We start from the raw sequence: 72,089 nt of genomic DNA on the forward strand, positions 1-72,089 counted from the left end.
ACATGTATGTGTGCATGTGTATGCTTGCGTTTGTGTGTATACATCTGTACATGTATTTGTGTATGTATACACATGTGTATGCTTGTGTTTATGTGTGTATACATCTGTACATGTATGTGTGTATGTATACACATGTGTATGCTTGCGTTTATGTGTGTATACATCTGTACATGTATGTGTGTATGTATACACATGTGTATGCTTGCGTTTATGTGTGTATACATCTGTACATGTATGTGTGTATGTATACACATGTGTATGCTTGCGTTTATGTGTGTATACATCTGTACATGTATGTGTGTATGTATACACATGTGTATGCTTGTGTTTATGTGTGCATACATCTGTACATGTATGTGTGCATGTGTATGCTTGCGTTTGTGTGTATACAGCTGTACATGTATGTGCGCATGTGTATGCTTGTGTTTATGTGTGTATACATCTGTACATGTATGTGGGCATGTGTATGTGGGTATGTATACACATGTGTATGCTTGTGTTTATGTGTGTATACATCTGTACATGTATGTGGGCATGTGTATGCTTGTGTTTATGTGTGTATACATCTGTACATGTATGTGTGTATGTATACACATGTGTATGCTTGTGTTTATGTGTGTATACATCTGTACATGTATGTGTGTATGTATACACATGTGTATGCTTGTGTTTATGTGTGTATACATCTGTACATGTATGTGTGTATGTATACACATGTGTATGCTTGTGTTTATGTGTGTATACATCTGTACATGTATGTGTACATGTGTATGCTTGCGTTTATGTGTGTATACATCTGTACATGTATGTGTGCATGTGTATGCTTGCGTTTATGTGTGTATACATCTGTACATGTATGTGTGTATGTGTATGCTTGCGTTTATGTGTGTATACATCTGCACATGTATGTGTGCATGTGTATGCTTGCGTTTATGTGTGTATACATCTGTACATGTATGTGGGCATGTGTATGCTTGTGTTTATGTGCGTATACATCTGTACATGTATGTGTATATGTATACATATGTGTATGCTTGCGTTTATGTGTGAGTACATCTGTACATGTATGTGGGCATGTGTATGCTTGCGGTTATATGTATAAATCTGTACATGTATGTGTACACATGTGTATGCTTGTGTTTATGTGTGTATACATCTGTACATGTATGTGTGTATGTATACACATGTGTATGCTTGTGTTTATGTGTGTATACATCTGTACATGTATGTGTGTATGTATACACATGAGTATGCTTGTGTTTATGTGTGTATACATCTGTACATGTATGTGTGTATGTATACACATGTGTATGCTTGTGTTTATGTGTGTATACATCTGTACATGTATGTGTGTATGTATACACATGTGTATGCTTGTGTTTATGTGTGTATACATCTGTACATGTATGTGTGTATGTATACACATGTGTATGCTTGTGTTTATGTGTGTATACATCTGTACATGTATGTGTGTATGTATACACATATGTATGCTTGTGTTTATGTGTGTATACATCTGTACATGTATGTGTGCATGTATACACATGTGTATGCTTGTGTGTATGTGTGTATACATCTGTACATGTATGTGTGTATGTATACACATGTGTATGCTTGTGTTTATGTGTGTATACATCTGTACATGTATGTGTGTATGTATACACATGTGCATGCTTGTGTTTATGTGTGTATACATCTGTACATGTATGTGTGTATGTATACACATGTGTATGCTTGCGTTTATGTGTGTATACATCTGTACATGTATGTGGGTATGTATACACATGTGTATGCTTGTGTTTATGTGTGTATACATCTGTACATGTATGTGTGTATGTATACACATTTGTATGCTTGCGTTTATGTGTGTATACATCTGTACATGTATGTGTGTATGTATACACATGTGTATGCTTGCGTTTATGTGTGTATACATCTGTACATGTATGTGGGTATGTATACACATGTGTATGCTTGCGTTTATGTGTGTATACATCTGTACATGTATGTGTGTATGTATACACATGTGTATGCTTGCGTTTATGTGTGTATACATCTGTACATGTATGTTGGTATGTATACACATGTGTATGCTTGTGTTTATGTGTGTATACATCTGTACATGTATGTGGGTATGTATACACATGTGCATGCTTGTGTTTATGTGTGTATACATCTGTACATGTATGTGTGTATGTATACACATGTGTATGCTTGTGTTTATGTGTGTATACATCTGTACATGTATGTGGGTATGTATACACATGTGTATGCTTGCGTTTATGTGTGTATACATCTGTAATTCCTGATTGTGGCAGCTACAGTGTGCCTTTGCAATACATATTTACACTAATTCCTTCTTGTGCCAGCTAAGTGTGCCTTCTCAATATGATAGTACAATAATATTTGAGTTTGCCAGCTTACCATGTGCCTTCTCAATAACAATGTACAGTAATCCTTGACTGTGCCAGCTACAGTGGGCCTTCTCCGTACTACAGTACAGAAGTCAATGAGTGTGCCAGCTACATTGTGCTTTTTTAATGCCATTTTACAGTAATCCCTGAGTCTGCCAGCTACACTGTTTACTCTTGATATATATATTTACAGTAATCCCTGAGTGTGCCACTACAGTGTTCCATCCCAATACCAGCCGTCAGTAGTCCCAGTGAGTGCCAGCTACAATGTGACTTCTCAATACTAGTTTACAGCAGTCCCTGAGTGTGCCAGCAACAGTGTGCCTTCTCTGTATCATTGTACAGTAATCCCTGAGTGTGCCAGCTACAGTGCGCCTTCTCTGTATCATTGTACAGTAATCCCTGAGTGTGCCAGCAACAGTGTGCCTTCTCTGTATCATTGTACAGTAATCCCTGAGTGTGCCAGCAACAGTGTGCCTTCTCTGTATCATTGTACAGTAATCCCTGAGTGTGCCAGCTACAGTGCACCTCCTCTGTATCATTGTACAGTAATCCCTGAGTTTGCTAGCTACAGTGCGCCTTCTCTGTATCATTGTACAGTAATCCCTGAGTGTGCCAGCTACAGTGCACCTTCTCTGTATCATTGTACAGTAATCCCTGAGTGTGCACGCAACAGTGCGCCTTCTCTGTATCATTGTACAGTAATCCCTGAGTGTGCCAGCTACAGTGCGCCTTCTCTGTATCATTGTACAGTAATCACTGAGTGTGCCAGCTACAGTGCGCCTTCTCTGTATCATTGTACAGTAATCCCTGAGTGTGCCAGCTACAGTGCGCCTTCTCTGTATCATTGTACAGTAATCCCTGAGTGTGCCAGCTACAGTGCGCCTTCTCTGTATCATTGTACAGTAATCCCTGAGTGTGCCAGCAACAGTGCGCCTTCTCTGTATCATTGTACAGTAATCCCTGAGTGTGCCAGCAACAGTGCGCCTTCTCTGTATCATTGTACAGTAATCCCTGAGTGTGCCAGCAACAGTGCGCCTTCTCTGTATCATTGTACAGTAATCCCTGAGTGTGCCAGCTACAGTGCACCTTCTCTGTATCATTGTACAGTAATCCCTGTGTGTTCCAGCTACAGTGTGCCTTCTCTGTATCATTGTACAGTAATCCCTGAGTGTGCCAGCTACAGTGTGCCTCCTCTGTATCATTGAACAGTAATCCCTGTGTGTTCCAGCTACAGTGCACCTTCTCTGTATCATTGTACAGTAATCCCTGAGTGTGCCAGCTACAGTGCACCTTCTCTGTATCATTGTACAGTAATCCCTGAGTGTGCCAGCTACAGTGCACCTTCTCTGTATCATTGTACAGTAATCCCTGAGTGTGCCAGCAACAGTGTGCCTTCTCTGTATCATTGTACAGTAATCCCTGAGTGTGCCAGCTACAGTGTGCCTTCTCTGTATCATTGTACAGTAATCCCTGAGTGTGCCAGCTACAGTGCACCTTCTCTGTATCATTGTACAGTAATCCCTGAGTGTGCCAGCTACAGTGTGCCTTCTCTGTATCATTGTACAGTAATCCCTGAGTGTGCCAGCTACAGTGCACCTTCTCTGTATCATTGTACAGTAATCCCTGAGTGTGCCAGCTACAGTGCACCTTCTCTGTATCATTGTACAGTAATCCCTGAGTGTGCCAGCAACAGTGCACCTTCTCTGTATCATTGTACAGTAATCCCTGAGTGTGCACGCAACAGTGCGCCTTCTCTGTATCATTGTACAGTAATCCCTGAGTGTGCACGCAACAGTGCGCCTTCTCTGTATCATTGTACAGTAATCCCTGAGTGTGCCAGCTACAGTGCGCCTTCTCTGTATCATTGTACAGTAATCCCTGAGTGTGCCAGCTACAGTGCACCTTCTCTGTATCATTGTACAGTAATCCCTGAGTGTGCCAGCTACAGTGTGCCTTTTCTGTATCATTGTACAGTAATCCCTGAGTGTGCCAGCTACAGTGCGCCTTCTCTGTATCATTGTACAGTAATCCCTGAGTGTGCCAGCAACAGTGTGCCTCCTCTGTATCATTGTACAGTAATCCCTGAGTGTGCCAGCTACAGTGCGCCTTCTCTGTATCATTGTACAGTAATCCCTGAGTGTGCCAGCTACAGTGCGCCTTCTCTGTATCATTGTACAGTAATCCCTGAGTGTGCCAGCTACAGTGCGCCTTCTCTGTATCATTGTACAGTAATCCCTGAGTGTGCCAGCTACAGTGTGCCTTCTCTGTATCATTGTACAGTAATCCCTGAGTGTGCCAGCAACAGTGTGCCTTCTCTGTATCATTGTACAGTAATCCCTGAGTGTGCCAGCTACAGTGCACCTTCTCTGTATCATTGTACAGTAATCCCTGAGTGTGCCAGCTACAGTGTGCCTTCTCTGTATCATTGTACAGTAATCCCTGAGTGTGCCAGCTACAGTGTGCCTTCTCTGTATCATTGTACAGTAATCCCTGAGTGTGCCAGCAACAGTGCGCCTTCTCTGTATCATTGTACAGTAATCCCTGAGTGTGCCAGCAACAGTGCGCCTTCTCTGTATCATTGTACAGTAATCCCTGAGTGTGCCAGCAACAGTGCGCCTTCTCTGTATCATTGTACAGTAATCCCTGAGTGTGCCAGCTACAGTGTGCCTTCTCTGTATCATTGTACAGTAATCCCTGAGTGTGCCAGCAACAGTGCGCCTTCTCTGTATCATTGTACAGTAATCCCTGAGTGTGCCAGCTACAGTGCGCCTTCTCTGTATCATTGTACAGTAATCCCTGAGTGTGCCAGCTACAGTGCGCCTTCTCTGTATCATTGTACAGTAATCCCTGAGTGTGCCAGCTACAGTGCACCTTCTCTGTATCATTGTACAGTAATCCCTGAGTGTGCCAGCTACAGTGCGCCTTCTCTCTATCATTGAACAGTAATCCCTGTGTGTGCCAGCTACAGTGTGCCTTCTCTGTATCATTGTACAGTAATCCCTGAGTGTGCCAGCTACAGTGCACCTTCTCTGTATCATTGTACAGTAATCCCTGAGTGTGCCAGCTACAGTGCACCTTCTCTGTATCATTGTACAGTAATCCCTGAGTGTGCCAGCTACAGTGTGCCTTCTCTGTATCATTGAACAGTAATCCCTGAGTGTGCCAGCTACAGTGCGCCTTCTCTGTATCATTGTACAGTAATCCCTGAGTGTGCCAGCTACAGTGCACCTTCTCTGTATCATTGTACAGTAATCCCTGAGTTTGCCAGCTACAGTGTACCTTCTCTGTATCATTGTACAGTAATCCCTGAGTGTGCCAGCTACAGTGCGCCTCCTCTGTATCATTGTACAGTAATCCCTAAGTGTGCCAGCTACAGTGTGCCTTCTCTGTATCATTGTACAGTAATCCCTGAGTGTGCCAGCAACAGTGCGCCTTCTCTGTATCATTGAACAGTAATCCCTGTGTGTTCCAGCTACAGTGTGCCTTCTCTGTATCATTGTACAGTAATCCCTGAGTGTGCCAGCTACAGTGTGCCTTCTCTGTATCATTGTACAGTAATCCCTGAGTGTGCCAGCTACAGTGCACCTTCTCTGTATCATTGAACAGTAATCCCTGTGTGTTCCAGCTACAGTGCGCCTTCTCTGTATCATTGTGCAGTAATCCCTGAGTGTGCCAGCTACAGTGCACCTTCTCTGTATCATTGTACAGTAATCCCTGAGTGTGCCAGCTACAGTGCGCCTTCTCTGTATCATTGAACAGTAATCCCTGTGTGTGCCAGCTACAGTGCGCCTTCTCTGTATCATTGTACAGTAATCCCTGAGTGTGCCAGCTACAGTGCTCCTTCTCTGTATCATTGTACAGTAATCCCTGAGTGTGCCAGCTACAGTGCGCCTCCTCTGTATCATTGTACAGTAATCCCTGAGTGTGCCAGCAACAGTGCACCTTCTCTGTATCATTGTACAGTAATCCCTGAGTGTGCACGCAACAGTGCGCCTTCTCTGTATCATTGTACAGTAATCCCTGAGTGTGCCAGCTACAGTGCGCCTTCTCTGTATCATTGTACAGTAATCCCTGAGTGTGCCAGCTACAGTGCACCTTCTCTGTATCATTGTACAGTAATCCCTGAGTGTGCCAGCTACAGTGCACCTTCTCTGTATCATTGTACAGTAATCCCTGAGTGTGCCAGCTACAGTGCACCTCCTCTGTATCATTGTACAGTAATCCCTGAGTGTGCCAGCTACAGTGCACCTTCTCTGTATCATTGTACAGTAATCCCTGAGTGTGCCAGCTACAGTACGCCTTCTCTGTATCATTGTACAGTAATCCCTGAGTGTGCCAGCTACAGTGTGCCTTCTCTGTATCATTGTACAGTAATCCCTGAGTGTGCCAGCTACAGTGTGCCTTCTCTGTATCATTGTACAGTAATCCCTGAGTGTGCCAGCTACAGTGTGCCTTCTCTGTATCATTGTACAGTAATCCCTGAGTGTGCCAGCAACAGTGTGCCTTCTCTGTATCATTGTACAGTAATCCCTGAGTGTGCCAGCTACAGTGCACCTCCTCTGTATCATTGTACAGTAATCCCTGAGTGTGCCAGCTACAGTGCGCCTTCTCTGTATCATTGTACAGTAATCCCTGAGTGTGCACGCAACAGTGTGCCTTCTCTGTATCATTGTACAGTAATCCCTGAGTGTGCCAGCTACAGTGCACCTCCTCTGTATCATTGTACAGTAATCCCTGAGTGTGCCAGCAACAGTGTGCCTTCTCTGTATCATTGTACAGTAATCCCTGAGTGTGCCAGCTACAGTGCACCTCCTCTGTATCATTGTACAGTAATCCCTGAGTGTGCCAGCTACAGTGCGCCTTCTCTGTATCATTGTACAGTAATCCCTGAGTGTGCACGCAACAGTGCGCCTCCTCTGTATCATTGTACAGTAATCCCTAAGTGTGCCAGCTACAGTGTGCCTTCTCTGTATCATTGTACAGTAATCCCTGAGTGTGCCAGCAACAGTGCACCTTCTCTGTATCATTGTACAGTAATCCCTGAGTGTGCCAGCTACAGTGCACCTTCTCTGTATCATTGTACAGTAATCCCTGAGTGTGCCAGCTACAGTGCACCTCCTCTGTATCATTGAACAGTAATCCCTGTGTGTTCCAGCTACAGTGTTCCTTTTCAATGCCATTGTGTAGTAACCTCTGAGTGTGCCAACTATAGTAGGCCTTCTCAAAACCATTGTACAGTAATCCATGAGTGTGCCAATTACAATGAACCCTCTCAATACATTTTTACAGTAATCACTCTACAGTTTGCCCCTTGAAACATTTTTACAATTATCACAGTAATCCCTGAGTGTGCCAACTACAGTGTACCTTCTCTATATCATTGTGCAGTGACCCATGAGTAGTGATGTCGCAAACCTAAAAATTTGGGGTCGCTAACGGAGAACTCAAACTTCCACAAAAGTTTGCGAACGGGCGAACCGGGCGAACCGCCATAGACTTCAATAGGCAGGCGAATTTTAAAACCCACAGGGACTCTTTCTGGCCACAATAGTGATGGAAAAGTTGTTTCAAGGGCACTAACACCCGGACTGTGGCATGCCGGAGGGGGATCCATTGCAAAACTCCCATGGAAAATTACATAGTTGATGCAGAGTCTGGTTTTAATCCATAAAGGGCATAAATCAGCTAACATTCCTAAATTGTTTGGAATAACGTGCTTTAAAACATCAGGTATGATGTTGTATCGATCAGGTAGTGTAAGGGTTACGTGTAAGGGTTACGCCCGCTTCACAGTGCGCAGTGTAGGTGATATACCTGCCCTGACCATGCTTTGCAGACCAGGTATCAGTGGTCAGATGGACCCTTGCCCCAACACTGTGTGCCAGACATGCCATTATAGCAGACTTATATGGCTTTGGCGTTGCTTTTTGGGAATTAGAAGGCTGCTAAATGCCACTGCGCACCACACATGTTTTATGCCCAGCAGTAAAGGGGTTAATTAGTGAGCATGTAGGCAGCTTGTAGAGTTAATTTTAGCTTAAGTGTATTGTAGTAGACAACCCAAAGTATTGATCTAGGCCCATTTTGGTATATTTCATGCCACCATTTCACCGCCAAATGCGATCAAATAAAAAAAATTGTTCACTTTTTTACAAACTTTAGGTTTCTCACAGAAATTATTTACAAACAACTTATGCAATTATGGCATAATTGGTTGTAAATGCTTCTCTGGGATCCCCTTTGTTCATAAATAGCAGACTTATATGGCTTTGGCGTTGCTTTTTGGTAATTAGAAGGCTGCTAAATGCCACTGTGCACCACACGTGTTTTATGCCCAGCAGTGAAGGGGTTAATTAGGGAGCATGTAGGCAGCTTGTAGAGTTAATTTTAGCTTAAGTGTAGTGTATTAGACAACCCAAAGTATTGATCTAGGCCCATTTTGGTATATTTCATGCCACCATTTCACCGCCAAATGCGATCAAATAAAAAAAATTGTTCACTTTTTCACAAACTTTAGGTTTCTCACATAAATTATTTACAAACAACTTATGCAATTATGGCATAAATGGTTGTAAATGCTTCTCTGGGATCCCCTTTGTTCAGAAATAGCACACTTATATGGCGTTGGCATTGCTTTTTGGTAATTAGAAGGCTGCTAAATGCCACTGCGCACCACACGTGTTTTATGCCCAGCAGTGAAGGGGTTAATTAGGGAGCATGTAGGGAGCTTGCAAAGTTAATTTTAGCTTAAGTGTAGTGTAGTAGACAACCCAAAGTATTGATCAAGGCCCATTTTGGTTTATTTCATGCCACCATTTCACTGCCAAATGCAATCAAATTTTAAAAAAACTTAATTTTTTTTCGCAATTTTAGGTTTCTCCCTGAAATTATTTACAAACAGCTTGTGCAATTATGGCACAAATGGTTGTAAATGCTTCTCTGGGATCCCCTTTGTTCAGAAATAGCAGACATATATGACTTTGGCATTGCTTTCTGGTAATTAGAAGGCCGCTAAATGCTGCTGCCCATCACATGTGTATTATGGCTAGCAGTGAAGGGGTTAATTAGGTAGTTTGTAGGGAGCTTGCAGGGTTAATTTTAGCTTTAGTGTAGAGATCAGCCTCCCACCTGACAAATCAGACCCCCTGATCCCTCCCAAACAGCTCCCTTCCCTCCCCCACCCCACAATTGTCCCCGCCATCTTAAGTACTGGCAGAAAGTCTGCCAGTACTAAAATAAAAGGTTTTTAATTATTTTAATTTTTTTAGCATATTTACATATGCTGTGGTGTAGCATCCCCCCTTAGCCCCCAACCTCCCTGATCCCCCCCCCCCCCCCCCCCCCAAAACAGCTCTCTAACCCTCCCCGTCTGCCTTATTGGCGGCCATCTTGGGTACTGGCAGCTGTCTGCTATTATTTCACAGTCAAAAAAGTTTTTTGTTTTTTTTAAATGTACACTACTGTTACACCAGATATGAGTGGTGGCACTGGGAAAGTGGGCACAGTATACGCTGTGAGCCTGACACACACGCTGGCAGGCAGGCAACTGCAATTAGATTACACAGGAAAAAAAAAAAAAGCAGACTGATGTTCTAACCCTAAAAAGGGCTTTTTGGGGTGCTGTCCTTACAGCAGAGATCAGATGAGTCCTTCAGGACTGTAGTGGACACTGAATACAATAGCCTAGCTATTGATTTCCCTATTAAATCAGCAGCAGCTACACTGTCCCTCCTCTCACTAAGAATGCAGCTTCCAAATGAATCTAAAATGGATGCTGTCCAGGAGGTGGGAGGGTCTGGGAGGGAGGGTCTGCTGCTGATTGGCTGTAATGTGTATTCTGACTGTGAGGTACAGGGTCAAAGTTTACTCAATGATGACGAATAGGGGGCAGATCGAACATCGCATATGTTCGCCCGCCGAGGCGAACGCGGACATGCTATGTTTGCCGGGAACTATTCGCCGGCGAACAATTTGCGACATCACTACCCATGAGTGTACCCACTACAGTGTGCCTTCACAATACCATTGTACAGTAATCCCTGAGTTTGTCAGATATAGTGTGCCTTCTCAATGTCATTTTAAAGTAATCCCTGAGTATGTCAGCCTACTGTCTGCCTTGGGCATATCCCCAGGTATGTTTCTATGTCAGCATATGTGTGGAGGCCTCTATGTCATGAGCATATTCTATAGTTTAAATTGTAGTGGCCCGAGAGTCAGGGGAGTATCATTTAATTCTCAGACCCAGGCAACACAATGTCTTGAGCTGGCTCTCTATTAGATCAATTGTGTGATGTTGAAAAGAAATTAACAACAGTGTTCCTATATTTTTGCATCTTTAACTGTTTATTGTTGGATGCCATTGAAAAAAAAAAAGCTTAATCTTTCATTCTCCCTCTGCCTCTCTTTTAAACAAGTCAGTAGATAAACTTAACCTCAGGCTAAACAAATGGCAATACCCATGTCCACAGGTAAGCTTTCTTTAGAGCATCAGGGAAAATTTTACTCTGAGCAGGCCTGAGGCAGCTGTACTGGCATGTTACTCATACACATATTGCTATACGTTATGACAATAAGCCTGGTTTCCCAGTGCTGAGTCTATTGCTTCAAATAAGACAAGGTAATTGCAAACAATACGTCCAAAGACAGGAGCCATATATTTAGAAGGGTGCTAATTATGAGAGAAATAATGCTTTTAAAGTATGAATGGAAATCATAGTCCTGTCAGCTCTAGCTGTTTCTCTGCAAGTTTCAATAATTTGAAGTCAGTCTTGCTGACTTTTAGCATCAGCAGTTTCAGGACTTTGATGGAAGTTCATTCATAAAAATCAATACTTAAAAAGTGACACTTTTTGTTCCAAAACCAATAATTCTCACAAATTTTCATCCAGGAGGTTGACAGCTCTGAATAAAGTATAAGATGCAACTCCTTCTCACTACACATGAACAAATAGCAGTGTCATTCTTAGGAAGGAAATGTGAGGTAATTATTTATTCCTTGTCTAAAATAATTAGATAACAAAGTAAGTGAACTTTTTTTGAAGGTTAGTTAAAATATTACTGAAGTATGAATTACCTCTAGTTTTCTGCATTGAGTAAAACATGTTTTATCAAGTTTCATGGTAAAAAGGTCATAGGATTCACATTTTGTTCTTCAATAATTTTTAAATAATCCTTTTTGTATTAAGATATGTAAAAAGATTTTATAGCTATTAAGGGCTAGATTACAAGTGGAGCTCTAATTTATTGCGTGCCGTTAATGGGCAAATTTGCGGGCGCACAATAAATAACCAGCCATTACAACTGGCTAGTAAATGCTACCGCAAGCTCAAGGTAGCAATTAGTGCTCCAAAAATTAACCAGAGGTCAGAGCTCTGGTTAATTTTAAAAATATCCCCTAATTGCCCCCAAACTTAAGACTAATGTTGTTTTTAAAAATAAAAAAAGAGTATAAGTTTTGTTTTTTAAAATAATAACTGCACGAAGCCATTTTTAGGGCTTAAGTGAGCGGGTATGGGGTGTTAGGAAAAAACCAGCACTGAAAAGTGCCTTTACATTGCGGTCTATGGGGACAGTGTGTTCACTGTAAATAAATATGTATATGCTTATATACGCAACTTCCCCACTTCGCTGTGTTAGGATCTCTGCCGTGTTTAACAGCATGAGAACGAGGATCCCATTGGAGCCTATGGAAGCGCGCTCTCATGAGTGCAAAGCTTCCCTGCAATGCAAATGTGAGGTTGTGTTCGCATTTTGCTGAACTTGTAATACCAGCACACATTTACGTGCGCTGGTATTAATGAGTGGAGCGCAAATATCGTGCTCGCATAAGCAATATTTTACGATCCATTCGTGATCTGGCCCTAAATAGGATAAACAATACAAAGAAAGAGGCCAAAAAGGGAGAAACCTTGTACAAAATGATATACAAAGAAGTGATCTCGGCTGACCTGTATGTGAAAACAGTACTTATAAAGCTGTAACATAAAGACGCTATGTCTTCCAGACATTCATGCCTCCACCATATTATTTATAGCGCTCACCCTCTACTTGTGCCTCGTCTGGCTGGTCCCGTGATCTCTTGGCGGTGGAGCCTTACCAGCTGTCACGCGTGATCTCGGGAATTCTCTTATCCACTCCATGGACTCATCACAGTCTACGTTAGACCGATCTCCAATCCCGATGACAACAGGTCACATGGTACAGAGGAAACCAATCACAGGTCAGCTGGCTGCCCAAACAAGACAAAGGATGGACACTGGCGATCCGTAACAGAGAAAATGAAAGCAAAAAGTTCTGTACTTGAAAACAAAGCATTTTATTGTAGAAAGTTTAAACAATGGGACATTCATATGGAGGACCATAAAAAGAAAGTGCTGTGTATCAGGATGGCATAGGTGTTTAGGCCTAAACTGCAAACATAGCCTAACACACCTGATACACAGTTACAATTTATACATACTCTGGATTTCTCATTGGCTAAAAACAATTTAGAAATACACACCTTCCTATATCTCATTAAAGGAGTAGACTCCTTATATTCATAGAAAAACAGTTTAATAAACAGAGATAATTTAAAGAAGTGCAAAACAATAAACCTACCCCCCCCCCCAGCATATTAGATATAAAGTAGTTAAAGCATGTCACTAAAAGGTAATACAGTTAATCATTACAACCACAGCCTAGAAATGACAGCAACATAGTATCTAAACACTAAAAAATTATAAAGTTATATCTTAAAGGTACACTGAACCCAAATGTTTACTTCATGATTCAGATAGAGCATGAAATTGTTAGCAACTTTCTTATTTACTCTTATCAATTTTTCTTTGTTCTCTTGCTATCTTTATTTTAAAAGCAGGAATGTAAATCTTAGCAGCCAGCCCATTTTAGATTCAGCACCATAGATAGCGCTTGCTTATTGGAGGCTTACATTTACCCACCAATAAGCAAGCATAACCCAGGTTCTCAACTAAAAATGGGCCGGCTCCTATGCTACATATTCCTGCTTTTTAAATAAAGATAGCAAGCGAACAAAGAAAAATTGATAATAGGAGTAAATAAGAAAGTTGCTTAAAGGAACATGAAACCCAAAAATGTTCTTTCATGATTCAGATAGAGAATACAATTTTAAACAACTTTCTAGTTTACTTCTATTATCTAATCTGTTTTATTCTCTTGGTATGCGTTGTTGAATGAGCATCAATGCACTACTAGTTTCTAACTAAACACATGGGTGAGCCAATGACAATCAGTTTATATATGCAGCCACCAATCAACAGCTAGAACCTAGGTTCTCTGCTGCACATGAACTTGCCTAGATAAACATTTCAGCAAAGGATAACAAGAGAAAGAAGCACATTAAATAATAGAAGTAAACAGGAAAGTTGTTTGAAATTGTATTCTCTATCTGAATCATGAAAGAAACATTTTGGGTTTCATGTCCCTTTAAAATTGCATGCTCTATCTGAATCATGAAAGAAAAAACTTGGGTTTAGTGTCCATTTAAATTGGACATGAAAACTACAGAGCAATTATGTTACTACTAGATAGACACAACTTATATATTATATCTCACGTGTAAAGTCTGAAACTAAAGAGTATATACACAATTTACATATAACGGTTTGAAACCTAATGACCTCCAGACTATCTAGGTATGTATATACAGTACATATATTCATTGGCACATAGTCATGTGTACCATTCCTATGACATTAATTGGTAATTGACAATAGTTTATGAGGTCATATTCGGAATTCAAACCTCGTGGGGCTCGAGTTCTTAACCTGAAGATCCAGTACATCACTTGCCTCCCTAGAAGCTTAACTCTATCATCCCCCTTTTAGGCATATTAACTCTCTCAATTGCACACTATGACAAGGTATCAACCTTTTTATTATGTACACTTACAAAATGTTGCACAAGTGGGGTTCTAGCTTCCCCTGTGGTAATTGCAGACAGATGCTTCCGTATGTGCGTATATTCACATCCCTAGTGGTAAGACCCATGTACTAAAGGGAACATGAATTACAGGTAATAAGATACACCACACAGTTAGAGGTACAATTCAAACAGCTCTTAATGGGTAAAGTACAAACTGAACAAATGAATGGTTAGTTTTCTGCACCTCTTACAGAACTTTATTTTCAAGAATCCTGTGATCTGTTTGCATTAGAGCATTTAGTAGCAGAAAGTCCTAATGATTGTGCAAATATGGAACATTTAAACACTAAGATCAGAAGTTTTAAAAATGCTTCAGAGTTCTACCCTATCCAAAGCAAGGGGCAATTCTGGAAACATTCTTTAAAAGAGTGGAGAATGATCTTGTAAAGTTAAAACGAAATTGCACGTCTGCACACTCTAACTTGTCTAGGGCAGAACGATTAGCATTGGCCAGACTCCAGTCTAATGACAACCTGGTCACCCGTAATGCCGATAGGGGCGGCTCTGTAGTCTTGATAGATAGACAGGACTATATAACTGAGGCTTTAAGAAAACTTGAGAACTAGAATAATTATACTAAGTTAAATCATGACCCTACCTTACGGCTGGATTTAGAGTTCTGCGGCCAAAGGGGTGCGTTAGCTACGCTGGCTTTTTTTCTCCCGCACCTTTTAAATACCGCTGGTATTTAGAGTTCACAGAAGGGCTGCGTTAGGCTCCAAAAAGGGAGCGTAGAGCATATTTACCGCCACTGCAACTCTAAATTCCAGCGGTGCTTACGGACGCGGCCAGCTTCAAAAACGTGCTCGTGCACGATTTCCCCATAGGAAACAATGGGGCTGTTTGAGCTGAAAAAAAACCTAACACCTGCAAAAAAGCAGCGTTCAGCTCCTAACGCAGCCCCATTGTTTTCTATGGGGAAACACTTCCTACGTCTGCACCTAACACTCTAACATGTACCCTGAGTCTAAACACCCCTAACCTTACACTTATTAACCCCTAATCTGCCGCCCCCGCTATCGCTGACCCCTGCATATTATTATTAACCCCTAATCCGCCGCCCCATACACCGCCGCAACCTACATTATACCTATGTACCCCTAATCTGCTGCCCCTAACACCACCGACCCCTATATTATATGTATTAACCCTTAATCTGCCACCCCTGCTATCGCTGACACCTGCATATTATTATTAACCCCTAATCTGCAGCTCCGTACACCGCCGCAACCTACATTATACCTATGTACCCCTAATCTGCTGCCCCTAACACCGCCGACCCCTATATTATATTTATTAACCCCTAATCTGCCGCCCACAACGTCACCTCCACCTACCTACAATAATTAACCCCTAATCTGCCGACCAGATCTCGCCGCTACTCTAATAAATGGATTAACCCCTAAAGCTAAGTCTAAACCTAACACCCCCCTAACTTAAATATAATTTAAATCTAACGAAATAAATTAACTCTTATTGTATAAATTATTCCTATTTAAAGCTAAATACTTACCTGTAAAATAAATCCTAATATAGCTACAATATAAATTATAATTATATTGTAGCTATTTTAGGATTAATATTTATTTTACAGGCAACTTTGTAATTATTTTAACCAGGTACAATAGCTATTAAATAGTTAAGAACTATTTAATAGCTAAAATAGTTAAAATAATTACAAAATTACCTGTAAAATAAATCCTAACCTAAGTTACAATTAAACCTAACACTACACTATCAATAAATAAATTAAATAAACTACCTACAAATAAATACAATGAAATAAACTAACTAAAGTACAAAAAATAAAAAAGAACTAAGTTATAAAAAATAAAAAAATATTTACAAACATTAGAAAAATATTACAACAATTTTAAACTAATTACACCTACTCTAAGCCCCCTAATAAAATAACAAAGACCCCCAAAATAAAAAAAATGCCCTACCCTATTCTAAATTAAAAAAGTTCAAAGCTCTTTTACCTTACCAGCCCCAGCCGTTCGTCATCGGATGAAGATAGAAGATGGCCGGTCCGGATCTCCTCTTCTTCCCGGATAGGATGAAGACTTTGGAGCCTCTTCTGGACCTCTTCAGCCGCCGCTTGATAGAAGACTTCAGACGGATTATGGATCGCCAGCCCCCGCTTGGGCTTGGATGAAGATTTCGGAGGCTTGGATCAAGACTTCGGAGGACGGATCGGTGAACCTGGCATGGTGAAGACAAGGTAGGGAGATCTTCAGGGGCTTAGTGTTAGGTTTATTTAAGGGGGGTTTGGGTTAGATTAGGGGTATGTGGGTGGTGGGTTGTAATGTTGGGGGGGGTATTGTATGTTTTTTTTTACAGGCAAAAGAGCTGAATTCTTTGGGGCATGCCCCGCAAAGGGCCCTTTTCAGGGCTGGTAAGGTAAAAGAGCTTTTCTATTTTAATTTTAGAATAGGGTAGGGCATTTTTTTATTTTGGGGGTCTTTGTTATTTTATTAGGGGGCTTAAGGTAGGTGTAATTAGTTTAAAATTGTTGTAATATTTTTCTAATGTTTGTAAATATTTTTTTATTTTTGTAACTTAGTTCTTTTTTATTTTTTGTACTTTAGTTAGTTTATTTAATTGTATTTATTTGTAGGTATTGTATTTAATTAATTTATTGATAGTGTAGTGTTAGGTTTAATTGTAGATAATTGTAGGTAGTTTATTTAATTTATTTATTGATAGTGTAGTGTTAGGTTTAATTGTAACTTAGGTTAGGATTTATTTTACAGGTAATTTTGTAATTATTTTAACTAGGTAACTATTAAATAGTTATTAACTATTTAATAGCTATTGTACCTGGTTAAAATAAATACAAAGTTGCCTGTAAAATAAATATTAATCCTAAAATAGCTACAATATAATTATTATTTATATTGTAGCTATATTAGGGTTTATTTTACAGGTAAGTATTTAGATTTAAATAGGAATAATTTATTTAATAAGAGTTAATTTATTTCGTTAGAATAAAATTATATTTAACTTAGGGGGGTGTTAGGGTTAGGGTTAGAATTAGCCTTAGGGGTTAAAAAATGTATTAGAGTAGCGGTGAGCTCCGGTCGGCAGATTAGGGGTTAATACTTGAAGTTAGATGTCGGCGATGTTAGAGAGAGCAGATTAGGGTTAATACTATTTATTATAGGGTTATTGAGGCGGGAGTGAGGCGGATTAGGGGTTAATACATTTATTATAGTAGCGGTGCGGTCCGGACGGCAGATTAGGGGTTAATAATTGTAGGTAGGTAGCGGCGACGTTGGGGGCGGCATATTAGGGGTTAATAAATATAATATAGGGGTCGGCGGTGTTAGTTGGCAGCAGATTAGGGGTACATAGGTATAATGTAGGTTGCGGCGGTGTACAGAGCAGCAGATTAGGGGTTAAAAAAAATATGCAGGTGTCAGCGATAGCGGGGGCGGCATATTAGGGGTTAATAAATATAATATAGGGGTCGGCGATGTTAGGGGCAGCAGATTAGGGGTACATAGGGATAACGTAGGTGGCGGCGATGTACGGAGTGGCAGATTAGGGGTTAAAAAATTTTAATAGAGTGGTGGCGATGTGGGGGGACCTCAGTTTAGGGGTACATAGGTAGTTTATGGGTGTTAGTGTACTTTAGAGCACAGTAGTTAAGAGCTTTATGAACCGGCGTTAGCCCAGAAAGCTCTTAACTACTGACTTTTCTCTGCGGCTGGAGTTTTGTCGTTAGATTTCTAACGCTCACTTCAGCCAAGACTCTAAATACCGTCATTAGAAAGATCCCATTGAAAAGATAGGATACGCAAATGGCGTAGGGAGATCTGCAGTATGGAAAAGTCGCGGCTGCAAAGTGAGCGTTAGACCCTTTCCTGACTGACTCCAAATACCAGCGGGCGGTAAAAACCAGCGTTAGGAGCCTCTAACTCTGGTTTTGACGGCTACCGCCCAACTCTAAATCTAGGCCTTAGTTTTTTAGAGAGAATTATTTACTTTATATAAATATATTCAAGGCCCATATACAGAGATGGCAGAAGCTCTGTTTATTCCTAGAAAATTGTTTGTGACAAGAGGTCACAATTTGAGGATGGAGGAAAGGAGATTTAATCTCATGCAACAGAAACATTTTTCACTTTAAGAGCAATAAAATTGTGGAACTCATTACCAAAGGAGGTAGTGAATGCCAATACCCTAGATACATTTAAAAATTGTTTGGATACATTTCTGGCTAGAAACAAAATGCATGGATATGATTGCTTATATTAAATGGGTCACCTTTTGTGGGATTAATTTAAGCTCAACTGGAGCTTTTTGTAAGTATATTAGATTTGTATAGGTTGAACTCGATAAACTTCAGTCTTTTCTCAACCTCATCTACTATGTTACTATGTTACTATGTAATTAAAACATATATTAGACGAAGGATTTTGGATAGAATTACTGTGGAATTTTTGTATATTGAACATTCTAAAATAGCTATATTCCTTCACTTGCCAAAAGTCCACAAGTCATTAATAAATGTACAAGAAAGACCCATTGTTGTTGGCATAGGCTCTCTATTCGAGAGATTATCTCAGTGGCTAGATGAAGTATTGCAGCCTATGATAAAACATTTGCCCAGTTTTTTACAAGATGCAAAACATGTTCTAAAGATCCTTAATAATACTCATTGGACTGAGCAGTCTAGTTGGCTGACAATTGATGTGACATCTCTTTATTTGTCAATAAGACATGATTTGGGGCTAAAAGCCTTGAAACATTTTTTGTATCTTAACCCCTTGAAAGCTAATGATGGCTCTGAGCCATCACAAATTGTCTCAGTCAGGTGCTAACGACGGCTCAGAGCCATCGCTAGCACTCTCCCACCTTGAGGGAGATCTGGAGGTCCCACCCGCTCCTACCCTGGTGATCTGGCCTGCATAGTGAGGGCATCGCCGGGGCTTCATGTTTCGTGCAGTGACGTCACGCGCAATGACGTGATGACGTTACCACGCAACTTTATTTAAAAAATACAAGTAGGAAAATGGGGCATGCTGCTTAAAAGTCTGTATATCAGGCATCTAAGCACCTACAGACCCCCAAGACCCACCGTTAGAAAGGTAATCGCCTAACCTTTAAAACAGTATAATTCTTGGGGATCTAAAAAAAAAAAAGTTACAAAAATATATATTTAAAAATTTTTTAAAAAAACTCAAATCCAGCTTAGCACCCATGTGGGAAAGGGCTTAGCACTCAAATGATTAATGGGCATTTCTTCAGGCCCATGCACTAAAAGTGGCTTCCTTCTGACCCATAATGTCAGGGTTACTGTTCCTTTAAGCAGGAATTTGCATAGGAATCTTCTTATTGGTTGCTTAGGTTATAAATCCCACCATTTCCTGTGGCTCCTTGCTTAGTATTTTGTAGTGTAATCTACCTTTACCTGAGCCTAGCTTGTTGTTCCTGTAAGCAAGCATCTATTTGGATTACAGTTGAAAATAATTTTTCTTTCAAGTAAACTTGGACTTTGCCAAACCTTAATTCCGGATTTTAGAGATTCTATAATCGCCATAATTAAGCAAGTGAAAGTCAGTGTGAATATACTTTCTACTACGGTTACAGCTAAACCTTTCTCACCTGCACTAACATCAGAGCTGCATCATCACTGTGAATCGCAGCCGCAGCTGCTAACAGCCACTTCTCCCACTGCAGCAGAGAATTCCGGCACTCAAGGAGCCACCTCCCACCAGACCGGAGATTACCGCGGACTCGACGCAACACACTCTCCCTGCTCAGAAACAAAGCATCAAGCAGGAGTAACTGGATTCTTAATCAGCTGACCGGAGGGCACTTTTGCTATCTGAACCGCAAGTACTTTTATGCTTTACTAATTACTAAGTAACGCTACCCTGCAATTCTGTATTACTTCAAGCAAGGCACTTACCTTCTTAAAGTGAAAGACCTCAGCCTCATTATACCTAACTAAGAGGTGCTGTAAGACTTTGTTGTTTAAATCCATGCTCTGAGTAGTTATTTGGATTTTCTATCCCACATCTAAGCATCTCAAGTAACACCACTACTTTTTAACCTATTTTTGAATTGAAACAATTGGAAGGATAATTCTGATAAACTGCCTTAGGTATTTAACTTCCAAATACCATTTGTTTATTCAGTGTTTCTTTCCTAGAGAACATATGAATCAATCCTCCTTGGGGTAAATTTTCCAATATATTGAATTGCACTTTTCTAGTGGGATTTCACTTCTCAATAGTGAACTCTTGTTGAAATAGTGATACACATATACATTTTACTCTGCAATTGAGTTCCACTATCTAAACCTAATCAACTTCTGAGATAACCTTACATAATACTAAGCCAGTTATGGAACCAGCAGAGCTCCCGCAAATAGTATACAATTTATCCCAAAAGGTGGATCAGTTAGCCCAGGCGGTGCACTATCTACAAGTCGAAAACCAATCTCTAAGAGGTATTATTAGAGATTCCATAGCTCCGCAACCCTCACAGGTATTACAAACCTCTGAACCATCGGTATCATTACCAGAACCTTTCTCTGGCAACAGGAAAAACTATAGACAGTTTAAAAATTCCTGCCACCTTCTATTCAATTTAAGACCCCGAAGCTATCCTACTGAGAGAATCAAGGTACTTAGTACCATATCTTTCCTAAGAGGTGAGCCCCGCACATGGGCAGATAATCTATGTGAGCATAACGATCCGGCATTAGCAAGCCTAACAGATCTCTTCAACGCTATGGATGAACTCTTCCATGACACCGATGTCCAGATGTCTGCCGAAGCATCCATGAGAAGCCTTAAACAAGGCAAAAGACCTGTCGAGGACTACATAACCGATTTCAAATTATATGCTGTAGACTCTCAATGGAGTCAAATTGCGTTACGCAATCAGTTTCGATTAGGACTTTCGGAAGCTTTGAAAGATGAGCTTGCCAGAATAGAACTCCCAAAATCTCTGGAAGCCATTATGAAAACTGCTCAACAATTGGACAGGATACGCAAAAGAAAGGCAGAAAGATTATCCACAGATATGCGCCCAAAGGGCTATAACATTCCTGCCACACAGACATCTCTTCAACCAAGAAACCCTCCTACTCCTATGGAAATAGGTGCAGTCAGAGGACCTCTGACTTCAGAAGAACGCTATCGCAGGAAAACAAAAAATCTCTGTATGTATTGTGCGAGCCCATCACACTCTGTCCAAGATTGTCCCATACTTCAGAAAAAAAAGAAAAGTAAGTTCTCACAAATTAATTCCTCAATACAAACTTGCAGAATGTATACTTACGCTATGTTGTCCCTCTCATTGCAGTGGGAGCAAGATCAAGTGACGACTGAGGCAATAATCGACTCCGGAGCTTATGGTTGTTTTATCGACCAACATGTTGTACGAGCTAATAAAATACCTACTATTCTAAAGCATAACCCTGTCTCCATTCGTATGATTGATGGTTCCGCACCCAAAACAGGTCCTATAACACACCAAACTGTTCCTATTACTGTCTTCATTAATGGTCACACTGAATTAATCTCTTTTGAGGTTTTAAGTTCTCCACATTTCCCTGTGGTTCTGGGTATTAAGTGGTTACAACAACATAACCCCCAGATTGTATGGTCCCCTTTCTCTATTCAGTTCAATTCAGATTACTGCTCGCAGACTTGTATGCCTACCCATAGCGTACTTCAGACTGAATCATACGCGCCTCAGATTCCGACACACTATTCTGATTTTGCTGATGTTTTCAGTAAGACCGAGGCTGAAAATCTACCACCTCATCGTCCGTATGACTGCCCGATCGAATTACAACCAGGTTCTACCATCCCATACGGACATCTCTACCCTATGAGCCAACCCGAATTAGCTCATTTAAAAGAGTATTTGGAAGAGAACCTTAGAAAAGGTTTCATCAGGACTTCGACCTCTCCTGCTGGTGCAGGTATGTTCTTCGTCCGAAATAAGGACTCTACACTTGGACCTATAATCGATTACCGGGAGCTGAATAAACGTACAATTAAGAACCGCTATCCTCTCCCACTGATTCCGGAGTTGATTGAACGCCTATCTGAAGCAAAGATCTATGCAAAACTTGACCTTAGGGGAGCATATAACTTGGTTAGGATAAAGGAGGGCCAGGAATGGTTAACCGCCTTTAGAACCAGGTATGGCTTATACGAGTATCTTGTTATGCCTTTCGGACTGTGCAATGCACCCGCCACCTTCCAGCACTTTATCAATGATGTGTTCAGGGATTTACTCGACGTCTGTTTAGTCATCTATCTGGACGATATTCTAATCTATTCTAAAGATCTGACTGAACACATCAAACATGTCCGAAAGGTATTATCAAGGCTTAGAGAACATAAACTTTATGCCAAACTCGAGAAGTGCTTATTTCATACAGACCAAGTTTCTTTCCTTGGATACGACATCTCTCCTACTGGGGTTACTATGCAAACACAAAAGGTTGATGCAGTAAAGAACTGGACAGTTCCTAAATCCAGAAAAGATCTACAAAAATTCTTAGGATTTGCGAACTACTACAGAAAATGTATTAAGGATTTCTCCAAATTAGCCAAACCACTTACTACTTTGACCAGCACTAAAGAACCTTTTATTTGGAAAGAAAAAGCCGATCTCGCATTCTCTTTACTAAAGACGAAGTTCACCACTGCGCCTATCTTGAACTTTCCAGATCCATCCCTACAATATATACTCAAGGTTGATTCTTCAGATTTCGCTCTAGGAGCAGTTCTATCCAAACAAAAATCTCTCAAAGATCCGATTCACCCCGTTTCCTATTACTCTTCAATGATGACTTCCTCTGAAAGAAACTATTCTATCAGAGACAAGGAACTTCTTGCAATAAAACGTGCCCTGGAAAACTGGAGACATCTACTTGAAGGCACTACTTACCCAATCCTAATACTAACAGACCATAGGAACCTAGTATACCTACAAACCAGTAAAACCTTATCTGCAAGACAGGTAAGATGGAGTTTATTTTTCTCTCGATTTAATTTCAACATAGTTTACCGACCAGCTTCACGAAACGGCAAGGCAGACGCTCTGTCCCGATTACCCGAAAGACTTACTTCGTTAGATTCACAGACTACCATTATACCTCCTGAGAGGTTCATAGGACTTACCACTGATATGATATCTGAATTGAAAAGACATACCACATTGGAAAACCCTCCATCTTCATACAATTTGATAAAGAGAAATTCATTATTTTATCATGATCAAAAAATTTATGTTCCAGAACCTATGAGAACTTCAATTATTCAGATCCATCATGATACTCCTTTATCTGGCCATCCTGGGATAAGACGTTCTATGGAATTAATTTCAAGATCTTTCTGGTGGCCCAAACAAAAGGACTCCGTGCAGAATTATATTTGTACTTGTCAGAGTTGCTCCGTATCCAAGCCTGAAAGAAGACCTCCTTATGCTCTAATGATTCCTATACCAGCTCCAATTAGACCATGGCAACACATCTCTATGGATTATATTGTTGAACTACCCAAGTCCAACAATCAAACCACTATCTTAGTTGTAGTCGACTTATTTACCAAGATGGGACACTTCTTACCTTTTCACAAACTCCCCACTTCTTCAGAGACAGCTCTGCTCTTCCTGGATAACATAGTTAAACTCCATGGTTTTCCTTCCATCATAACCACTGATAGAGGCACTCAGTTTACCTCACGGTTCTGGACCAAACTATGTGAACTCACTCAAATGCAACACCGTTTCACCACCTCTTTCCACCCACAAACAAATGGTCAATCAGAAAGATTGAACCAATGGCTTGAGCAATTTTTGCGTTGCTATTGCTCTTACCACCAAACAGATTGGGTAAAATACCTTTCAATGGCCGAATTTGCCTACAATAATGCTGTGAATTCTTCTACGAAATCCTCTCCCTTTTTCGCAAACTATGCATACCATCCAGACTTTGTAATAGCCTCACCAGAAGGCTTGAATTCACCAGTGATAGAAGATCTCCATGATTCTCTACAGCGGAATTTCCAGATTATACATGAGAACATAGAGAATGCTCAACAGGTTCAAAAACATTACTATGACCTTCGAAGAAGGCCTTCTCCTCCTTACTCCGTAGGTGATCTTGTATGGCTATCTACCAAAAACCTGAAACTACAAATTCCTTGCAAGAAATTGGCTGGCTTATACATAGGACCTTATCCTATCATCCGTATCATTAACGAGAATGCTGTTACACTCAAGTTGCCTGACAATATGAAGATCCATCCTACATTCCACGTCTCACTCCTAAAACCTTATACCCCGACTAGACGACCCCAGACGCTATTACCACCACAAATCAAAGGAAAAGCAGGCAGGTGACAGCAAATATAATTTTCATTTATTAAGGAGGTAAAAAAGGCAACGTTTCGGGATTAGTCTCCCTTATTCATGCCATACCTGATACAAACCAACAAGTGACTTATATACATGTATACCACTAGGTGGCGCTCAAGTGTAATTAACCCTTTCTTATCTAACACATTAACTTACTCATTAATTTAACTCACATTTATACATTTCCTATAATGTATACATAGCAGCAGAGTAACCATAATTAATTAAATTTCTAATTTCTTAACCAACATTCACTTTATCATAGAATGACAACAAATTGTAATTTTCATCTCAACAGTATTTATCATAAAAATACTGTAAGGTCCCAGTCCTTATTTAACCCCTTGGGTTCTAGACACTCCAATTCATATATCCAGTATGCTTCTTTCTGTTTTAGCAGAATTTCTCTATCCCCTCCTCTACGTGGAATGTCTACTTTGTCAATTATTTGAAATTTCAATTGACTTATAGAATGGTTAGTTTTTATAAAATGGGCGGCTAGAGGGGCTTTTACATTACCGGTCCTAATATTGCTCTTATGCTCAATTATTCTTTCCTTAGCGGACCTGGTGGACTCCCCTATGTAGACCCCCCACATGGACATTTAATCATGTATATTATGAAGGTAGTTAAGCATGTAAAATAACCTTTTATGTTATACTTTTTGCCAGTATGAGGGTGATAGAAAATTGACCCTTTACTCACGTTGCTACAACATGAACACCCTAGACAGGGATAGCAACCGGTATTTTTTGTAGTAATATAACTAGGTCTGTTTTTAATGCTAGGACTAATGTCAGCTCTAACCAATTTATTTTGGATGTTACTACTCCTTTTAAAGGCAGACATAGGGGGGCTCTGAAATTCTATCACAGATGGATTACAGTCAGACAAAATATTCCAGTGTTTCCTAATAATGCGCTGTATTTCATTACTTTGTGCATTATATTCTGTTATAAAAATAAGTCTATCCTTCTGGTTATCTTCCTTCTTTGCTCTATCCTTTGGATGCAATAAATTTAGTCTTGGAATTGATTTTACAGTTTCAATTTCTTTTGTTATAAGACTTTTAGGATAACCTCTTTCCAGAATTCTCTCTCCCATCTCTGTCAGTCTCTTATTCAGTATTTCCTCATCTGAGACAATTTTGTGCACTCGCAACATTTGACTGTGGGGTAGAGATATCAGGAGTGAAGGTGGATGTGCACTTTCAAAGCGCAATAGACTGTTTCGGTCAGTTTTTTTCTTAAATAGATCAGTTTTAAATTGATTGTCTGATTTAATTACTCTCACATCCAGGAAGTCAATAACCTCCTCACTCCAAGTCAATTTCAATTTTATATACATTGATGATGAATTTAAATCATTCACAAACCTTTCAAGGGTTCCAACGTCGCCCCACCAGATGCCGAAAATATTGTCAATATACCGCTACCAGGTGGCGCCATATTGAACAAATAATTTGTTAGAAAAAACATACTTTTCCTCATAGAGGTTCATAAAAATATTCGCATAATTTGGGGCGACGTTGGAACCCATGGCAGTACCTTGAAGTTGGAGGAAATAGTCGTCCTGGAAGAGAAAATAATTTCCACATAATATAATTGTCAGAAGCTGGACAAAAAAATCTATTTGTGCAGAAGTATATTGATTGTCATTCCTTAATACATTTTGTACAGCATCAATGCCACTTGAATGTTTTATATTAGTGTAGAGGCTCTCTGCATCTAAACTAAACATGATAAATTTACTGCTAGGGAGGTCTAGAGAGTCTAATTTACATAAAAAATCATTTGTATCTTTAATAAAGGAGTTGGAGCGTTCAACATAGGGGCGTAAAATCTTATCCAGAAATATTGAAATGTTTGTAAACACTGAATTAGTGCTTGCAACGATAGGGCGTCCTGGGTTTTTTTTTTATATCCTTGTGTACTTTGGGTAGAACATACATTACAGGGGTATATGGATTATCCACCTGCAAAAAAGAGACAACATCCTTACCTATTATCCCTTTATTTTCTGCTTTTGAAGTGATCATTTTAATTTCTTTTTGTAATTTAAACACAGGGTTATAGTTAAGTTTTTTATATACTGCCTCATTGTTCAATTGGTTCTTAATTTCATCAATATAAGCATTTTTATCTAACACCACTGTTGCTCCTCCCTTATCCGCTCTTTTTAAAATAATTTCAGGGTGTCCTTGCAAATTCTTTAAGGCTAAATGATGATCAACTGTCATGTTATTACCCATCTGATTATAATTATTCCCATTTTTTCTATACTTCTCAACTTTTGTTTGTAATTTTGAAATATCCCTCTGAACTAGAGTTGTAAAAGTCCCTATACTGTGGTTATTTACAATAGGGTTATATTTACTTTTCTTTCTTAACCCAAGTTGTTTTAAATGGATCGTTGGATTCTCATTATTTATATTTACATTTTCGGCCCAATTCAAAGTCTTTAACTTCAAAGTTCTTATGAATCTATACAGGTCTTTTTGCAACTGAAAGAAGTTACAGTTTTTTACTGGGCAAAATGATAGACCTTTGTTTAACAATTCAAGTTCAGACTTAGAGAGTTTAGAGACTCTCTAGACCTCCCTAGCAGTAAATGTATCATGTTTAGTTTAGATGTAGAGAGCCTCTACACTAATATAAAACATTCAAGTGGCATTGATGCTGTACAAAATGTATTAAGCAATGACAATCAATATACTTCTGCACAAATAGATTTTTTTGTCCAGCTTCTGACAATTATATTATGTGGAAATTACTTTCTCTTCCAGGACGACTATTTCCTCCAACTTCAAGGTACTGCCATGGGTTCCAACGTCACCCCAAATTATGCGAATATTTTTATGAACCTCTATGAGGAAAAGTATGTTTTTTCTAACAAATTATTTGTTCAATATGGCGCCACCTGGTGGCGGTATATTGACGATATTTTCGGCATCTGGTGGGGCGACGTTGGAACCCTTGAAAGGTTTGTGAATGATTTAAATTCATCATCAAGGTATATAAAATTGAAATTGACTTGGAGTGAGGAGGTTATTGACTTCCTGGACGTGAGAGTAATTAAATCAGACAATCAATTTAAAACTGATCTATTTAAGAAAAAAACTGACCGAAACAGTCTATTGCGCTTTGAAAGTGCACATCCACCTTCACTCCTGAAATCTCTACCCCACAGTCAAATGTTGCGAGTGCGCAAAATTGTCTCAGATGAGGAAATACTGAATAAGAGACTGACAGAGATGGGAGAGAGATTTCTGGAAAGGGGTTATCCTTAAAGTCTTATAACAAAAGAAATTGAAACTGTAAAATCAATTCCAAGACTAAATGTATTGCATCCAAAGGATAGAACAAAGAAGAAAGATAACCAGAAGGATAGACTTATTTTTATAACAGAATATAATACACAAAGTAATGAAATACAGCGCATTATTAGGAAACACAGATTAGGAAACTATCTGTGATAGAATTTCAGAGCCCCCCTATGTCTGCCTTTAAAAGGAGTAGTAACATCCAAAATAAATTGGTTAGAGCTGACATTGGTCCTAGCATTAAAAAACAGACCTAGTTATATTACTACAAAAAATACCGGTTGCTATCCCTGTCTAGGGTGTTCATGTTGTAGCAACGTGAGTAAAGGGTCAATTTTCTATCACCCTCATACTGGCAAAAAGTATAACATAAAAGGTTATTTTACATGCTTAACTACCTTCATAATATACATGATTAAATGTCCATGTGGGGGGTCTACATAGGGGGGTCCACCAGGTCCGCTAAGGAAAGAATAATTTAGCATAAAAGCAATATTAGGACCGGTAATGTAAAAGCCCCTCTAGCCGCCCATTTTATAAAAGCTAACCATTCTATAAGTCAATTGAAATTTCAAATAATTGACAAAGTAGACATTCCACGTAGAGGAGGGGCTAAAGAAATTCTGCTAAAACAGAAAGAAGCATACTGGATATATGAATTGGAGTGTCTAGAACCCAAGGGGTTAAATAAGGACTGGGACCTTACAGTATTTTTATGATAAATACTGTTGAGATGAAAATTACAATTTGTTGTCATTCTATGATAAAGTGAATGTTGGTTAAGAAATTAGAAATTTAATTAATTATGGTTACTCTGCTGCTATGTATACATAATAGGAAATGTATAAATGTGAGTTAAATTAATGAGTAAGTTAATGTGTTAGATAAGAAAGGGTTAATTACACTTGAGCGCCACCTAGTGGTATACATGTATATAAGTCACTTGTTGGTTTGTATCAGGTATGGCATGAATAAGGGAGACTAATCCCGAAACGTTGCCTTTTTTACCTCCTTAATAAATGAAAATTATATTTGCTGTCACCTGCCTGCTTTTCCTTTGATTTGTGAACTGGGGACCTGGGCAGTGGTCCTTAGGTGGCGTGCAATATTTAAGCCTGTTGTGCTGAAAAGTTCTATTTAAATATGCTATTACCACCACAGCCACTCTAGCTGGATCAGGATGTGTTTGAAGTTCATTCTCTACTGGATTCAAGGTACAAAAAGGGGGAATTGCAATATTTGGTGCACTGGAAGGGTTACTCCTCCGATGAAGACTCTTGGGAGCCTGCCTCTAATCTAGATGCACCTAGGTTAGTTTCTCTGTTCCACAGAAGGCACCCGGACCGACCTAGACCTACAACTGTGGCACAGTTGCCTTGAGGGAGGGGTCATGTCAGGGTTACTGTTCCTTTAAGCAGGAATTTGCATAGGAATCTTCTTATTGGTTGCTTAGGTTATAAATCCCACCATTTCCTGTGGCTCCTTGCTTAGTATTTTGTAGTGTAATCTACCTTTACCTGAGCCTAGCTTGTTGTTCCTGTAAGCAAGCATCTATTTGGATTACAGTTGAAAATAATTTCTCTTTCAAGTAAACTTGGACTTTGCCAAACCTTAATTCCGGATTTTAGCGATTCTATAATCACCATAATTAAGCAAGTGAAAGTCAGTGTGAATATACTTTCTACTATGGTTACAGCTGAACCTTTCTCACCTGCACTAACATCAGAGCTGCATCATCACTGTGAATCGCAGCCGCAGCTGCTAACAGCCACTTCTTCCACTGCAGCAGAGAATTCCGGCACTCAAGGAGCCACCTCCCACCAGACCGGAGATTACCGCGGACTCGACGCAACACACTCTCCCTGCTCAGAAACAAAGCATCAAGCAGGAGTAACTGGATTCTTAATCAGCTCATCGGAGGGCACTTTTCCTATCTGAACCGCAAGTACTTTTATGCTTTACTAATTACTAAGTAACGCTACCCTGCAATTCTGTATTACTTCAAGCAAGGCACTTACCTTCTTAAAGTGAAAGACCTCAGCCTCATTATACCTAACTAAGAGGTGCTGTAAGACTTTGTTGTTTAAATCCATGCTCTGAGTAGTTATTTGGATTTTCTATCCCACATCTAAGCATCTCAAGTAACACCACTACTTTTTAACCTATTTTTGAATTGCAACAATTGGAAGGATAATTCTGATAAACTGCCTTAGGTATTTAACTTCCAAATACCATTTGTTTATTCAGTGTTTCTTTCCTAGAGAACATATGAATCAATCCTCCTTGGGGTAAATTTTCCAATATATTGAATTGCACTTTTCTAGTGGGATTTCACTTCTCAATAGTGAACTCTTGTTGAAATAGTGATACACATATACATTTTACTCTGCAATTGAGTTCCACTATCTAAACCTAATCAACTTCTGAGATAACCTTACACATAATTTCTTTGAATTTGAGGGGTAATTTTATCTCCAGGGGTGTGGGACAACTACGGGGGCCAAATTCGCCTCCTCCTACGTCAATTTATTTATGGCTTGGTGGGAGCAGTCCCACATCTATGGAGATAATAACCCTTTCAGGTCTAACATTCTGGTATATAAACACTATAATGATGACCTCCTATTCATATGGCAGGTTGACTTACAGTCTGCACAGTGTTTTGTTGATTGGATAAATGACAATGATCTGGGCTTGCGATTCAACTTTGAATTCAGTGAACAATCTACTCATATTTTGTATCTGACTTTACATGGATTACCAAATGGTAGCATTGTTACAGAAGTGTATCACAAGCCCATTTCAGGTAATTCATTTTTTAGAGCTAATAGCTGCCACCCTAGACAGGCCCAAGAGAAATTCCTCATGGCTTACACATAAAGGAATGTTTAAGTGTGACCACTCACACTGTAGACCTTGTGCATTTGTATCTATTACTAATTCCTTCAGATCCACTGTTACATAAGAAATATTTCCCATTAAGAGTTGTTTGAATTGCACCTCTAACTTTGTGGTGTATCTTATGACCTGTAATTCATGTTCCCTGCAGTACGTGGGTCTAACCATTAGGTATGTGAATACGCAAGCATCTGCAGGGGTTAGCAATGTAGGTTAGATAGCAATATTGTTAGATCATCTGTTCACATCTCTTAAGTGAACATTTATAAGTGAGGTACAACAAATTATACAAGACTGATACTCAATACTCACCACACTGCTGTTTACTATCTAACAAACTGCCTATTGACATCTGCTAAGGAATGCTGAGTTAACCGACTCTCTTCTGCTTTCAGGTATGTGAATTGATCCCTGCATTCAAATCCTGCTAATTTCCCTGGTTTTTTGTGTCATATGTACTACAAGTTTCTCTTTGGTATGTGAATTGATCCCTGCATTCAAATCCTACCAATTTCCCTGTTTTTTTGTGTCATATGTACTACAAGTCTCTCTTTGGTATGTGAATTGATCCCTGCATTCAAATCCTGCCAATTTCCCCTTTTTTGTGTCATATTTACTACAAGTCTCTTTGGTATGTTAATTGATCCCTATATTCAAATCCTGCCAATTTCCCTGTTTTTTGTGTCATATGTAATACAAGTCTCTCTTTGGTATGTGAATTGATCCCTGCATTCAAATCCTGCCAATTTCGCTGTTTTTGTGTCATATGTACTACAAGTCTCTCTTTGGTATGTGAATTGATCCCTGCATTCAAATCCTGCCAATTTTCCTGTTTTTTGTGTCATATGTACTACAAGTCTCTCTTTGGTATATGAATTGATCCCTGCATTCAAATCCTGCCAATTTCCCTGTTTTGGTGTCATCTGTATTGCAAGTCTCTCTTTTTGCATTTGTCTGTTTAACTAATTATGTATTTACCCTGCTGATATCTTGCCTTTATCTGTGTGATGCTCAAACCTTACAAATACTTGTTTTAATTTCTAAATTTATAATGTCACTAATGGTTTAACCACAGCCTTTCCCAAATTCTATTGTCTGTCATTTTTAACTTATCTCACCCTGAATAAAATTTTCCCAATTGGCCTTTGACTGTCTTTGATCAGGCCATTACCTAATTTATTGCATTCAGCTGAATGCTGTGGCCTATAAATTTAACACTGCTATGGGGAAAGCAATGCAGGGGCTTGCAATGTAGGTTAGATAGCAATAGTGTAAGATCATCTGTTCACATCTCCTCAGTGAACATTTATAAGTGAGGCACAACAAATTATACAAAAATTGAACAATGATTGTACAAGGGATAAGGCAAGTTCTGTTTTTATACTGAGTTTTATACACTGTCTATTTTGTAAAAAATGCACAATATCTTAATATCCCTTTTTGCCACCTTTTGTCTGTTCAACAAACGACTTTACTCAATTACTCCTTACCCCTCACCACCTTCATTAGTCATTAGCCCATCTCTCTTAACCTCACCTTACTTTTGTATTCATGAACTTCACACATTCCTAAAGACTCTCTCTCCCCCTTGCAACTCATCACCAAAACAGTCTCACTATTGCAAATCCGCATCTCATCTCATGTCACTCTCCCTCTTGCTCATACTAGCTGCTGGCGACATCTCCCTTAATCCTGGTTCCCCACAACTTCCATGCCCTGCACACCCATGTGTGCCCTTCAATAGACTTCAAAAACAAAACTCTGGTAACCTTAATCTTATTCCTCTTGCATCTAAAGCCACCTCCCCCTTCACTTGTGCACTATGGAACTCTCGCTCTGTTTGCAACAAACTCACTTCTATCCATGACCTCTTTATCTCCAACTCTCTCAATCTTCTGGCTCTCACAGAAACCTGGCTTTCTCCTTCAGACACTGCTTCCTCTGCTGCACTGTCACATGGGGGTCTCCACTTCAGCCACACTCTTAGGTCTGACAATAGACAAGGAGGTGGTGTTGGTATTTTACTTTCCTCTCGTTGCACCTTTCAACAAATACAGCCCTTCTCTTCCCTTACATTTTCTTCATTCGAAACACACATGATTCACTTATTCTCTCCCCTCTCTATACGCGTTGCAGTCATATACCGCCCCCCTGGCTCTGCAAATCTGTTTCTAGATCACTTTGCCGCCTGGCTACCTTTCTTCCTTTCCTCGGATCCTGCCCTCATTCTTGGTGACTTCAACCTCCCTGTTGATAATCCCTCTGCCTCCTCTGCAAAACAACTTCTGCAACTCACTTCCTCTCTCGGCCTGTCACAATGGACTGACTCTCCCACTCACAAAGATGGTCACTCCCTTGATCTGATTTTCAGTTATCGATGCACTCTCAAACTTCACAAACTCACCTTTTCCTCTTTCTGACCACCACCTCCTCACTTGTACCATCACCTCCCTCCCTACAACTCTCCCTCCTTCTACCCCTCACACTAAACTTCACAGAAGAATCAAGTCATTAGATCAGCAACAGCTCACTAGCTCTCGAACCTCTTCTCTCTTCCATCCCCTCCTTTTCCTGTCCTGATGAATCCATCTGCCACTATAACTCCACCCTTACATCGGTCCTTGATAACCTGGCCCCACCTACCATAGCTCGGAAAACATACACTCATCCTCAGCCCTGGCATACTCCTCTGACACGGTACCTACGCAGATGTTCCCGTACTGCTGATCGACACTGGAGGAAATCTTGGAGTTCTGCTGACTTTCTTCACTATTAGTTCATCTTGAACTCCTACTATTCTGCCCTTAATCTATATAAGCAACATTATGTCTCTACTCTTTCTTCAAACCCAAAACGTCTGTTCTCCACATTCAATACTCTTCTCCACCCATCCCCACCTCCCACCACAACTTTTCTCTCAGCCCAAGATTTTGCCAGCTACTTCAACAACAAAATTGACTCCATTCGAAATGAAATCAGCTCTCAACATACTACCGGTCTCCCACCCCCTCAAAAGCTCATAATCATCCAAAACCCACATAGCCATAAATTTAGCTCTTTTGCCACTGTTACAGAGGATGAAGTTTCTGCCCTTATACTATCCTCTCACCTCACTACCTGTCTCCTTGACCCCATCCCCTCACAACTACTCCCCTCCCTTTCTTCTACCCTTACTCCTATACTCACACACATATTCAACCTCTCCCTCAGCACTGGTATAGTTCCTACATCTCTTAAATATGCATTAGTCACACCTATCCTCAAAAAACCTTCTCTCGATCCAACCTCCCCATCCAACTACCACCCTATTTCTCTACTACCTCTTGCCTCAAAACTTCTTGAAAAGCTAGTATATGCTTGTCTATCCCTTTTCCTTACATTAAACTCCCTCCTTGACCCATTGCAATCTGGATTTCGCCCCCTTCACTGAACATAGACAGCAATTGTTAAGGTTACCAATGGCCTACTTACAGCAAAATCAAAAGGCCACTTCTCTCTACTTATCTTCCTTGATCTGTCTGCAGCCTTTGATACTGTCGACCACCCTCTTTTGCTCCATACCCTCCAATCCTTTGGCATCTGTGACACAGCTCTCTCTTGGTTCTCTTCCTATTTGTCTAACCATACCTTTAGTGTGGCCTTCTCTGGGGTATCCTCTGCCCAGTTACCTCTTTCTGTTGGGGTACCGTAAGGCTCTGTCCTCGGTCCCCTTCTTTTCTCAATCTACACATCCTTACTAGGTTCCTTAATAAAGTCCCATGGGTTTCATTACCATTTGTATGCCGACGATACTCAAATCTACCTCTATGCACCAGAACTATCTCCTTCCTTGCTAACCGTATCACCAACTGTCTCTCTCATATCTCATCTTGGATGTCCTCTCACTACCTCAAGCTAAATCTCTCCAAAACTGAGCTCCTTATTTCCCCCCCTTCTTCCAAAATCTCCACCCCGCATGTCTCTATAACTGTTGACAACTCCATCATTACCCCAACCTCACATGCCCGATATCTTGGGGTCACACTTGACTCAGATCTTTCTTTCACTCCTTACATTCAGACCTTGGCTAAAGCCTGCCACTTCCACCTTAAAAACATCGCTATAATTAGACATTTCCTTACACAAGACACAACAAAGATTTTAATTCACTCTCTCATCCTTTCCCACCTCGACTACTGCAACTCTATGCTCTCTGGTCTCACTAGCTGCCACCTAGCTCCTTTACAATCCATAATGAATGCCTCTGCCAGGCTCATCTTCCTTGCACATCGCTCTTCATCTGCCGCACCTCTCTGCTAATCCCTTCACTGGCTTCCTCTTGCCTCCAGGATTAAATACAAAATTCTCACTCTGACACACAAAGCCCTCAATTGCACTGCTCACCCCTACATCTCAGACCTTGTCTCCAGATACTCTCCCTTCCATCCCCTTCGCTCCGCTCATGATCTCCTCCTCTCCTCCTCTCTTGTTACCTCCTCACATTTCCGTCTACAAGATTTCTCAAGACTGTCTCCCATCTTATGGAACTCTGTGTTTCGCTCCACAATAATCTCCCCTCGTTTTAAAAGTTTCAAGTGCTCCCTGAAGACTCTACTATTCAGTGACACTTACAACCTACACTAACCTTCCTATCTCCACTGCTATCCCCTAAAACCCCATAGCATATAAGCCTATGAGCCCAGCTGTTTGTAGTTCACCTTCAATAGAGCCGACTACAACAGTGCAACTATCGGCAGGACCCTCTCTCCCCATTTGATCCCTGTAATCGTTTTTTATATACCACCCATATTCATAGCACTGCGGAACCTGTTGGCGCTCTACAAATACCTGATAATAATAATAATCTGTCTACAATCACCACAGGGATAGCTAGAACCCCATTTGTGCAACATTTTGCAAGTGTAGATAATAAAAAGATTAATACCTTGTCATGGTGTGCAATTGAGAGAATTAATATGCCTAAAAGGTGGGGTGATAGAGTTAACCTGAAGATCCAGTACATCTCTTGCCTCCCTAGAAGCTTAAGAACTCGAGCCCCACAAGGTTTGAATTCCGAATATGACCTCATAAACTATTGGCAATGACCTATTAATGTCATAGGTATGGTACATGACTATGTGCCAATGAATATATGTATATACATAGATAGTCTGGAGGTCATTAGGTTTCAAACCGTTATATGTAAGTTGTGTATATACACTTTAGTTTCAGAATTTACACATGAGATATAATATATAATAAGTTGTGTCTATATAGTAGTAACATGACTGTTCTGTAGTTTTCATGTCCACTTTAAGATATAATGCTGAATCTTGTAATGCTCAGATACTATGTTGCTGTCATTTCTAGGCATTGGTTGTAAGGAATAACTGTATTACCTTTTAGTGACATGCTTTGACTACTTTATATCTAATATGCTGCTTGGGGTATAGGTTTCTTGTTTTGCACTTCTTTAAATTATCTCTGTTTATTACACTGTTTATTATTAATATAAGGAGTCTACTCCTTTAAGGAGATATAGGAAGGTGTGTATTTCTAAATTGGTTATAGCCAAAGAGAAATCTAGAGTATGTATAAATTGTAACTGTGTATCAGGTGTGTTAGGCTATGATTACGGCTTAGGCTGAAACGCGTAAGCCATCCTGATAAACAGCACCTTCTTTTTATGGTCCATGTTGCATTGTTTTAACTTTCTACAATAAAATGCTATGTTTTAAAGGGTGGAACGTTTTGCTTTGATTTTCCCTAAATAGGATAAGTACACATTTAAAGAAAAACTGAAATATCGCTCAACAATTTTTTTCCAAAAAAATAATTTAAAAACAGGAAATAAAATATCTACAAACACTTTTTTGTTAACACAATATACACATACACAGGTATATATAGACATATCTATTTTAAAATAAAAAGAACACTGTGAAAATAAATACTTACAGTAAAACAAAGGAAATAATATTAATAAATATTAAAATGTATTTAAAATGATTTTTCAACTTTTAAGGTTATGGAAATGGCTCCAAAGTGTATACACTTTGGTGTATATAAGTGCATATATGTATATACACATATCTATATACCCATACACATATTTAGACAAATATATAGGTACATTATAGCCTTTTCCAGTCAAATACCTTGTTATGTACCATATACCTTTTAAACCTTAAAAAATGTTTTTATTAATACTTATGTGGTTATTTTTTTTTATCAAAAACTGTATATCTTGAGTGTTACAAGTAATTTTTTTTATTTATTTTTTTTAAATGTAAGTTTTATTGGATAATTCACGTTAACAATATACATGGAATAAAACATATTTTAAGGATATCAAGAATTACAAGGTTATCAATGCATGTTTGTCAAGTCCCTTGAAGTGTGTTTTGTAATTCAGGAGTTCTTTTTTTTATCCAATATTTTGAGCATTCATTTACAGGTTTTTCTCTGCCCTGCAGGGGGGGGGGGGGGGGGAGTTTCCCTGCAAGGATGAAAAGTTCTCAAGGTCCTCTTGTTGACTTGATTTCAGTTTTACATGGTATACTATGTATGTGAACATAAACAATTTTGAATAAAGATAAGCAAAGCTATGAACATTTGTAGTCTGTTTCTTAAAGATTATAGTGACCGGGCTGCATGTGCCCAGGGGTATAAGTCAAGATTAGGGGGATCATAATAAGAAAAGGACAATACAAGTGGGGGGAAGGGGGAGGGGAGGAATGGAAGGAGTGAGGGTTGGTGAATCAGGATGACTGGTTTTCTGTGTAAGCTCTTGAGTGTGACAATGTGTTAAATTAAATTAGAGTCAGGGTTATAGGGGATAACCCTCCCAAAGCAAGAGCATGATCTCATGTAAATCAGGTTTTCCTATTTTGAGGTAGTGGTATCTTTCTAGTTGTAAAAGATTGGTGACATGTTTCCTCTACTCAGGGAGACTGGGGATATTGGTAGTTTTCCAATGTTTAGGGATCATTTCTTTAGCTCCATTGAGCATTATGATAAAGAGTGACTTTTTGTGTATGTCGTTAAAATTCGGAAGATCATGGTAAAGCAGGTGGGTAGTGTTAGGTTGGATAGTTAATCCCAATATTTTGTTGATTTTTGTAAAGATCTCTTTCCAGAACCTCTCGATGGTGTGGCAGCTCCACCAATTGTGGAGCATGGACCCTTCCTAGTTACAACCCCTCCAGCACTTGCCCGTTGTGTTTGGGTATATCTTTTTCAATCTTTGTGGCGTTAAGTACCATCTGCTCAAGAATTTGTACTGCGACTGTTGGGTTTTAGCTGATACTGAGCATCTCTTGGTGAGTTTAAATATTGCGTTCCACTGTTTATGGTCTAATTTGTGTCCTAGTTCTTTGTGCCAACTGTGAACATATGAGGGTAAGTTGTTGTGACCGCTTTGTAGCACGAAGTCATAGATGAGGGAGATGAGGTGTTTTGGGAGGTTCGTTTGGGTGCATAGGTTTTCGTATGGTGTTAAAAATCTAATAAGCAAGGTTTTGTATTTATGCAAGGTGAAGTAGTGTGATACTTGGGCGCAATGGGACCAAGATGGGAAAAGTGTGGGGTCCAATTCTTTGAGTTCCTGTTGTGTTTTGAGCTTGTTTTGGGAGATGGTATTAAAGATGGCAGTTTTGCTTAAAGGGAGTGGAGTTTTGGGGGTATTAGTGGGAGAGAGGAGGCCAATGGCCAGGTTGTCTCTCATCGAATTTAGTGGGGAATGTGGAGTTGAGATCTTACTAGTAACAAGTTATTTTAATATACTTATGTTGTGTATAGTGCATATTTCTTTTTACCCCTTACGATAGGTCTTCAGTCACGCTAACCCTCTAACAGAATTTGCGCTCAAGCACACCCATTTGCTTTCAGCTTGTAATATGACCGCAAGTTAGCCCATGCTAACTTTAGCGGGCCACTTGTAATCTAGCCCATAATGTAATTTATATTTTTAAAGCAACCAAGGAGAATAACATATACTTATTTTTTTCAATTAATATTTTTAGCTATATATATATATTTAGCTCCTTCTATTTTGCTGGTAGGATAGGTGGAGTAGCATTGTCCTAACATATTTCGACAGGAAATCATCTGTATATTCTTTTTACAAAACAATAGCTCTTGAAATATCCTAAAAGGGACACTCAAGTCAAAATTAGATTTTATAATTCAGATAGAGCAGACAATCTTAAACAACTTCCCAATTTACTTCTATTAACAAAATGTGTACAATCTTTTTATATTTACACTTTTGTAGTCACCGACTCCTACTGAGCATGTGCAAGACTTCACAGAATATACGTATATGCATTTGTTATTGGCTGATGGCTGTTACATGATACATGATGAATGGAAATGGACATAACTTTGAAGTTTTGTCAGAAAAAAAAAATCTACTTCTCATTTGAAGTTCAGACTAAGTTAAGGTGACCATACATACTGGTTTTACCAGAACAGTACTGTTTTTTTGGACATGGGTCTAGTTAGTTGTATAACCAGTACAGTTTAGGAGTGGACTACAAAATAAAAAATTATTAATTTATCAAAAGATTGAGTACATCAATCATTGATAAACCAGCCTTAAATCAATTTTATTAATTTATCCTAGTTTTATTTTTATTTTACACAACGGTTCTCGTTGTTGGATCTTGGCAATACTCGGCATTCAGCACATGCACTCTCACTATATTGTGACGACTCTTCAATAATACTCCAGCGCATTACATACAGCCTGACTGTGGGAACCTAATGATGACATCCTCACACAGAGCCTGCCAAAATTGACAAATTCAGTGTTAGCTTCGGATTAAAAAAGGCCATCTGCAACACATGACAGGCACCAGTGATCTGTCCCTCTCAGTTCCGTACTCTCTTGGTTACTCAAGCTTTTTGCTCCTCCATTTTCATGGTGCACCTCGCTGCTTTGCCACGACCCAATGACTTTGCCCTCTTGGACCAGGATTGACGCCTTCACCCCCCTCAATCAGTGACTTTGCCCCCTGGGACCAAGACCGACATCCAACAAAGTATGTAATAATTGTTTATTTTTTTGGATACCCATGGCGCCAAAATGACGATGTCAGGAGAGCTGCTATAAGACTGTCACACTTGAGAGGCTGTGTTCTGTTCTACGGCATGGATCCTGGAGGTAAGATTGTTTCAATTTTTACACATAAAACCCTATAACAGGGTCACAGTGTGGCTCCTTTATACCTTGATAGGATCCAGGGTTAATATCCTCTGAAGGGGGTTTATTGAACAGTTGGGGTTAATTAATCAGTGTATTAATTATTTACATGTTGCTTTGTGTGATTTTTTTCCTGGACTGATAGACTGTGTGTTTTTGGCTGGAACAAATAGGTTTCACTTTTAAGTTTCACTTTTGTTTTTGAAAGTGTTGCACAGCTCCTATTACTTGCTGTACTTGTAATAACAAGGGAAGTACTGTCTTGCACTCCATGTGACCGGGTGTGGTCTATGTTCATTTCCTCCATTCTGGCTGAGACTTGAACCTGAGGAGAGCGTTTCCTCTGTTAACTGTCTGGGTCTAGGAGGTGGTGAGTGCCCCAGCCATTGGAGTATAAAGGTTCAGTTTTCTATAATAAAAAAAAACACACAAAAAAACACGTTTTTATTTGTGTCCTTCTGTGGGTATAACCTGAACTATGGAGGACTCTGACATGTTAGAAGGTACTACTCCTGTACTAAATCATACCTGTTTATATTGTGAGGAGGCTGTGGTTTTCCCTCCCACTCAATTATGTTCCACAAGCCTTGACACCGTTATAAAGTCTAAGAAGGGAGACAAGCCTGCTAAAGCTCTTAGTCCCTTTTAGCCGTCTACCTTTTAGAACTCAGCGTCCCGTGAGATTACTACCCTTGCTGCATTATCCACTCCACATGCAGTTTCCCGTAGCACATCTAATCCTCCATCTGGAGGGGGCCTTCTTTCTGTGGACTTTGCATTGCAGTTATAAACGACGGTGTCTGAGGCCTTTAGTGCATTACCTCGCTTTAACAAATGCAAGAGAAAGGTTAAACATAGCTCTCCTGACCCGGAGTCATCTAAATATTTATCGGATTTAGTTATTATGTCCCAGTTATTTGATCAAGAGTTAACCTCTGTAGCTTCAGAGGGTGAACTTTCTGGGTCAGAGACCTTAGCGCTTAAGCCTCCTGCTGCGGAGGAACCGTCCTTTATATTTAAAATTGAGCACTTGCATTTTTTTATTAAAAGAGGTTCTGTCTACGTTAGAGGTTCCAGAGGCTGTGCTGCCTGAAGAACCTATGATACCTAAATTAGACAGCGCTTACGAAGACAAGAAAGTTGACTTTTACTGTGCCAGTTAAGATGGCGAACATTATTAAGAACGAATGGGAAAGAATTGGTTCTTCCTTTTCCCCCTCGTCTACTTTTAAAAAGTTGTTCCCGTTCCCGGAATCTCAACTAGATTTGTGGGGCTCCATTCCTAAGGTGGATGGTGCTATTTCTATACTTGCTAAACGTACTACTATACCTCTTGAGGATAGTTCTTTGTTCAGAGAGCCAACGGATAAGAAATAGAAACCTTTCTGAGAAAGATGTTTCAACATACAGGATTTTTGTTTCAACCGGCGGCTGCAGTTTCTGCGGTTGCCGGAGGGGCTACCTACTGGTGCGACTCTTTGTCGGAACTCATCAAGGTAGAGTCTCCCCTCGAGGATATTCAAGACCGAATTAAAGCTCTGAGAATTGCTAAATCTTTTATCTGTGATGCGAACAAGCAAATTATTCACCTAAATGCAAAGGCCTCTGGCTTTGCGGTCCTAGCCCGCCGGGCACTCTGGTTGAAGTCTTGGTCTGTGGATATGACTTCTAAGTCCAGACTCCTTTCTCTTCCCTTTATTTGGTCCAGGCCTGGGCTCCATTATTTCTACAGTTACCGGAGGCAAGGGTACCTTCCTACCGCAAGATAAGAAGAACAAGTCTAAACGACGACAATCTTCTAATTTTCTTTCCTTTCGTTCAGACAAATCCCAACTACAACAATCCTCCTCCAAGCCCGAGCAACCCAAGAGTACTTGGAAGCTGGCTCAGTCCTGGAATAAATCCAAGCAGAATAAGAAGCCCGCTGAAAACAAATTGGCATAAAAGAGTGGCCCGTGTAGGGGGCAGACTGACTTTTTCTGATGCCTGGTTCAAGGTCGTACAGGATCCATGGTTCCTGGAGGTGGTATTTCAGGGATACAAGATAGGCTTCAAATCTCATCTGCCAAGGGGCAGATTCCTTCATTCGAATCTGTCTACCAGACCAGAAAAGAGGGATGCCTTTCTAGGGTGTGTTCGGGATCTATCCTCCTTAGAATTTGTTGTCCCGGTGCCTATCAGAGAAAGAGGTTTGGGGTTTTATTCAAACCTTTTCATGGTCCCAAAGAAGGATAGAACTTTCCGCCAAATTCTGGACCTAAAGTGCTTAAACAAATTTCTCAGTGTCCCTTCCTTCAAGATGGAGACAATAAGGTCCATCCTTCCTTTAATTCAGGAAGTTTATGACCACTATAGATCTGAAGGACACTTACCTTTATGTACCAATCCACAGGGAACACTTTCAGTTCCTGAGGTTAGCATTCCTGGACCAGCATTTCCAGTTCATTGCCCTTCCGTTTGGCCTAGCTACTGCTCCAAGAATCTTTACGAAGCTTCTTGGGGCTCTTCTAGCTGTTGCCAGAACTCAGGGTATTGCAGTAGCCCCATACATGGACGATATTCTGGTGCAAGCACCATCCTTTCGTCTTGCGGAAGAATCTCGGAGTCCCTTTTCAGTCTTCTTCGATAACATGGCTGGAAGATAAACTTGGAAAAGAGTTCTCTTATCCCAAGTACCAGGGTGGATTCCTGGGTACTATAAAAGACTCCATATCCATGAGGATATTTCCAACAGACCAGAGACGTTGCAAGCTAACTTCGGCATTTCTTGCCCTTGGGACCTCCTTGAGTCCCTCTGTGGCTCAGTGTATGAAGGTGATTGGTCTCATTGTGTCCTGCATAGACATCATTCATTTTGGCCAGGTTCCATCTCAGACCTTTACAACTGTGTATGATGAGGCAGTGGATCAGCGATCATTCAGATCTGTCTCAACAGATTGTATTAGACAGCCGGTCGAGAGGATCGCTCTCTTAGTGGCTCTGTCCAGATCATCTGTTCCGATGGACATGCTTCTTAAGACCATCCTGGGAGATTGTGACTACGGACGCAAGCCTATCCAGATGGGGAGCTGTTTGGGGTGTCAGGAAGGCACAGGGGTTGTGGACTCCGGAGGAGTCCTCCCTCCCAATCAATATTTTGGAACTATGGGCAATCTTCAAGGCCTTGAAGGCTTGGCCACTTCTGGGTTTGTCCCAGTTTATCAGATTCCAATCAGACAATATAACCTCGGTGGCTTACATCAACCATCAGGGGAGAACGAGAAGTTCCTTGGCGATGAAGGAAGTATCTCAGATTCTGGAGTGGGCAGAGGCCCACAGTTGTTCGCGGTCAGCGATCTGGGTGTGGACAACTGGGAGGCGGACTTTCTCAGCAGGCAATCCTTCCATCCAGGGGAATGGTCTCTCCATCCCGAGGTATTTGCAGAGATATGCAGCAAGTGGGGGACACCGGAGATAGATTTCATGGTGTCCTGTCTCAATATCAAGCTACCCAGGTACGGGTCAAGGTCGAGGGATCCCCAAGCGGATCTAATAGATGCACTAGCAGTGCCCTGGAGGTTCAAACGCATATATCTTTTTCCTCCATTGCTGCTTCTTCCTCGAGTGGGGGCCCTGCATCAAGTAGGAGCTGGTATCAGTAATCCTGATTGCTCCATCATGGCCGCGAAGGACGTGGTTCGCGGATCTAGTGGGGATGTCCTCATCTCCTCCGTGGAAGTTACCTTGTTGAAGAGACCTGCTGATACAAGGTCCATTTGTTCATCAAAATCTAGATTCTCTGAGGCTGACTGCGTGGAGATTGAATGCTTAGTCTTAGCCAAGAAAGGTTTCTCTGAGAGTGTCATACTCTTATTCAAGCTCGTAAAGCAGTTACTTAGCTATCTACCACAAGGTGTGAAGGACCTACTTATTCTGGTGTGAAGAGCGTGGTTTTTACTGGATTGCCAGAATCTTATCTTTTCTCCAGGATGGACTGGAGATGGGCCTTTCTGCTAGTTCCCTGAGGGGACATATTTTGACCCTGTCGGTTTTATTGCACAAGAGACTGGCTGAGCTTCCAGATGTGCAGTCTTTGTTAAGGCTCTGATTAGGATCAGACCTGTGTTTAGATCTGGGGTTCCTCCTTGGAGCCTAAATATTGTTTTTTTGGGTTTTGCAACAGGTTCAGTTTGAGCCTCTTCATTCCGTTGACATAAAATTGTTATCTTGGAAGGTTCTCATTTTATTGGCTATTGCCTCTGCGTGCAGAGTTTCTGAGATTTCTGCTTTGCAAGGTGAGCCCCTTATCTGATTTTTCAAGCAGATAAGGCAAGTTTTATGTACTAAATTAGGTTTTCTTCCTAAGGTTGTGTCAGATCACAACATCAATCAGGAGATTGTGGTTCCTTCCTTGTGTCCTATTCCTAATCCTTCTTCATCGAAGGAACGCTTACTTCACAATTTGGATGTGGTTCACTCCTTGAAGTTTAGACAATCCTCCTCTTTGTTTGTTTTCTATTCAGGGAAGCATAAGGGGCAGAAGGCTACTTCGACTTCCCTATCTTTTTGGTTAAGGAGTGTCATCCGCTTAGCTTACGAGACAGCGGGACATCATCCTCCTGAGAGGATAACGGCTCATTCCACTAGAGCAGTGGCTTCCTCTTGGGCCTTTAAGAAAGAGGCCTCTATGGATCAGATTTGTAAGGCGGCTACCTGGTCCTCCTTACATACTTTTTCAAATTTTACAATTTTGATGTTTTTGCTTCGGCTGAAGTAGCTTTCAGGAGAAAAGTTTTCCAGGCTGTGGTGCCCTCAGTATAGGGTCCACCTCTTCCTTTTTGTTTCCTCCCATTATTCATTCAGTGTCCTCTGGAGCATGGGTATAGTTTTCCCAACAGTAAGGAATGAAGCCGTGGACTCTCCCTATCTTAGGAAGGAAAACATAATTTATGCTTACCAGATAAATTCCTTTCCTTACGGATAGGGAGAGTCCACAGCCCCGTCTGTTTTTTGTTGTCTATGGGCGGTCCCCTATTATTTATTTTATTCGTCTGGCACCATTTATATCCTAATATTTCTCCTACTTTTCCTTGTTCCCTCAGCAGAATGACTGGGGTAATGAGGAAGTGGGAGGGATAACTAAGCCTTTGGCTGGGGTGTCTTTGCTTCCTCCTGGTGGCTAGGTGTTATATTTCCCAACAGTAAGGAATGAAGCCGTGGACTCTCCCTATCCTGAAGGAAAGGAATTTATCTGGCAAGCATAAATTATGTTTTTTATACCAGTCTGGAATACACGTCAACATTTTGGAAGTAAGAGATTTACCAGGCGAAACATCTGACATAGTTACTGATTATATTTTGGAAATGTTAAAAAGGTATCGTTTAGAACCAAGGTACTTGGATTTTGTGCTGACAATACCAATACTAACTTTGGAATTGGTTGTGCCGTTCATATTTTGAACAATGCTATACAAACTGCAGTCGATTGTGTACCAATTGATGTGCAAACTTTCATCACCAAGATTTATTCATACTTTTATATATATACAGTTTTGTGAATTTGTGGACATCGAATATATGAAAGTCATGCGATACAGTGCGACACAATGGTTGGCATTACGACCCGCGATTGAGCACATCCTACAAATATATCCTGCATTAAAATCATATTTTTTTACTTTTTGCATAACGTGTCATCAATGTTCCACAATGCTATTTTGAAAATAGAAGGACAGGAGATTTCTATTATAGAAACTAGCAATATTTACAGTGACTTGAAAACAAAATTAGCTGACAGAAAAGCAAACGTTTTCTTACCGTTACAAGTGCAGCAAAATTTGAAGCAGCTTCTGGAGGAAGGCATATTACTACTTGCTATTTTAAAAGAAAAAGCCGTAGAATTTTATGACACGTATTCAATATCTAGAGGAAATGGAAGGACCTATTAAGCATACCAAAACATTTAATTTGGTTTTATTAAACACTAAACTCACCCATGACAACATTCAATGATTCAAGTTTGCAGTGATTACATTCTTCAGTATTTTTCTGAAATCAGTTTAGTAGAAGATGAAATTTTTGATGAAACTTGCTTTGTCCTGCGCTACACTACAAATGAAAAAAATACTCATTGGAGAGAAAATTCTGTACTAGTATCAAACAGATGGATTGAAATATTCAAAGCCTTCAGTGAAATATATGTTTCCTACAAAAATATTGGCAATCGGTAGAATATTGACTCTGTTTACCAGGAACCAATGCACATGCCAAACATCTTTTTTCTTTGATGAACAATATGTGGTCCAGTGAGAAAACTCAATTACATGTTGAAACTTTGAAATGTTTGCTATTTACTAAATATCATTTTAACCAAACTTGCATGGAATTTTATAAAAACATCCAGGAAAACAAATTTTTATAAAAATCAATCCACTGCGCAAAAATATAAGAAGCAAAATTAGGAATGTAGATTAATTACTTTTGTACCATTTTTTATTAAATCCATTTTGTTTTACTGCTACACTTGTTTCTTTATTACTTGGATCCCAAAATCCTAAGTATACAATTATGTTCTAATAAACCCATATTAAATATTTGTTGTTTTTTCGCAAAATATTTTTCATAATATATAATACTAGTCCTAAAGCCCGTGTAGTACAGTGGTCCCACCTCTTGCTCTCTCTCTTCACCCCTCTCTTTTGCTCTCTCTGTCTCCCCCCTTTCTTTTGCTCTCTCTCTCCCCCTTCTCTTTTGCTCTCTCTCTCGCCCCTCTCTTTTGCTCTCTCTCCCCCTCTCTTTTGCTCTCTCTCCCCCTCTCTTTTGCTCTCACTTCCCCCCTCTTTTGCTCTCTCTCCCCCCCCCTCTCTTTTGCTCTCTCTCTCTTTTCCGCTCTCTCTCTCTCTTGCTCTCTCTCTTCCCCTCTCTCTTTTGCTCTCTCTCTTCCCCTCTCTCTTTTGCTCTCTCTCTCTCTTCCCCTCACTTTTGCTCTCTCTCTCTTCCTCTCTCTTTTGCTCTCTTCCCCTCTCTTTTGCTCTCTCTCCCTCCTCTCTTTTGCTCTCTCTCCTCTCTTTTGCTCTCTCGCTCTCCTCTCTTTTGCTCTCTCTCTAGTCTCTTTTGCTCTCTCTCTCCTCTCTTTTGCTCTCTCTATCTCCCCCTCTCTTTTGCTCTCTGTCCTCTCTCTTTTGCTCACTCTCTCCCCCCTCCCTGTTGCTCTCTCTCTTCTCCCCTCTCTTTTGTGCTCTCTCCCCCATTCTCTTTTGCTCTCTCTCCCTCTCTTGCTCTCTCTCCATCACTTTTGCTCTCTCTCCCCCTCTCTATTGCTCTCTCTCCCCTCTCTTTTTCTCTCCCCCTCCCCTCGTTTGCTCCCCCCCCCCTTTTGCTCTCTCTTTCTCTCTCCCCTCTCTTTTGCTCTCTCTCTTCCCCTCTCTTTTGCTCTCTCTCCCTCCTCTCTTTTGCTCTCTCTCTCCTCTCTTTTGCTCTCTCTTCTCTCTTTTGCTCTCTCTCTCCTCTCTTTTGCTCTCTCTCCTCTCTTTTGCTCTCTCTCCTCTCTTTTGCTCTCTCTCTCCTCTCTTTTGCTCTCTCTCCTCTCTTTTGCTCTCTCTCTCTCCTCTCTTTTGCTCTCTCTCTCCTCTCTTTTGCTCTCTCTCTATCTCCCCCCTCTCTTTTGCTCTCTGTTCCCCTTTTTTTGCTCTCTCTTCCCCCTCTCTTTTGCTCTCTCTCCCCCTTTTTTTTGCTCTCTCTCCCCCCTCTCTTTTGCTCTCTCTCCCCCTCTCTTTTGCTCTCTCTCCCCTCCTCTCTTTTGCACTCTCTCCCCCCTCTTTTGCTCTCTCTCCCCTCTTCTCTTTTGTGCTCTCTCCCTCCTCATTTGCTCTCTCACCCCTCTCTTTTGCTCTCTCTACCTCCTCTTTTGTGAGCTCTCTCTCACGACCACGACCACTCCCATACGGCCCACTCTTGCCCGGCCACGTCCACTGCCACGCCCGCTCCCGTCAGCAGATCAGGTGTTTTTGTCTAAGGCCAGCTGTTTGTCCTTGCACTGTCTCTACTGCACATGACAGCTTCGGACAAACACAGCCTTTTATATTATAGGATAAATAAAAGAAGTACATTTTATTGTATTCTTTCACTTAAAGAAAAGATAAGCATACTCCGCAATATTTTTTAAACATAAATTCTATGACAGCGACTATAACTCATGCTGGCTGAGCTATTTTAAATGTCCTGGTTTTAAATTTGAAAAAAATGGTCCCCTTAGACTAAGTGCTATTGCATTGTATTTTTATCATGCATTTGTTGATTATGCAAAACTACTGTATTTACTGGTCCTTTAACTAAAACCGGTTGTGTCTGCTTATCATAGACATATGCTTTTGTGGGTAAAATATTTTTTTTTCATGTTTCTGACCTCCCAGGGGATTTGGAGTAAACAGACGCATACCCTGGTACAGCAAAGATGAAGCTGAATCATGAAATGAAAGCACAGAGAAAAATGTTATTTGTTTACAAAAAATTGTTCAAGCTAAGCATTTTAAATAGGCAACGTGCTTGCTGAATAGAATACAATTGGTAGAGTACTCCTTAGTTTGATATAACAGTTTAAATGTAATGCACTTAAGCCAGCAATTCCAACTGAAGTAGAACCATTAATGACCATTAGAAACATAGACACAGATGCAAAACAACAAAATAGGCTCACCCAATGCTTTCAACTCTCTTCAACTGACTTTAGTGCATATCTCTACCTTAACCATTTACCCCTCTCTCTTTCAATATTCACTTTATTTAAATGGTAGCTATTTTAAAAACCCCATAATGATTCACATTCTTTTGATGTAACATTCATAATTAAGTATCCAAACTAGATATCCACCAAATAACAAATATATATATATATATATATATATCCACACATATATAAAACACAACATATGCACCTGAAATTATCACAGAATACACAACAGGAAATGAGTTGTGTGCTGGGAAGCAAAGGTCAATTAATTATTGCTGATAAAAGGTTAGAGTCTTTCAATTCATCACAAACGCCACGTCATTGGTTGATTATAAGTATATTCCCTACCTTCATTTACACTTTTATATAACTTTACACACAAACATCACTGTTAAAAGCCTTAAATAAATTTGAAGTACATTACTCCCAAAACCTTTTCCTATTAACTAGAATTTGTAAGATGGTTTCAAGCTTCTTGTGTATAAATTTGAAATTTATTATACAAAGTGCTAGCTGACTGACCTTGCTCTCGATCTAACTATAAAGAAATGCTGGCATTACATCTTTCTACACTCCCTCTTCAATTATGTTCCCACATGACTGTTTGTCCTTTAATCAAGCTGATTAAACAGATATTATTGGATAACCTAAAGGGAAGATAAAAGTGTAATAATAAAATGTTATATGTTTTTAGGGCATTTTATTATCCATCCTGATTTACCACATGTTTTACCCCTGCAAAAAGTAGCATACTGTGTGTGCTCCTGTGGCATTCCTAAGCTTTGCCTGTTTCTGATTGGCTCACTGGTTGTGTTTTGCTCATGATAATTATTGCATTGCACCTGATAGCTCTTAGCCCCACAGTCATTATTGTATCACCTTCATTCTTAAAGGGACAGTCTGACTCAACGCCAAAGTGCTTCTCTAAGATCATTGCTGAGGTCTTTCCTCCTTAGCATTGTGTTAAAGGGACAGTCAACTCCAAAAATTTTATTGTTTAAAAATATAGATAATCCCTTTATTTCCCATTCCCCATTTTTGCATAACCAACACTGTTATTGTTACAGAAGCATTAGTTATTTTGTTGTGAAGAAACTTATTTCCCAGCAGCAATGCCTGAACCAGCCAAGCCAGCGCCTAAGAAGGGCTCCAAGAAAACTGTAACAAGTATCATTTCATAAAGGGTTAACTCTGTTCAGTTTTGAGAAAACTATTTTCTGAGGCAGGTTTCCTAGCATATTGTGTACTGTAATTAAGTTTGTGATAAGCATTCACTGCTAGGTGATAAGAAGGACTCAATTGTTTTCTTGTGTGTACTTGTTATCTGCGGTGGCCTGTCCAAGGGCTTTGTCTAAATGTGTGATGGGGGATTTTATGCTTCCCCCCCTGGGAGTGCCCTGTGTGCATGTAACCTAAATAAAAAGCAGGCTGGGCATCCCAGTCCTCAGTTCTTGGTTGTCCCTCAATCGCAGCGTTGACTCGTTTTTGTGGGCAGAAGGGTATCCTAGCTGTACTACAGCTAAGGGGGATTATTCTACATTTGCGAGACTCATATAGAATACTATGGAAAGCAGTTTCTCCCCTCTTCAGCAATAGGAATCCAGGCTACTAAGCGGTCCATCTCTCAGCGAGACTAAGGGTAACCGTAACATTTGGCGGCAGCGGTGGGATTTTTCCTGGATTTCCTAGGAGAGGTACAGAACGGATGGAGAGCGCTTACGAAAAATTGAAGCGTACAACCCTAAAGGATTTACTTGAAAGCAGAGGGGGGTACGCCAGCAACCGGCCGAGGAGAGAGCTGATCGCAGAATTGACCGAACTGGATCAGAGCTTCACAATGGCGGAAACACCGACCACGATTAGTGACGAAAAAAACAGGATTGTTCGGGAGAGGCTCTCCCTGTACGGGCCGAACCCCTCCATGGAATTGGTACAGCAGTTGATGGCGGAAGCGGACAAGGATATACGAGAGACTCGAGCCCACGAACTCAACCTAGCGAACGCACACCGCAATGCTGAAGCCCCGCAGGTAATCATCCCTGTCGAAAATGCTGGGAGGCCCAAGATACCCTATGCGGCATTTCGACCCTTCCTAGAGAGCGAGACAGGGATTGATGAATATTTGGCGGACTTCGAAAGGCAATGTGCCCTGCACCAGATTCCCAACAGGGAGTGGCCCACGATATTGTCTGGGAAACTATCCGGGCGAGCCCTGGAAGCCTTTCGTACTCTGGGTTCTGAGGAAGTGACACAGTATGAGCTAGTTAAGGAGACACTGTTGCGACGGTACGCAGTAACTCCGGACGCGTATCGCCGACAGTTTCGGGGCACGAAAAAGAAGCCTAACGATACCCATATGGAATGGGCGCACCGAATGCGGAGAGCGGCAAATCACTGGATGAGCGGAAGTAAAGCGGTGACTGGTGAGGAAATTTTACAATTGTTTCTCTTAGAACATTTTTATAATGGCATGGAACAGCAAGGGAAGGAATGGCTGCGAGACAGGCGACCTTCTACCTTAGAAGAAGCAGCCAAATTGGCCGATGAACATTATGACTCCCGTCTTCACGAACCCAGAGAGGTTTACCGTGCACCCCCTCGTGCTGAATTCCGAGCCCCGGTGCCCGCAGGGCCCGCCCGACACTCAGGACCACCCAATAACAGCTCTGAGCGTCCCAGACCGACTTGCCACCGATGCAAGCAACCAGGGCATTTCATGGCTAGCTGCCCCCTTAATACGCACCAGACACCCAGGAATTACAATTACCCCTCTGGGGCATATCGTCCGGCCCGGACCCTCTGTGTTAACCAAGAGGCCCCTATGGAGGAATATTTGGGGCCGCTTCACGAGGCGGACCCTGTATATGCTGCCTCAGATAACCGCCAGCACCATCGGCAGAAGGTATGGCTCGAGGGGCGATCTACCGAGGGATTGAGAGACACAGGGGCTACTATCACGCTGGTACAGAGTCATTTGGTGCCGGAGCACAAGCGATCTGGACAGACTGTGGCCGTTAGAGTGGCGGGGGGGGATGTGTACAAAATTTCAACAGCTAAAGTGCATCTTGATTGGGGAGCGGGAAAGGGGGCTGTGAACGTGGGCATAATGGATAATTTACCTGCCGAAGTACTACTGGGCAATGATTTGGGCCCCATGACTTCTGCCTATGCTCCAGTATGCAACAACGAGGCGGACCCAGTGACTACACGGGCCCAAGCCCGGACGGAGCGAGAACTCTCACCAGTGCGGGAGACACAGGTAAGACCTACCCCGACATTGCCTGACATGTTAGGCCCCATACCCTGGGACACCCCAGATGCTTTCGAGACAGAGTCTAAGACTGACCTGACCTTACAAAAGTACCGGGAACGAGCAGAGACCGGAGGGGGCGGGGCAGATAATGAAACATTCTTATGGGAAAAAGGGAAACTATACCGCTGGACAGAGAAAAGGGGACAGCGTAGGCGACAGCTGGTAGTGCCCCACAAATACCGTCAAGAAATCCTCAAGATAGGCCATGACATCCCCTTAGCAGGCCACCTAGCTGTAACCCGTACCCTACACCGCATTACTCACACGTTCTTTTGGCCAGGGGTACACGCTGACGTTAGAACTTACTGTAACACCTGCGATGTGTGTCAACGAGTAGGAAGGCGAGGCGATCACCCTAAAGCCCATCTAGTAAATATGCCCATTGTAGAGGAACCCTTCAGCCGGGTTGCTATTGACCTAGTGGGACCACTGGCTACCCCTAGTCCCTCCGGTAAGCGCTACATTCTTACCGTAGTGGACTACGCTACCAGGTACCCAGAGGCTGTCGCCCTATCCAACATACAAGCGGATACGGTAGCGAATGCACTAGTACAGGTGTTCTCCCGGGTAGGATTTCCAAAAGAAATCCTATCCGACCGAGGCACCCAATTTACGGCTGAATTGACCCAACAACTCTGGCAGGTTTGCAAAATTAAGTCCCTCCTGAGCTCCCCATACCACCCCCAGACGAACGGGCTGTGTGAGAGGTTCAATGGGACCCTCAAGCAAATGCTCAAGACGTTCACTCAGGAATACCGAGACTGGGAACGCTTCCTGCCGCACCTCCTTTTTGCTTATCGGGAGGTGCCCCAGGAAACAACAGGGTTCTCTCCCTTCGAGTTGCTCTACGGAAGAAAGGTACGGGGACCCCTAAACCTGATCCGGGAGCACTGGGAGGGAGAGATGGAGACTGACGGTGTCCCCATTGTGCCATACGTGCTGGAACTCAGGGACCGAATGGAGCAATTAGCCAAATCCGTGCGGGCTAATCTCCAGTCGGCCCAGAGAAGACAGAGAGTATGGTACGATCGGGGGGCCCGAAAGAGAATCTTTACCATAGGACAAAAGGTGTTAGTACTTAAGCCGGTGAAGACAGACAAATTGCAGGCGTCCTGGCAGGGCCCCTACCAGATCGTAGAGAAAAGGGGAGACACCACTTATGTGATAGCTAGCTGCCACGACAACAATCTTAGAAAGACATTCCATGTAAACATGCTCAAGGAATATTTTGAGCGACCAGAGAACGTGACGGCCGTATGTTGTTCCCCTCAGGAAGGCCCCGACAGTCTACCCATTCCAGACCTATTAGAAAAGAGTCTCCCCACAGGTATAGTGGCTCAGGTTCAGATAGGAGACCGACTTAGCCCCACTGAAAGGGAGCAGCTCAACCAACTCCTACAGTCCAAACACCTCACCTTCTCCCCGAAGCCAGGGTACACTACTTTAACCACCCACCAGGTAGATACTCCGGGACAAGCTCCCTTGCGCCAGGCTCCGTACCGAATCCCCGAAGCAGTTAGGATAGGAATGAAGAAGGAGATCGATGAGATGCTCCAACTCAGGGTAATTGAGCCCTCCGATAGTCCCTGGGCCTCCCCAGTTGTCTTGGTGCCCAAGAAAGATGGGACCACCCGGTTCTGCGTAGACTATCGGAGGCTCAATGAAAAGACCGTGACGGACGCTTACCCTATGCCCAGGGTAGACGAGCTACTCGATCGTATAGCCAGGGGAAATTACCTGACCACTATTGACCTCTGCAAAGGTTACTGGCAGATTCCCCTGGCCCCGGAGGCTATCCCCAAGTCGGCATTCGTCACCCCATTCGGCTTATATCAGTTTAGGGTAATGCCGTTTGGGATGAAGAATGCCCCAGCTACATTCCAGCGCTTGGTGGATAGGCTCCTGGATGGCTTCCAGAGTTTTGCTTGCGCCTACCTGGACGACATAGCGATCCACAGTGAGTCATGGGAGGACCACTTAGCTCACATAGGAATGGTTCTGGATCAGATCCGGGCTGCTGGCCTGACTCTGAAGCCAGAAAAATGCCACTTTGGGATGGCCGAGGTACAGTACCTGGGTCACCGGGTGGGGTGTGGAAAGCAGCGACCAGAGCCGGCCAAGATAGAAGCTGTCGCCAATTGGCCCACCCCCATCACTAAGACTCAGGTCCTAGCCTTCCTGGGCACGGCAGGGTACTATAGACGGTTCGTACCAGACTACAGCACACTTGCCAAACCCCTGACTGACTTGACCAAGAAGAACTTACCTCGACAGGTCCTGTGGTCTCCCCACTGTGAAACGGCTTTCCAGGCTCTCAAAAATGCTCTAATTAACGCTCCTGTCTTGGCGGCTCCAGCCCTTAACAAACGTTTTATCGTCCACACAGATGCTTCCATGTTCGGGCTGGGAGCCGTCCTCAGCCAAGTAGGCGAAGATGGAGGGGAGCATCCAGTTGCCTACATCAGCCGGAAGCTCCTGCCCCGCGAAGTCAGCTATGCAGCGGTCGAAAAGGAGTGTTTGGCTTTGGTGTGGGCATTAAAGAAATTGACTCCCTATTTATATGGGCAGGAGTTCACTCTGGTCACCGACCATAACCCGTTGGTGTGGCTGAACCGGGTCTCTGGAGATAATGGCAGGCTATTACGTTGGAGTTTATCGTTGCAACCCTTCAATTTCACCATTACTTACAGACCTGGGAAACAGAATGGCAACGCCGACGGGTTGTCCAGACAAACCGACCTCAGCCCCGCATAACCAGCGGTCTGGACAGCCTTAGTCTGCCCCGAAAAGGGGTCAGACCGTGTCTGCCAGAGTGTTCCACAGAAAGGGAGCACTGTTACAGAAGCATTAGTTATTTTGTTGTGAAGAAACTTATTTCCCAGCAGCAATGCCTGAACCAGCCAAGCCAGCGCCTAAGAAGGGCTCCAAGAAAACTGTAACAAGTATCATTTCATAAAGGGTTAACTCTGTTCAGTTTTGAGAAAACTATTTTCTGAGGCAGGTTTCCTAGCATATTGTGTACTGTAATTAAGTTTGTGATAAGCATTCACTGCTAGGTGATAAGAAGGACTCAATTGTTTTCTTGTGTGTACTTGTTATCTGCGGTGGCCTGTCCAAGGGCTTTGTCTAAATGTGTGATGGGGGATTTTATGCTTCCCCCCCTGGGAGTGCCCTGTGTGCATGTAACCTAAATAAAAAGCAGGCTGGGCATCCCAGTCCTCAGTTCTTGGTTGTCCCTCAATCGCAGCGTTGACTCGTTTTTGTGGGCAGAAGGGTATCCTAGCTGTACTACAGCTAAGGGGGATTATTCTACATTTGCGAGACTCATATAGAATACTATGGAAAGCAGTTTCTCCCCTCTTCAGCAATAGGAATCCAGGCTACTAAGCGGTCCATCTCTCAGCGAGACTAAGGGTAACCGTAACAGTTATATTAATATATGTTTTACCTCTGTAATTACCTTGTATCTAAGTCTTTTCTAATAGCCCCCTTATCACAGGGCTATTTATTATCTATTGACTTGCATTTTAGCCAAATAATGCAGTGTTGTGCACAACTCCGGGAGAGAGCACAATGTTATCTATATAGCCCACATGAATTAGCAGTCTCCTGTTGTGAAAAGCAAATAAAAATGCATGTGAGAAGAGGCTGTCTATAGTGGCTTAGAAACAGGCAGAAATGTAGAGGTTTAAATGTTATAAAGTATATTAATATAACAATGTTGGTTGTGCAAAGCTGGGGAATGGGTAGTAAAAACGTTATTTACCTTTTTAAACAATAACAATTTTGATGTAGACTGTCCCTTTAAGTAACCAAAACATTACAACACAATCTCTTCTCTACATATCTTTTACTCTACTTAGACAATGGAGAACGGTAAACAGGAGGAAAATGTGGCTTTTAATACTAAGGATAAGATGAAAAGAATGACAAGTAACACCTAGTTTGTGCATCCTCAGCCTCTGTATTATAACAGTGTGTTCATGTTCCTTTTAGTCGCCAATTTTAAAAACTTACGGCTAGATTACGAGTTTTGCGGTATGAGTGAAAAAGCAGCATTAAGGCTCTTTTTCACTACCGCTGGTATTATGAGTCTTGCAGGTTTAGGGGCACCGCACACTTTTTTGGCCGTAACGCAACGTAACTACCGCAGCTTTTAAAAAGTCATTTTTCAACGAGACTTCCTTTGCGCCGGTATTATGAGTCTGCCTAGGAGGCCAAAAAGTGAGCGGTACAGCCAATACTGTCAAGATCCATACCGTAAACTGAAAGTCAGTAGTTATGAGTGTTACACTACAAAGCCGTAACATAAACTCATAACTAAAGTGCTAAAAAGTACACTAACACCCATAAACTACCTATTAACCCCTAAACCGAGGCCCTCCCGCATCGCAAACATTAAAATAAATGTATTAACCCCTAATCTGGTGCTCCGGACATCGCCACCACTATAATAAACATATTAACTCCTAAACCGCCGTACTCCCGCATCACAAACACTAGTTAAATATTATTAACCCCAATCTGCCGCCCTTAACATTGCTGCCACCTACCAACATTTATTAACCCCTAATCTGCCGCCCCCAACGTTGCCGCCACTATAATAAATTTATTAACCCCTAAACCTAACCCTAAGTCTAACCCTAACCCTAACACCCACTAACTTTAATGTAATTAAAATAAATCTAAATAAAACCTACTATTATTAAATAAATAATTCCTATTTAAAACTAAATACTTACCTGTAAAATAAACCCTAAGCTAGCTATAATATAACTAATAGTTACATTGTATCTATCTTAGGTTTTATTTTTATTTCACAGGCAAGTTTGTATTTATTTTAACTAGGTAGAATAGTTAGTAAATAGTTATTAGCTATTTACTAACTACCTAGCTAAAATAAATACAAAGTTACCTGTAAAATAAAACCTAACCTGTCTTACACTAACACCTAACCTTACACTACAGTTAAATATATTACATAAATTAAATACAAATAACTAAATTACAACCCCCCCCCACTAAATTACACAAAATAAAAAAAGAAATTATCAGATACCCTAATCTAATAGCACTATAAAAATAAAAAGCCCCCCCCCCCCCCAAATAAGGGTTTATTTTACAGGTAAGTATAAGTAAAATTATAAAATCTGAGGAAAAATTGAAAAAAACACACTTTTTCTAACTTTGACCCCCAAAATCTGTTACATATCTACAACCACCAAAAAATACCCATGCTAAATAGTTTCTAAATTTTGTCCTGAGTTTAGAAATACCCAATGTTTACATGTTCTTTGCTTTTTTTGCAAGTTATAGGGCAATAAGTACAAGTAGCACTTTGCTATTTCCAAACCACTTTTTTTCAAAATTAGCGCTAGTTACATTGGGACACTGATATCTGTCAGGAATCCCTGAATATCCCTTGACATGTATATATTTTTTTTAGTAGACATCCCAAAGTATTGATCTAGGCCAATTTTGGTATATTTCATACCACCATTTCACAGCCAAATGCGATCAAATAAAAAAAATTGTTCACTTTTTCACAAATTTTTTCACAAACTTTCGGTTTCTCACTGAAATTATTTACAAACAGCTTGTGCAATTATGGCATAAATGGTTGTAAATTCTTCTCTGGGATGCCCTTTGTTCAGAAATAGCAGACATATATGGCTTTGGCTTTGCTTTTTGGTAATTAGAAGGCCGCTAAATGCCACTGCGCACCACACGTGTATTATGCCCAGCAGTTAAGGGGTTAATTAGGGAGCTTTTAGGGAGCAATGCGGGACAGATGGCTAGCAACCCGCGACAGCGGGAAAGACCCCTAAAATCAGGACTGTCCCACGAAAATCGGGACAGTTGGGGGGTATGTTACATTGTCTTTTTATCATGCATTTGTTGATTATGCAAATCTACTGTATTTACTGGTAAGTACTACTATTTAGTAAAGAAGACAAAAACTGATAGTGCATCTGTCTTTGAACATCCTAGTGGGGGCAAGTACTAGTAAGTGAGGGGAGAGCTGTTGGTGTTCCCTGCTTTCACTCAGCACTAAAGCTCACTGTTTAGGTTTTTTATCTAACATTGCTACCTACACACACCGGGCACATAGTGCTCCAAGCATGCTCATGTGCCTACCTTCATATGATCTCATGGAGATAGGGTTGCCACCTCAGCCATGTTTTCCTGAACACTTATGACTTACACATACTGTTATTTCTATTTCCACTCCAACTTTCAAAATGCCCTGATATAAGAGGCGTCCTTCAAGGTCTAAGAAATTTGCATATGAACCTCCTAGGTTTAGCTTTCAACTAAGAATACCAAGAGAACAAAGCAAAATTGTGATAAAAGTAAATTGGAAAATTGTTCAAAATGACATGTCCTATCTGAATCATAAAAGTTTATTTTGGACTAGACAGCCCCTTTAAAGGGACAGGCTAGTCAAAATTAAATTTGTATAATTCAAATGGTTCGTGCAATTTTATACAACTTTCCAATTTACTTTTATCCTCAAATGTTCTTTGTTCTCTTGTTATACTTTGTTGAAAGCTAACCCTAGGTAGGCTCATATGCTAATTTCTAAGCCCTTGAAGGCCGCCTCTTATATCAGGGCATTTTGACAGTTTTTCACAGCTAGAGGGAATTAGTTCATGTGTGTATAGGGTTGCCACCTCAGCCATGTTTTCCTGGACAGTTATGAGTTACACATGCTGCAGGGTGTGCAGGGAGGAACATGTATTGTGTTTCTGGACAGCATTATTCATATTCCTTCCTGCCGCATGTGTAACTTATAAGTGTTCTGTATTTTAAGGGATGGGTGGCAACCCTATGTGTGCCCTATAGATAACACTGTGCTCACGCACATGGCGTTACCTAGGAGCCAGCACTGATTGGATCAAATGCAAGTATGTTAAAATTTCTAACATAAGGGGGCAGTCTGCAAAGTATATTAATATAACCATGTTGGTTATGCAAAACTGGGGAATGGGTAATAAAAGGATTATCTATTTTTTTAAACAATAAAAATTCTCGAGTAGACTGTCCCTTTCATTCATTTAGTTCATAACTACAAATACAATCTTAAACTTGCTTTCTTGAGCAAAGCTTAGAACCTGTAGTGCCACTTTTGCATGGGGACTAAACTTATTTTGCTGGCTAAAGTGGTTTTAATCATAACACATTTGTACATCACTTCTAGCAAACTGCATCTCATAGTGAATTTTTAGTAATGCTGGTCAGCTGGAGATCAATTGTGGGAGTCGAGTTTATGAGTCAAAAGTAGCATATTGGGAGCTGTGATTGATTGCACAGAGGAAAGAGTCAGTTTTAATGCTACATTTCTGTACAGCACGATATAGCACTTCATTTTATGGTATGGTTTTCCTGACTTTGCAGAGTACATTACACATTTCAGCTGCCATAAAACGCCTGTTCATATCATGGTCTGAAAATGTTAAAAGCTCCTTGTTACAGCTAGAAGAAAATAAAAAACACAATTTTACAACCTTAAGACCTAAAAAAGTCTATTTAGTGCTAGAAAATTCCAACACACAGAGCAAATTAACAGAAATAAACCATATAAAGTAACAGTGAGACCAAGTGAGTGATAGATACATAAACAGAAAGATAAATAGAGAGAGAAAAAGTAATACATTCTAATACACCATGGCCACTTAGGTCAATACATTTATAGCAAGATCTATATACATAGTGGTTTCATGTGATGACAAAACCAATATTAAAGGAACATTTTACTGCAATAATAAAATACTGTAGTTCATTATAGCATTTTATTATTGCACAAAGTATCACTGGTAGTTGGGGGTTGGATTGTAATCTTTTCCACAAAAACATAGTAAATATCCCAGTGTAGCTTAAATGTGTTGTTTATTATTGATTTCATTGGAATTCCAATCAGTCAGGGAACCCTCCAAATCAATTTGATAAAAACACCCAAGTTACGTTTCAATTTTTTTTTTCCTCAAGCAGATAAGGACAAAAACCTATAAGAATCATTCATATTGCTTCATTTTGCAATGAAGTTCTTACAAGGATTTTGAGTTAATCATGACAGATATTTTTTCCTACAAAAACAATACAATTAATTAATGATATATGTGATTAATAATTTCATAGTTTAAAGTGACATTGCAACTATCATTTAACTATTTTTTTTTTTATTTTTTTTTAATAAATTTTTATTGAGGTATAAAACAAAACTTACAATCCAAGCATGTCGATAAAAATTGCACATTGGGCTTTTCTCCAAACATGTTATAAATACACATTAATCCGGACACACATAGTAATTTCACTTGACACTTAAATAAGTAGTAACATACAGCTTGCTTGTTGTACTTGAGACTCTCCATGTGGCACCTAAGGCCGCTTATGGACCTTTAAGTTAAATATGAAGCTAGAGAGAGTTGTCATGCACACAAAGAGACTACTCTTGAGTCTCAAGATAATAACCTATATTTTCCTTTTTTTAATAAACAAATAACATAAAATATTATAACAGGTTTTGTAATATCCCCCCTCTGAAGTGAACCGGCCACTCATGGGCCTCTGATTACTGAGTAAACATAATAGGGGATGTGCGAAGAACCAAAAGTACAAGGGCCACTTGTGGACCCATTTCCTAGAATTAGAAGACGTGAAATGGAAAGGAACCATTTTTAGGGGAATTTAAAAATAAACAAATGAAGCACACATTTGGCTGTAGTACCCGTATAAGATACAAAAGGGGACCATGTAATATAAGCACAGATAAGCCTCTAGATCCATTAAACAAATTATTCTAAGTGTATATACTGAAGTACTAGAGTATTTTAGTATTGTAGGAGATCACAAACCAGAATGGAGAACTAAATGGTGAGGTGGGTAAACACAGTAAATATTCTCGCCTTTATGTAGTTGCTCATTGGTAATAAGGCTATTTCCCTAATGATATTATAACATTATAATTACTAATCTTCTGGACCGAAAGGAGCCACCCCTGGCCGCAGATGGCACCCCCAGCCAGAAAGAGGATAAAATAGGGCATACAGCCAACACACTTAAGACAATGTCACAAAGGCAAGGCTATCAAGAATACGGGTAAATTAAATTATGCAATAAACTTTTGTGGGAAATTGTGAAACTCTAACGCTGTACTGTGCTGTTTATTCAGGGCTATAAGGATGTGCTACCAAATGGGGTTAACATTAATCAAGCTATGGCTATTGTAGGTTGAGAGTACAACATCTGACTGCGCCTGAACCAATTCACACATATAAGGTATTTCTGTTCAGGAATGAATTGAACAGCCTGTATTACAATCATATGGTAGTCCATTTAGCTCCAAAACATACAGGTTTAACTTAGGTTAAATGGAGTTAAAGTGTTGTCTAAACTACCACTATTAAGTGCACATGATAAGACGCCTAACTGTGTAATATCTTACTCTAACATAAAAGGCTTTTCAGTTGAAGGAATGTAGTAAGTAGCTTACAATGTGGACTCAGGGTAACACACTAAACTGCTAACAGTACGAAATAAAGGTATTTAGTTACATAAACAGTCATTGGGATCTCTATATACAAATACAGCAGGGTAAATCATTATATCACAGGGTGTGTACCTCCCACCTCTGATTCAACTTAGACTGAATGAGGTCAAAGCATCAACTGAACTGCACCCAATACAGGTTATCAGTACTACCTCTGACTGCCTGTAAACTCCCTCCAACCAGAGAGGCATTTCACATTTATCTGCTAGCAAAATAGGCAGGTACTCTGAGTCTTCCAGCCAGCCAGTAGGAGCACTGTTCAACAACTTAACAAAGTGGATTATTGCAGAATATAAACTCTGCTGCCTATAACTAGTTTTAACTTAAAAACAGTGAACATGACTGGCACAGGAGTCACCAAGGGACAAGAAATAAAGATATGCAAGGAGACAAACAAAAGTGCACAATAACAAATAGTAAGGGTTCAGACACAAAGTCCTCATGAATACTATAGCTTATGTAGCTGTTGTAGAACTTATGGTACCGACAATGTCACTGTAAAATAGTAGCGACTCACTGTACCATGCACCCAGAGCCGATCCAATGATGTCCTGCAACGTCATTAAAAGGTACTCCTCTGGCTACGTGTCCCCTGTAAAGAGCTCAGTTTATTGAGGGGTCCTAAGCACAAGTAGAACCTGCTCCTCGTACCCGTCGCTCGTGAGCGACCTGTTGCAATATTGTCCAGGATATCCAGGATAGTTGGTAAATCTCTGCCTCTCCCCCCACCAACTCCGGTCACCACGGTGGGTGAACGGCTAGTAGTTAACAGGCTGTAGTAGACATACCTTGCAGGTTTAGAATTAAATGGAGTCTGGCTCTGTTTCGTAACATCCACTCTAGCTTCTGTCACCGCTGTGGGCTGATGGATGGAAGCTAGCAGGCTGGAGCTGTCGATCCAAGAATACTTCAAGCGGGACTCTCTCTGTTTCTCAGTTTCCTGTGAAGGGCTCGCCATGTTGTGGAGGATTGAGCACAGGGGACCCACGGTCCGTGTTTTTACTTCTCGTGAGTCTCTCACTGCTGCATAGCCCTGTTTTTCTTGGACAGTCAGGGAGTTTCTGTGCGCATCACCTCCGGCTCTGATCTCGGCCATGGGCGGACAGTTAGGGGAGTGCAGATTGAGCTTATCTTTCAGTGTGGGTCTTATCGCTTGAACAGTACTTGGGGACAAGCTCTCCTCTGCACGTGTATGTATTTCCTCTATCTGAGACGCGGGTCTGGTAAGCCGCTTACTGTAAGGTTGAGTCTCCATAAGTACTATGTCCTGCTGCTGGGCGAGTTTTTTGCTACAGGAGTTGGTGGGTACCTCTTTAATTAAACCGGAGGGTGCAGTTCTCATGCCGTTCGCTCTCAAGGAGGCCCCTGTACATGCTGGTCTCATAAGAAGTTCATATAGATCAGCCTCCAAGCTCCGATAATGGTCTCTTATGAGCTGCGTCACATCCCTTTCCCACTTGTTTAAGGCCTCCATTTTGTCTTCTGAATTAGTATCCCTCATTAATCGGTACGTATGCAACTCCGTTTCCCCAACAGACTTACATGTAGCGAGGGTAACTTGAAGGATGGTTCTCTTTTTGGTAAAAAGAACAGTCAAGTACTGACTGCTATACCTCAGATTACTGGGGGGGGTGTCGAAGTCCTGTGATAAGGCCGCCGCCTATGAACTCAACGGGCCAGATCTGGCTCCCATAGATCATACACTCTGCAAAATTAGTGTAGGTCGATGCTGCTTTCCTCCGTCTAGTCAAAGATGAGGTAAATAATAGTATATTTTGCAGATTTACTGCGTGAATCGGCGGATTGAGCAAATCCCTCTAGGAGCAACAGATATTGCAACCTTTCATGGCCGCTGCCTAGCCACGCCCCTCCATTTTAACTATTAAAGGGACATAAAGGTGCAAAAAGAAAATGATCTAATTTGTAGACAATGTTATTATTGCACTGTTGCATACAAAATGGTTTAACACATAAGTCTAGTCAGCTCCAGGGCAGCAATAGACAACTGGGATCTTGCTGAACACATCTAGTGACCTAATGACAAGAGGCATATGTATGTAGCCACAAAAACAGTAGTGCAATGCTACTGCTGAGCCCACCTAGGTATGCTTTTCAATAAACAACATCAAGAGAACAAAGTAAATGTGCTAATACACATAAATTGATGTCTCTTAAAATTACTTCCTCTATCTGAACCATGAGATTTTATTTTGAATTTGATATCCCTTTTACGTTAAAAAAAATAATATGGTTTATTGTCTTGTAATTTAGAAAGTCCTTTGGATGGACTGGAACATAGGCCACTATGGTTATACACATAGTTAAACACATGCTTATGAGCCACAGTGCTTTAACATTCCTGAGCAGAAAACTGACAGTGAGCCAGGAACAGCATACTCATGTAGCTGCTAATCACATCCCAGATTCACATTTTAAAAAGAACTATTTAGTGCAAAAATATCTTTATTCTGCATAATATTTATGTTTAAATATCTGATCTGTATTTCCTGCTCCAGTTAAAGGACAAATAAATACAGTAAAAATGAATATTTGACAAATACACAATATAAAGACAATACAATCATTCTTACTTTGAATTTAAAATGAGCAGTAGAATATTTCTATCGGATTGTAAAGTTAATCTTATTTCCCCTCTCTTGTATGTTGTGTCAGTCATTAGCCAATCACATAATGGATATGCGCATATTCTATGCACTTTTACACATGTGGGAGCTGGATACTCAGAAAGTGTGCATAAAAAAGATTGTGCGCGTTTTAATAATGGAAGTATATTGGAAAGTTTTTTTTAAATAGCATGCTCTATCTGAATTAAGTAACTTTCATTTCGACTTGGGTGGTCCTTAAAATCCCTGCCCTGTACTTGTGTGTATTACTCCAGATTCAAAGAGTATTCCAGCCACCAAGTTTTCTTAAAAGACCTTTATTTCACATAGGGTCCCAAACAAACAGTTACAACGTTTCAAGCCACACCAGGCTCTTAATCATGTATAATTAGATACACAGGTGTATGCCTTATATACCCTTACCTATTATTCTATGTATGTATGTATGGATGGATGTATGTATGGATGTATGGATGTATGTATGTATGGATGTATGGATGTATGGCTGTATGGATGTATAGATGTATGTATGTATGGATGTATGTATGTATGTATGTATGGATGGATGGATGTATGGATGTATGTATGGATGGATGTATGTATGTATGGATGGATGGATGTATGTATGGATGTATGTATGTATGTATGGATGGATGGATGTATGGATGTATGTATGGATGTATGTATGTATGTATGTATGTATGTATGTAGAATAATAGGTAAGGGTATATAAGGCATACACCTGTGTATCTAATTATACTTGATTAAGAGCCTGGTGTGGCTTGAAACGTTGTAACTGTTTGTTTGGGACCCTATGTGAAATAAAGGTCTTTTAAGAAAACTTGGTGGCTGGAATACTCTTTGAATCTGGATTGACTGGGACCTGGCAAGTCTGTTTTGTTCCGTGCCCCACTGAAAAAGCAAAGGTGTGCTGTTTCTTCAAAATTATTTGTGGATCAAGCTTGTGTGTATTAATGACAGCAAAGACCTAAAGGGATATTTAAAATCTCTAAAACTAATATGTCTCATGACTTAACAGCAAAAGCACTTACTTGCCATGACGTTGGCTATACTATGTTGAAAATGGCTGAAGACACAACTGCATATTAAGTTTCTACTATCTATAAAGCATGCTCTCATAAATGATAGCTATGGGCACCAGACTGGCAGTGAAAACACAACTATACTGCTCCAAATATCATTCTAGGCTCACAAAAGTCAAAAACAAACGTTCAGCGACCGCATGCAATTTCACAAATTTTCGTTTGCTTGATGTTCTTTTATTTTTATTTTTTAAGCATATTTAAGTATGCTCAGGACCCGCAATATACTACTGGGATCTTTCTGGTGATTGGTTGCTGCACACATACGCCTCCTGTCATTGGCCCACCAGTTGTGTTCAGTTTGGCCTCAGTATCGCTGCTTTACAGCTGACGTTAAACACATAGTTATACACATGCAATAAATGAATAATAAAATGTTCTAATGTATTAGAGCATTTTTTTGCACTTTTGCAACCCATTAAATGATATCTCCTCCTGTAAGATTTCCTTTTTATTGTTTTTTCTTGCAATGAAGATATTCACTCAACTGTCCTACACGAGAATACACCCATTTTTGCGCCAACTAAATTAGTTCTCCTCTATAGGACCATATCAACAAGCAGCCATGTTTAATGAAGTTGATGGTTTAACAGTTTTTGTGGTTTACATAAATTGCTCCTTGTTGATACACAGCCCCATTATGTTTCATTTTCAGATACAGAGAAACCCATTGACTAAACAGCTTTTTTAGTGAAGACAGGCTGAAGACAAAAAGCTGTTGTTATTGTTTTGTGTTTTAATGCTTTCGTTGAGCTTAGGAAAATAAATCTGTCTGGATGTGAAAATTGGATTTTTATGTGAAAATGTACTGCTGCTCACAGGTCCACTTAGGGCCTGATAGCTGATATTCCCTCACTATCTTATTGATTATTTTCTTGTCTGTATAATTTATGTACAGTGCGATGTGTACTCAGATTTCTGTTATTGTTGTCAAGAACAATGCTCCTTAATGCTCGGCTTGTTAACCCATTGGCTGCCAAACAAATTTCAACTGCAACACGCTGCTACATAAAATGTTACAGCCCTGTCTAGCACTCAAATCGTTAATTATATCCCATCATTGTATAGTCTGTGTTGTGCATTAGCTAGTGTAGTCCACAGAACTGAACAACAATTGCATTGCTTTTTATATTGAGGCTTTCCCATTTAATAAATAAAGCTCTGTATGCGTAATGGCCTTGATCAGATTTTAGGAGACTTTATAAATATTCTATATACTTATTTAGGAATGCATAGTGCAAAAATACCATTTTACTCAGGCGCAGAGAAGCCGAGCTATGAAGGCTGTTATTATGTTATTTAGAATTATTTTCACTCTATCTTCATCATTTTATTTTGACTTCCAATTGTAAATATAAATTGAAAGTAAATAAAAATGTATTGTCTTTTGGCAGTTTATTTTAGTATTGTCCCCAAAAAGTAACAAACTGGTTTAAAATTGCAGGTTAATTAATTTACTTCCATTATTAAGTTTAAGTTTATCTTTTTCTCTTGGTATCCTTGGTTGAAACTTGGCCCCTTTCCATGACGGCGTATTGAAGTAGGCTTAGGAGAATGCATGTGTTGGGCACACCATGTGAGCAGTGTTTATAGCAATGTTACACAAGCAACCTGTAGAGGTATCTTAAGAGTGCAGTAGCTTAAGTCATTCTGTAGTAAAACTCGATGATGAACAAAGTTTATGCTGTATAGCTAGAAGCACTATATGAAAGAAAACTATATGGAAATAAACTGAAAGCGCATCCATCTTTGGATAGGAGATATCAAAACAGTGTGTGTGAGTAGTGGTAAGTGAAGCAAGTGATGTGGGTGTTCCCTGTGGTCACCCAGCATCTCATTAGTTAAAGGAACATTCAATTCTAAACATTTCTTTCATGCATAAGAAAGAGCACTAATTAAAAAATATTATGTGAACATACATACACTGGCACTCAAAAGTTTGGGGTCACTTAGACATTTCATTATTTTTTAAAGAAATTAAATATTTTGTCCATTAATATAACATCAAATTGATTAGACATAAAGTGTAAACATTGTTGACTATTGTAGCTGGAAACAGCTGATTTTTAATGGAATATTTTCAATTACAGACTCAAGATGGCCAGAAACAAAGAACTTTCTTCTGAAACTCATCATTCTATTCTTGTTCTGAGAAATGAAGAATATTCCATGTGAGAAATTGCCAAGAAGTTGAAGATCTCATACAACCTTGTGTACTACTCCCTTTACAGAACAGCACAAACTGACTCTAACCAGAATAGAAAGAGGAATCGGAGGCCCCGGTGAACAATTGAGCAAGAGGTCAAATACATTAGAGTGTCTAGTTTGAGAAACAGACGACTCACAGGTCCTCAACTGGTAGCTTCATTAACTATTACACATAAAATACCAGTCTCAATGTCAATAGTGAAGAGGCAACTCCGGGATGCTGGCCTTCAGGAAGAGTTGCAAAGAAAAAGCCATATCTCATACAGGCCAATAAAAAGAAAAATTAAGATGAGCAAATAATAATAGTAAATCTTAATTAATATGAACATATTAATTGAGCTTAAGAATGCTGTCTTCAGCTCTGATGTTTCATTTAACAAAACTACAAATAGAAATAAAAAAAACAAAATAAACCACGAAAACCTGCACGCCATATTTAACATGCTGCGGTCATCAGATCGTTGCTTTGCTAACCTCTTTGCCACCTTTTGTTTGGTGAAAATCAATCTCCCAAGTCTATTCCAACCATGAAGATTGACAGCTCCTGCTCGCGCGTGATTGGCTGTGCTCGGGCAGGGGTGGGATTGCATGCAAGAGCAAAATAGCGCTTGTGTGCAATGCTGAATTCCTCCAGGAGAATTCAGACTGCCAGAGGCGAGCTGCGTCAGACAGGAGCACGTATATGCGCCCCTGTGCGCCTCAGCTTGATAAATCGCCCTCTAAATGTGCCAGACAATGAAGCTCCGCCTCTTCATACTTACATATCAATGATATTTTTCAACTTTTTGACACCTATATAATGTGCTTCAGGTTAGGGTGCCTGATACAGAGCAGAAATTTTACATTTTTGCAGTGGCCTGAATTGCTTTATATAAGTGCTCAGTGCTTTTGCAAATATATTTTGTGAAACTCTACTGTGTAAAAAATGCAAAAATGTAAAGCGAACACAATGTCAGCTGTCAAAAAGTGGCCAATATTATTAATCTGTGAGTGTGCACTGCTTCTGTCACAGGCTGTGAGAATACCTGAGCTCCAAGATTGAGGCGCCCAGTATGAAGAGGCAGAGATTTAGTATCTGGCACTTTTAAGCTATTAAAACAGGACAACTGATTTGAAAAGACCTGCAGGAACAGGATGAAATATAATAACACAGTATGTACTTACTATTCATTTGTAGTTGTGCTCAGCAGTATAAAGGGACATTAAACCCCCCAAAATTATTTCATGATTCAGATAGAGAATACAAATTTAAACAACATTAAAATGTACTCCTATTATCTATTTTGCTTCATTCTTTAGATATCCTTTGTTGAAGAAATAGCAATACACATGGGTGAGCCAATCACACGAGACATCTATGTGCAACCACCAATCAGCAGCTACTGAGCCTATCTAGATATGGTTTTCAGCAAAGGATATCAAGAGAATGAAGCAAATTAGATACTAGAAGTTAATTAGAAAGCTGTTTAAAATTGCATGCTCTATCTAAACCATGAAAAAAAAATTGGGTTTCATGTCCCTTTAATGAAAGTTTTCTAACGTTAACATTTTTTTTCTAAAGAACTATAATGTATCATTTATCTTTAAATGTGAATTGTCCATAGGAGCTGATGATATCACAGTAACCCTTTATTAACCATCCTAATGCCAATATCTTTTCAACAAAAACTCACATCCATCCCAATATTGCATGACTGCTAGCTCTGCCTAGTTTTCACTCCCACTGCTTCTTCATCAGTGAAAATGTCCAAATTTCCTGAGCAAAACCAAGAAATGCCCTGGATCTGCTCACAACCAGCCCCAATATGACCCTCCCATGAAATGCCCAATCGTGCCCGTGTACTGCACATCTCTTTGTGACACATCACCTGCAGCTACTCACCTCCCAGTCCCTGAGAACCTCAAAAAAATTGTTGGGAGGTATGCTTCATCCATTTGCTGCTAATGAAGCTAATGAGGATGCAGCAACTAAGATACATCTTATTGCCTGTCTAACACACATGCCCAGATCAGAACTCAGTTAAGACCCCAAAGTACTGTAACACTTCAGACAGCAACATGCAACATAATACCCCTATACCTGCATTACTTCTGTTAGTCACATACCACATCATACCCCTAGCCCTGCAATACTTCTGTTAGTCACATACCAACATCATACCCCTAGCCCTGCATTACCTCACACCTGTCAGTGATCAAGTGCCCTAGCGGCATGAAACGCGTATGATGTGGAGGGTCAATATCTTCTCACTTTGTGTATTTGATTTTATGGTGTAAATTCTTTTGTGCCCTTTCTGCTTTTAACTTTGATCGAATAAAGTTTTTTGAACTTTTACGTCTGGCTGGGATTTATAGAGTGTCGGTTTTTGGCTGCCAATAAGCACTTTTCTTCAAGAAAGAGCTGATCACAATCATTGTTTTTACATTGTTTGAAGGACCTGAAAATGCATTATAGACTTCCTAACAAAAGGCCCTATACATAGCATAGGACAGTCCTGTTCAAGGTGATCACTGTCCAGTTTCCTTTAAATAGAATTTGGACGATTAGAGGCACTTCATAAAATGCCAAACTAGTGTTTCAACATATTTGCAAGTATTTCATGACGTTTTGGAATGGAACAGTTATTTTACCCATGGACAATATACACTGAAAATAGCTAACAAGGGGCTTGTGAAGCGCTATTGAGCGCTAAGACAACTAAAATTAAATCAATAGTGCTCCTTTTCTTTCACTCATATTACAAGTTGAGAGTAAAACTTTTTGCTCAAGTGAAAGCCTCAGGAGCTCTAACATCTGGAGGTTGGATAGCATAACCACGCTAACTTCCTCTCCTCATAGACTTCTATGTGGAACACTACAAGGAAGAAAGATATTAGCAATGATCTTAGAGAAGCAATTGTTGCTTCCCATCAATCTGGGAAGTGTTATAAGTGTTATAAGGCATTTTAAAACAATTCAAAGCCCATCATTCTACAGTGAGAAAGATTATTCACAAGTGGAAAACATTCAAGATAGTTGCCAATCTTCACAGGAGTGGACTTCCAAGCAAATTCATCCCAAGGACAGACCGTGAAATTGCAAAAAAAAACTCTACAGGCCTCAGTTAGCATCTTAGCTGTTAAAGTTAATGACAGTACAATTAGAAAAAGACTGAACAAATATGGTTTGTATGGAAGGGTTGCCAGGAGAGAGCCTCTTCTCTCTTAGAAGAACATGACAGCACAGCTTAGGTTTGCAAAGTTGCATCTTAACAAACCACAAGACTTCTGGAACAATTTCCTTTGACCAGACAAAACCAAAATGGAAATGTTTGGCCATAATGCACAGAGCCACATTTGGCAAAAAACAAACACAGCATATCAGCACAAACACCTCATGCCAATTGTCAAGCACGGTGGTGGAGGGGTGAAGATTTGGGCTTGTTTTGCAGCCACAAGACCTGGGCACATTGCAGCCATTGAGTTGACCATGAACTCCTCCTTATACCAAAGTATTCTAGAGTCAAATGTGAGGCCATCTGTCCGACAGCTAAAGCTTAGCCGAAATTGGATCATACAACAGGACAATGTTCCCAAGCACACCTTAAGAGAGCTGTGCATAAACAAATGCCTGCAAACTTCAATGAACTGAAGCAACCTTGTAAAGAAGAGTGGGCCAAAATTCCTCCACAATGATGTGAGAGACTGATAAAGTCATACAGAAAATGATTACTTCAAGTTATTGCTGCTAGAGGTGGTTCTCCAAGCTATTGAATCATAATGTGTACTTAGTTTTTCATGCATGGCTTCTCTATTTTGGCTTTATTTTTGTTAAATAAATCATGACACGGTATAATATGTCATGTGTTGTTCATCTGAGGTTGTATTTACCTAATTTTAAGACCTGCTAAGGACTAAATAATTGTTATTATGTCCAGATACGTAAAACCATATACTTTAAAGAGGGTGTACTTTCTTTTTCACATGAATGTGTGTGTGTGTATATATATATTATATATATTTATATATATATAAAGTAACCAGAGATGCACTCACAGGTCTTTTCAACAATATTGTTGAAAAGACCTGTGAGTGCATCTCTGGTTACTTTATGCTATCACATCCCTGCACCCAGGCTGCTGACGAATGGTGGGCTAAACTGGTATTTGTTAAGTATATATATATATATATATATATATATATATATATATATATATATATATATATATATATACAGGTGAAACTCTAAAAATTTGAATATTGTGCAAAAGTTCATTTATTTCACTAATGCAACTTAAAAGGTGAAACTAATATATGAGATAGACTCATTACATGTAAAGCAAGATAGTTCAAGCCGTGATTTGTCATAATTGTGATGATTATGGCTTACAGCTCATGAAAACCTCAAATCCACAATCTCAGAAAATTAGAATATTATGAAAA

Source organism: Bombina bombina, chromosome 2 (assembly GCF_027579735.1).
Source record: "Bombina bombina isolate aBomBom1 chromosome 2, aBomBom1.pri, whole genome shotgun sequence".
In the NCBI taxonomy this organism is placed as follows: Eukaryota; Metazoa; Chordata; class Amphibia; order Anura; family Bombinatoridae; genus Bombina; species Bombina bombina.